The 72089-nt window shown below is 35.8% G+C and overlaps 2 protein-coding genes and 4 long non-coding RNA genes across 12 annotated transcripts; 3 read left to right on the top strand and 3 right to left on the bottom strand.

Moving 5' to 3' along the window:
• Positions 1-15847: 15847 nt before the first annotated feature.
• Positions 15848-19035, bottom strand: LOC103847659 (glycine-rich domain-containing protein 1). 3 transcript variants are annotated; one of them, XM_009124745.2, is made up of 8 exons: positions 18652-19028; positions 18343-18457; positions 17877-18260; positions 17520-17798; positions 16930-17450; positions 16743-16867; positions 16500-16651; positions 15848-16415 (listed from the first exon to the last, which is right to left on the bottom strand). In XM_009124745.2, exons 1-8 carry the CDS (start codon positions 18840-18842, stop codon positions 15930-15932), a joined length of 2253 nt encoding a protein of 750 aa, XP_009122993.1. In that variant the 5' UTR covers positions 18843-19028; the 3' UTR covers positions 15848-15929. The 3 variants fall into 3 exon arrangements, with proteins under 3 accessions (XP_009122993.1, XP_009122994.1, XP_018511318.1); XM_009124746.2 differs by lacking the exon at positions 17520-17798 and having other exon boundaries at positions 15850-16415; positions 18652-19030; XM_018655802.2 differs by lacking the exon at positions 15848-16415 and having other exon boundaries at positions 16500-16656; positions 18652-19035.
• Positions 19036-36110: 17075 nt separating this feature from the next.
• LOC103847655 lies at positions 36111-38614 on the top strand. Of its 3 annotated transcripts, none has more exons than XR_004457155.1 (4): positions 36111-36624; positions 36739-36890; positions 36968-37145; positions 37227-38614. It is a non-coding gene; the product is annotated as an uncharacterized LOC103847655 (long non-coding RNA). The 3 variants fall into 3 exon arrangements; XR_628820.3 differs by having other exon boundaries at positions 36126-36624; positions 36739-37145; positions 37227-37695; positions 37766-38614; XR_628819.3 differs by having other exon boundaries at positions 36118-36624; positions 36739-37145.
• A 4158-nt stretch (positions 38615-42772) lies between these two features.
• Positions 42773-45229, bottom strand: LOC103847654. Of its 3 annotated transcripts, none has more exons than XR_004457164.1 (4): positions 45135-45229; positions 44232-45049; positions 44036-44153; positions 42773-43939 (listed from the first exon to the last, which is right to left on the bottom strand). It is a non-coding gene; the product is annotated as an uncharacterized LOC103847654 (long non-coding RNA). The 3 variants fall into 3 exon arrangements; XR_004457165.1 differs by having other exon boundaries at positions 42773-44153; positions 44232-44325; positions 44826-45049; XR_004457163.1 differs by having other exon boundaries at positions 42773-44153.
• A 1103-nt stretch (positions 45230-46332) lies between these two features.
• LOC108870322 lies at positions 46333-47937 on the bottom strand. Its single transcript, XR_004457197.1, has 2 exons — positions 47734-47937; positions 46333-47491 (listed from the first exon to the last, which is right to left on the bottom strand). It is a non-coding gene; the product is annotated as an uncharacterized LOC108870322 (long non-coding RNA).
• A 3567-nt stretch (positions 47938-51504) lies between these two features.
• Positions 51505-56389, top strand: LOC117133313. Its single transcript, XM_033289289.1, has 2 exons — positions 51505-55821; positions 55940-56389. The coding sequence occupies exon 1, from the start codon at positions 51548-51550 to the stop codon at positions 53225-53227; it is 1680 nt and encodes a 559-aa protein (XP_033145180.1). The 5' UTR covers positions 51505-51547; the 3' UTR covers positions 53228-55821; positions 55940-56389.
• Positions 56390-59051: 2662 nt separating this feature from the next.
• LOC103847677 lies at positions 59052-61743 on the top strand. The gene is made up of 4 exons (XR_001956836.2): positions 59052-60620; positions 60992-61075; positions 61162-61185; positions 61303-61743. It is a non-coding gene; the product is annotated as an uncharacterized LOC103847677 (long non-coding RNA).
• Positions 61744-72089: the final 10346 nt, after the last annotated feature.

Raw genomic sequence — 72089 nt, 5'->3', positions numbered from 1 at the left:
ATGTTTTAAAAATATATTTTATTTTTGAGAATTTTAATATATTTACTTATAGTCAATTATCTAGTATAACATATAAATAAAATATTATTAATATATATTCATTAGTTTTTATAAAAAATATATAAATGGTTATTTTTGTGTAAAATTTTAAAAACATTCACAACTAGAACTATTTTAGAAAATCATTAGCATTTAATTATAAATTGTTTTATATCTAACTACAAATTTTATAATAAAATATTATTTTCAGATAACAACATAATATATCTAAGAATTATCTTATGTTTTAAAACGTGTTTTTATTTTTGAAAAATTTATTATATTTATTTATAGTCAATTATCTAATATAATATATAAATATAATATTATTAATAGAAATTCGTCTTTAATTATTTATATTTTAGATAATTCTTATTGTTATTAATTTAATCACTTATTTAATCAGATAATTTGTTTTTATTTTTAACTAATTTATATAATTTATTTATTAAGGGTATAAATGATTTATTATTAATTTTAACTAGGTGTTTCGTCCGCGATGCGGACTTAAATATTTTCATAATTTTTGAAAAGTTCTTTGTACACTATATTTATTATACTACAATAAATCTTAAAATAACTTAATATTATATTTTTAATTATATAATTAAAAAATTTTATTTGATTAATATTTAATTATGTAATTTAAGTTTTTAACATTTTAGTAAAATACTTTTTCAGATAATAATACAATATATATATATATATATATTATCTTTTTTAATTATATTTTTAGATTTTGGATAATTCAATATTTTATTTTTAATTATATAATTAATACTTTTATTTGATTAATATTTAGTTACATATATAATGTTTGTTCTAAACTTTTTACTAAAAGACTTTTTCAGATAACAATAGTATTTACAAGAAAAGTATTATCTGAAATTTATTGACTTTTAACGTGAGACCATTCTTACTATTAATAATTTTAATTATCTAATCAAATAAATTAAAAAAAAAAATTATTTTTTTAATTTAGTTATACATTTTATTTGATTAATATTTAGTTATATAATTCATGTTTTTAACTTTTTACTAAAAGACTTTTTTGGATAACAATACAATATATACATAAATTATCTCTTTTTAAATTATATTTTCAGATTTTGGATAATTCTTAATATTATTAATTTTAATCAATTATCTAATCAAATAAATTAAAATTTCGTTTTTATTTTTTAATTTAGTTATACATTTTATTTGATTAATATTTAGTTATATAATTCATGTTTTTAACTTTATACTAAAAGACTTTTTTCAGATAATAATACAATATATACAGAAATTATCTCTTTTTAAATTATATTTTCAAATTTTGGATAATTCTTACTATTATTAATTTTAATCAATTATCTAATCAAATAAATTAAAATTTTGTTTTTATTTTTTTTAATTTAGTTATACATTTTATTCATTAAGGGTATAAACGTTATTAACCACTCTAACTTTTAACGTGAGAGCTCGATTCCAAAAATTTAGTTCGCAATAATAGTATAGATCAGTTTTTAATCAGAGAGTTTTGAAATTCGTTTTTATTTTTTGATTAATTTAGATAGTTAATTCATAAAGGGTATAAACGATATTAACCACTCTAACTTTTAACGTGAGAGCCTTATCAAAATATATAAATGGTTATTGTTGTGTTAAATTTTAAAAACATTCACATATTAGAATTATTTTAGAAAATCATTAGCATATAATTAAAAATTGTTTTATATCTAACTATACATTTTATAATAAAATATTATTTTCAGAGGACAATATAATATCTAAGAATTATATTATGTTTTAAAAAGTGTTTTTATTTTTAAAAATTTTATTATATTTATTTATAGTCAATTATCTAATACAATATAAAAATATAATATTATTAATAGAAATTTGTTTCTAATTATTTATATTTTAGATAATTCTTATTGTTATTAATTTTAATCCCTTATTTAATCAGATAATTTGTTTATATTTTTGACTAATTTATATAATTTATTATTAAGGTTATAAACGATTTATTATTAATTTTAAACACTTTTTAATCAGATAGATTTGACATTCGTTTTTTTATTAGGTTAGATAGTTTATTCATTAAGTGCATAAATGATAATAACCGCTCTAACTTTTAACGTAAGGACTTTATCAAAATATATAAATGGTTATTGTTGTGTTAAATTTTAAAAACATTCACATATTAGAATTATTTAAGAAAATCATTAGCATTTGATTATAAATTGTTTTATATCTACCTATAAATTTTATAATAAAATATTATTTTCTGATAACAACATAATATATCTAAAAATTATATTATGTTTTAAAACGTGTTTTTATTTTTGAAAATTTTATTATATTTATTTATAGTCAATTATCTAATATAATATTATTAGTAGAAATTCGCCTATATATTTATATTTAGATAATTCTTATTGTTATTAATTTTAATCACTTATTTAATCTGATAATTTGTTTTTATTTTTGACTAATTTATTTATTAAGGGTATAAACGATTTAGTATTAATTTTAAGGGAAATTGCCACAAATAACACATTCATAGTACCACTTTTCATGTTTATACTAACCACTTTTACCCTCACTTTTAATGAATGGTAAAATACAATTATACCCTTAGGGTTAACTAATCTAGACTTAGGGTTTAGAGTTGAGGGGTGGGGTAGGGTTTTTGGAATGTGAAATTTATGATTCTAATAAATATATAAATACTTAAAAATATATATAAAAGTTTTTTAAAAATCGTTTCAAACATAATTTTTGTTTTTCAAAAAGAATTTAAAAAAAAAAAATAAAAAAAAAATTCAAATTCAAAAAAAATAAAAAAAAAAGCGTTTCTTATTAAAAAGTTCGAATTTGAAAAAGTATAATTCGAAAACATAAAAAACAATTTACATTTTTTTTTTATTTTTCTAATTCTATTATTTTTTTAATTTTTAATTTATTTTTAATTTTTAAATTTTCTTATTTTTTTATTTATTTTTATTTATTCATTTTTTTGAATAATGATTTATTATATATATAAATAACAAGGGCATAAGAGTCTTTTGCCACTTAATGAGGAAGGTATTTTTGAAAATGTCTCATTAGTGGTGGTAAAAATGAAAAGTGGTACCATGAAAGTGGTAAACATGTAATTTCCCCTAATTTTAATCACTTTTTAATCATATAGGTTTGAAATTCATTTTTATTTTTTGATTTATTTAGGTAGTTTATTCATTAAAGTATAAACAATATTAACCGCTCTAACTTTCAACATAATATATCTAAGAATTATCTTATGTTTTAAAACGTGTTTTTATTTTAGACAATTTTATTATATTTATTTATAATCAATTATTGATATTTTAGATAATTCTTATTGTTACTAATTTTAATAACTTATTTAATCAGATAATTTGTTTTTATTTTTGACTCATTTAGATAATTTATTTATTACGGTTATAAACGATTTATTATTAATTTTAATCACTTTTTTATCAGATAGATTTGAAATTCATTTTTATTTTTTGATTAATTTAAATAGTTTATTCATTAAGAGTATAATATTATTAATAGAAATTCGTTTATAATTATTGATATTTTAGATAATTCTTATTGTTACTAATTTTAATCACTTATTTAATCAGATCATTTGTTTTTATTTTTGACTCATTTATATAATTTATTTATTACGGTTATAAACGATTTATTATTAATTTTAATCACTTTTTTATTAGATAGATTTGAAATTCGTTTTCATTTTTTGATTAATTTAGATAGTCTATTCATTAAGGGTATAAACGATATTAACCGCTCTAACTTTTAACGTGAGAGCGTTATGAAAATATATAAATGGTTATTGTTCTGTTAAATTTTAAAAACATTCACATATAATAATTATTTTAGAAAATCATTAGCATTTAATTATAAATTGTTTTATATCTAACTATAAATTTTATAATAAATATTATTTTCAGATAACAACATAATATATCTAAGAATTATATTATGTTTTAAAACGTGTTTTTATTTTTGAAAATTTTATTATATTTATTTATAGTCAATTATCTAATATAACGTATAAATATAATATTATTAATAGAAATTCGTTTATAATTATTTATATTTTAGATAATTCTTATTGTTATTAATTTTAATCACTTATTTAATCAGATAATTTGTTTTTATTTTTGACTAATTTATATAATTTATTTATTAAGGGTATAAACGATTTATTATTAATTTTAATCACTTTTAATCAGATAGATTTGAAATTCGTTTTTATTTTTTGATTAATTTAGATAGTTTATTCATTAAGGGTATTAACAATATTAACTGCTCTAACTTTCAACGTGAGAGTTTCGCAATTAAGGGTATAAACGATTTATTATTAATTTTAATCACTTTTTAATCAGATAGATTTGAAATTCATTTTTATTTTGTGATTAATTTAGATAGTTTATTATTAATTTTAATCACTTTTTAATCAGATAGATTTGAAATTCGTTTTTATTTTGTGATTAATTTAGATAGTTTATTCATTAAGGGTATAAACAATATTAACCGCTCTAACTTTCAACGTGAGAGCTCCGTTCCGAAAATTTACTTCGCAAATAATAGTATAGATTGTTTAATGTATAAACTAAGTTAATTTTATGATTTTGAGTTTTGGGTATTCATTTACGGTTTGTTCATACATCAATGGTTTTTGGGCATAATGGTTTAGGGTCTAGGATTTAGTGTTTAGTATTTGGCTTAAGGTTTAATTTTAGTATATGGTTTAGGGTCTAAGATTTAGAGATTATGGTTTTGAGTTTAGAGTTCAAGGGTTTAGTGTTTGGTTTATGGTTTTTTTGTATATGGTTTAGGCTTAGGGTTTATCTTTTTTTGCCAAGAAGGGTTCCTGATTTTTAAACTTCTAATAATTGATGCAACTTGATCATTCTAGTAATGAAATTCATATACTTAGCAAAAAAAAATTTAAAGAAACTTCTTTGATAGAGATTAGATTTTTTAAAAAAATTTAGAAGTAGCTTTGTTAAACTTAGAATTGTAGGTTTCTTAAACCCTAAACACTATTCTTTGGTAAAGAGTAGCTTTTGTAAACTTAGCTTTGGTAGAAGGTTCTTGCATGCATTGTTTCAAGTTTGTGTGCGCTTAATCTGAAAAAGATTAGAAGTGGCTTATGATTAGATTCTAAAGAAGATTGTGAACTGCGTTCTAAGCAATTAGAGTCTTAGACATTGATCGAAATTTTTATAGTTAGAAAATGTGAAAAGGCATATTTTCACGTCACTAAGAAAAGTATCTTCTTCTACACAAAAATTGCTGGAATTTAATCAGCATTTTTTTGCAACTGAGTTTTTTTAACAAACTTATATGAGAATAGTTAAATCAAAACAGTGAACAAAGAATTTTTGTATACGTCTTAACTTAACACCACTGTCTTCTCGACTAACTGATTGATAGAGTAACCGATAGAATAGGAACGATTGTTTAGTCTGAGAATCTCCAAAAGTACCTATGAACTTGAATCCGTTGAGTTCAACCAATGAACTAGCCGTAATCAAGAGTTTAAAGCCAAAGCTCTGTTTTTATAAATCAATAATAATGTGTCCCTCTTACAAAGCCAAGAGATGACTATATATAGCTAATGTAAAGTCCTAAGTCTTTAGGGTTTAAGACCTAACATAAAAAGGAAAACTAACATTTATCTTAAGGTTAAAACGGAAAAGGAAAAGAAAGCCAAAACCGAAAAGGAAAGTAAGATCCACGCTGCATCAGGTCACCCGGGGTGAGGAAAGATCCGACCTCGGATCTTCAGGGTCGTCTTGAGCAACAAATGGGATGAGATGTTTAACGTTAAAAACGTCAGAGAACCTTGCGTCCGGGGGCAATAGAAGACGATAAGCATTAGCATTAATCTTCTCGACTACTTCCAAAGGACCTATCTTCCGTGATTTCAACTTGTTATACTCTCCAACCGCAAAACGCTCACGCGTGAGGACTGCCCACACACGATCTCCAACCTTGAACTGCACATCTCGTTTATGGCGATCAGCACTGGCTTTATATTTTGCCGAAGAGAGCTGTAGATTTTCGTGGACTTGAGCATGTATAGACGATACAGTAGCCACAAAATCCAAAGCTTGACCATGATCCCGGGACATATCCGGAGCCACGCCTAGAGCCAGGGGACCACGCGGAATGACACCATATACGACGCGGAAAGGACTGAAACGTGTACTCTTGTTGATAGCATGGTTGTGAGCGAATTCGACCTGGCATAAGACTGAATCCCAAGTCCTTATGTTGTCGACGACCAGACAACGAAGCATATCTCCCAACGTTCGGTTAGTGACCTCTGTCTGACCATCAGATTGTGGGTGATAGGCAGAGCTCATATCAAGGCTTGTACGAAGAAGTCGCCAAAGGGAACGCCAAAAATGACTTAGAAACCGAGAGTCCCTGTCCGACACAATTGACAATGGCAAACCATGAAGTCGATAGATCTCTCGGAAGAAGAGCCCAGCCACTTGCACTGCATCAATAGTCTTTTTACAAGGAATAAAATGAGCCATCTTTGAAAAACGATCAACCACCACAAAGATAGAATCATGACCACGTTGAGTGCGAGGAAGACCCAAAACGAAATCCATACTAACATCAGTCCACGGCTGAGTTGGGATAGGAAGTGGTAAGTATAGACCAGAGTTAGATGCATGACCTTTAGATCGCTGACAAATAACACAACGCGCCACAAAGCGATAGACGTCCCTGCGTAGCGACGGCCAAAAATATGCATCAACAACCAACTGTAGTGTTCGATCCCGACCGACGTGCCCTTCCTCATGCAACTCCTTGATGATCTTAAGTCGTAAACTGCTCTCCGGAATGCACAAACAATTTCCCCTAAACAGAAAGCCATCTTGTAAAACATACTCGGAGTGAATACCATCTTGTAAAGTCAACCAAATAGGACCAAAATATGGGTCCGATGCAAACAGATCCGGCAAGATAGCAAAGCCCGGCACCGAAACCTGTAACGTTGCCACCAAGGAATGCCTGCGGCTTAACGCGTCCGCGACCTTATTGGACTTGCCCGCCATGTGTTTTATCACAAACGTGAATTGCTGAAGGAACGCTATCCATGAGGCATGACGTGAAGAAATTTTATCTTGACTCCCCAAGTGCTTGAGGGCATCATGATCAGTATAAAGAATGAATTCTTGATGGAAAAGATAATGTCTCCAATGCTTAATGGCCTGGACAATAGCATAAAATTCCACGTCGTATGTACTATAACGAGCACGGGAGCCTGCTATCTTCTCGCTAAAGAAAGCAATGGGGCGTCCTAACTGGCTAAGGACTGCACCAATCCCGAACTTACACGCATCACAGTGTAGTTCGAACACTTGAGTGAAGTCTGGCAAGGCCAATATCTGAGCAGAGACAAGTCGTTGCTTAAGATCCTCAAAGGCTTTATTAGCCTCTGTCGTCCAAACAAACGAAGAGCCTTTCATACAATCCGTAAGAGGCGCTGCAATATTGCTAAAGTGGTGTACGAATCGTCTATAGAATGAAACGAGACCGTGAAAACTTCTTATCTCCGTGATAGAACGAGGCGTAGGCCAAGATTGAATAGCTTCCACCTTGCTAGGGTCGACTTGTAAACCTTTGTCGGAAACGATATAGCCCAAGAAGAGTACGTGATCCACCCCAAAAACACATTTGTGAACCGCAGCATAGAGCTTCTCACGTCGTAGAACTTCGAGGATGCTTCGTAAGTGCGATAAGTGGCTTGACAAATCTTTGCTAAAGATCAAGATGTCGTCAAAGTAAACGACCACATACTTGCCAATGAAAGGGCGAAGCGCCTGATTCATGACTCTCATAAACGTGCTTGGTGCATTAGAGAGTCCAAAAGGCATGACTGTCCACTCAAAAAGACCCTCCCGCGTTTTGAAAGCGGTCTTCCATTCATCACCTGGACGTATACGAATCTGATGATAGCCACTCTTTAAGTCTAGTTTAGTGAACATTGTGGCCTGCCCGATCTGATCAAGTAGATCATCTAACCGAGGAATCGGAAATCTATAACGAACTGTGATTTTGTTGATTGCACGACTATCAACACACATTCTCCACGATCCATCTTTCTTGGGAATGAGCAAGGCAGGTACAGCAGCAGGGCTGAGACTTTCACGAACATGGCCCTTCTGAAGGAGTTCTTCAACTTGACGGCGGAGCTCGTCATGTTCTTGTGGGCTCATTCGATAATGAGGTCTGTTGGGAAGAACTGCATTAGGGACCAAATCAATATGATGCTGGATATCCCTTAATGGTGGTAAGTCGCTTGGAAGCTCAGCTGGAAAGACGTCGCTGAATTCCTGGAGCAACGGGACGAACGATTCAGATGTCTTGCTAGCTACCGGTGGTGTTGTTGGTGTAGCGACTAGAGCCCAAAGAATATCCACGTCATGCAACTGCTTCTCGAAGTCGTTTTTGGGAAGAGTCAAAAGTGATTTTGCTGAAGGTGAAACAACTTTGTTTGCAGCATCCGTAGTACAAGGGTTTGCTTCGGGCTGTTCCTTAGACGGAACAAGAGTAACCGTGCGGTTATCAAAAACGAAACTGTAAGTATTAGCCTTACCACGATGAATCGCGTCACGATCATATTGCCAAGGTCGTCCTAATAACAAGTGACAAGCATCCATGGGAATAACATCGCAAGTCACCGAGTCTTTGTAATTGCCGATGGAAAAAGAGACTTGAACTTGCTTTGAGACGTTAATCTCGGTACCGTTGTTAAGCCAGGCAAGCGGGTAAGGAGAAGGGTGGGGTGTAACGGTGAGACCAAGTTTCTGAGATGCCGCATAAGACATAACATTAGTGCAGCTTCCCGAATCTATGATGAGTTTGCAGATTCGACCGTTGATGGTGCAGGTCGAACGAAACAAGTTCGTGCGAAGCCATGATTCTTGTGACGCTTTAGGTAGTAGGCAGTTCCTGCGGAGGACGAGGTTGAGACCTGTGTCGCCTTGAATAATCTCAGGGTCATCATCGTCCGTAGCATCATAATCATCATAACGGGGTTCGGCTTCCTCTGTTTCTTGGATAATCAAACCGCGTTTTGCCTTTTGAGGACAAGCAGTCTGAATGTGGCCGCGTTCTCCACATGTGTAACAACGTAGAGCGTTGGTACGAGGCGGTCTGGATGAAGCAATAGTGTCAGTGTTGAGGCCTGTTTTGCTCGTATCGGACCGCTGTGTTGCTCCTTCCGTAGCAGGTGTTGTATTCTCGGTTGCAGGGGTAGTTTGGGGGCGGGAACGTGACGAGGACGACCAAGACGATCGCTGCTGTAACTCCATAGAGAGTGAGCGTTGATAAGCCTCGGAAACTGTCACTGGATTGAACTGTGCCAAAGCAAGCTGGAGTTGAGAACGTAATCCTCCGATGAAACGTGAGATTAGTTGTTTCTCAGTTTCGCCTGCAGTCATCCGTGCTGTCATATAGAAGAACTCAGTTGCATATTCTTCAACAGTACGCGAACCCTGACGCAGAGTTTGCAATTTGTTATAGAGCGTACGCTCGTAATTGTAGGGTAGGAAGGCGCGACGCATGTGTTTGGTTAATCCATTCCATGAATTAATGCGTGGTTTATTGTCTTGAGGACGAGACTCTTTGAGCTGTTGCCACCAAGCCATAGCCCTTCCTTTGAAGCGGGTAACTACAAGAGGAACTCGCATATCATCGGGCACTTGTCGAAACTCAAGTATCTCTTCTGCCGTGTTTAACCAATCGATGAAATCCTCAGGATTTAACGTTCCCAGAAACTCAGGAATCTCTGAACGGAAACTAGTTTCCCATCGAGGTTGATTAACTCGCTGGTCCTGGTCTTCACGCCGGTATTGAGGTGGTCGCTGAGCATCGCGTCGTTGATATTGGTCGTCTCGGTGGTCAGCAAAAACATTGTCGACGAGCTCTTCATCGTCTGATGCGTCAAGGTGAGCACCGCGATGGCGAGGCCGCAGACCCTGCTGATTATCTGGAGCATCGCGTTGAGCGCGTTGATCCTGAAGAACGGTGGTGAGGGCGTTTTGGACAGCTGTTTGTAATGCTCCCGTAAGGTTTGTGGTTAATGCTTCGAACATAAGGCGTACTTCCTCCTGTTGTTCTTCCGTCATAGTCTTGCGTGGTGCCATGATCGATTTGTTTGATTAAGAAATCAAACGCCTGGATTCTGATACCAACTGATAGAGTAACCGATAGAATAGGAACGATTGTTTAGTCTGAGAATCCCCAAAAGTACCTATGAACTTGAATCCGTTGAGTTCAACCAATGAACTAGCCGTAATCAAGAGTTTAAAGCCAAAGCTCTGTTTTTATAAATCAATAATAATGTGTCCCTCTTACAAAGCCAAGAGATGACTATATATAGCTAATGTAAAGTCCTAAGTCTTTAGGGTTTAAGACCTAACATAAAAAGGAAAACTAACGTTTATCTTAAGGTTAAAACGGAAAAGGAAAAGAAAGCCAAAACCGAAAAGGAAAGTAAGATCCACGCTGCATCACTGATGGATTTCCATCATTTCATAGGATCGAGGAAAAAAAAAACTAACATCTTTCGTAAAAATTTTTAAATCGTAAAACGGGTAAAGGCCTAAAACACGATGAAAATCCACTTATGATTTGAAACGAGAACATACCAAAAATGCAATGACGGTTAATTCGAAGAGCCTAGTGCAGCAGCGAACAAAGCAATAGCGAAGGAGAGCCTAGCGCAGCAGCCAACATCACCAAAACCACTATAGAAAGCCAAGGAAAGATGAGACAGGTGGAGAAATATAAAGAATAAGAAAATGGCTGGAAACCAGACAAAGAGGGGCCTCCTGTCTTACACTCATCGATCTAACCAAAGCCACCTACAGACTCAGGACAAGACACCTCTTCGCAAGAGAAAACAAGAAAGCCAAGACCACTTCGACGCCTTGAAATCTCCCAAAGCCACAAAGAAAAAAGAAACAAGAAAGTAGATGCCGTAACATAAATCTTCGATCCGAGAGCCAAGGTTCCAAACCAACAAGCTTAACCATGAAAAGAGTACTCATATAAATTTTAAGGTCAATAACTTGTCAAAATCTTGTGTACGCTTTGTAAATTATAGAGTCAAAAGGTTAAAAATGTGACATATTGTTTCTCTCTCCTAGTAGGTGATCCGTTTGCTAGTTAAAACTTGCTATGTCCCATTCTCCTAAGCAACTCCTAAAAGGATAATTGTTTATCTCTATTGGAGGCTCTATGTGCCTTGTCGATGTATATCGTTAACGTCATTAGGTTAACATAGTTTGTGTAACATATATCTTTGTATTTAAGGCATTGCCTTGACGATGAATCAAAATAAGAAACCCTTTTACAACTTCTAAGGTTCTTGACATGGTATCAGAGCATTAAACCTAAATCTAGGTTTTCTGGTTTCGATCTACTCTAAACTCTACTTCTCCTAAACAATGGTTGATACAGAGGAATCCTCTGCCACAACAGGCACAAAATCTCGCCATGAAGTAACTCGGAGAACCATATCGCCATATGATCTCAAGGCATCAGACAATCCCGGAACAATTATCTCTCACCCTGCTTTGCGTGGAAACAACTACGATGAATGGTCCGCAAGCATACGTTTGGTTTTGTGGATGGATATATACTCAAACCATCTGAAGATTATGAGGACTATGAAGATTGGTGTGCCAACAATGCTCTTGTGGTGTCATGGATAAAAGTTACCATCGACGAGTCTCTTTGTTCATCGCTGTCCCACAGTGATGACGCCTCCAACTTGTGGACGCAAATTCAAAAGCGTTTTGCAATGAAGAATGGACAACAGGTTCAAAGACTTAAAACAGAGCTGGCTACTTGTCGACAACAAGAGACGCCTATTGAAACCTATTTTGGCAAACTCACAAAGTTGTGGACAAGCTTGGCCGACTATCAACAAGCCAAGACCATGGAAGAGAATGCTAGAGAGCGCGAAGAAGAGAAACTGCATCAATTTCTTATGGGAATTGATGAATCACTTTACGGAGCCGTGAAATCATCACTACTGTCACGAACTCCATTGCCGTCTCTTGATGAAGCTTACAATGTGCTGGTTCATGATGAAGAATCAAAATCATTGGCTCATCTACATGAAGACCGAGCAAGTGGTGTTAGCTTTGCCATTCAAACGCCAAATCGGTCTCGTTCAGAACACGATACACGCAGTGGACCACTTAAATGCACACTCTGTGGTAAAACTGGTCACTTGTCTGAGATTTGCTTCAAGAAAATTGGTTATCCTGCTTGGTGGGGTGAAAGAACAAGAAACAAACCTAACACCTACCCAAGTTCATCATCTGGAAACACACCTTCTCGTGGTAAAACTACAGAATCTAGTCGAGCAACTCATGTGCCCATGGAACCTTCTCAGGCTTCAGCTAACTTGCTCATCATTTCATCTGATCGTATTGGGTTCAGTGGTCTCAGCGAATGGGCTATATTTTTTCAGAGGAATGGATGTTGCTTCGGCAGTTTCACGAATGGTTTCACCTATGCAGCAGTTGTGGTACAGTCGGTTGGGACACCCTTCTTCTAAAGCTTTAGATATGTTGCAGTTTTCTGATTTAAGCAATGGTGTTTTTGATTCTAAGACATGTGAAGTTTGTATTCGTGGAAAACAGACACGAGAATCATTTCCTTTGAGCAGTAATAAAACAACTTTGCCTTTTAAATTAATCCATTGCGATATCCTTACAGAACTACTTCTATCTGTGGATCAAAGTATTCGAGCTGTTTGGGTTCACTTGTTGCCATCGAAACAGAATGCACCAAAACATCTCAAAGATTTTGTTGCTTTGGTTAAAAGACAATTTGCAACTCAGGTTAAAACACTGCGCAGTGACAATGAGTCTGAGTTCATTTGCTTAAGAGGATTCTTCAGTGAAAAAGGTATCATTCACGAGACTTCATGCATGGGAACTCCGCAGCAGAATGGTAAACTTGAACGGAAACATCGACATCTCCTTAACGTCACCCTTGCTTTGATGTTGCAGGCCTCTCTTCCAGTTGAGTTTTGGAGCTATTGTCCCTTAGCAGCTGGCTACTTGATCAATCGTACACCAACTGAAGTCCTTAAAGGCAAATCGCTTTATGAGATTCTGTATAACAAGCCACCTCCGATGCAACACCTCAAAGTATTCGGGTGCCTCTACCATGTTCATAATCAAAGACTGCAGGAGATAAGTTTGCAAGTAGGACAAACAAGTCAGTGTTTCTTGGATATCTTTTTGGTAAAAAGGGCTGGCGTGTTTATAATATTGAAACTGGCATTATCTCTGTCTCACGTGATGTTATTTTCTGTGAAACTGAATTTCCCCTTGCTTCAACCTCGACTGATTCTTTTCCAGATTCAGTGGTTCCAGTTTAGCAGTTTAAGTTTGATTTTCTCGATGATCAGCATGCTTCAGTTCCAGTAACAGAAACGACTCCTACAGTCCCTTTATTTGCAAGCTCAGACTCTGTTGACACAACAGAAATACCTGATGATATGAGTAATCAAGACAACAATGATCTCCACAATACCGATCATGAAAATGTGGAGCACGAGTCCACTACTCTTGCAGATTCAGCAACTTCTTCTGAGACATTTGAAACTTTAGACACACCGGCTGAACCAATGGCTCTAGGTCGTGGTCTTAGACACAAAAAGCCACCTACAAAATTGGCGGACTACATTACTACACTGCTGCACCAGCCATCTCCTTCATCAGCACCATATATCCGATTGATAACTACATCTCTAGTGCTCAATTCTCTGATAAGTATCATTACTATCTTATGGTCATCACTTCCACTGCTGAGCCTATCCACTATAAGGATGCAATTGAAGATGAGCATTGGCGAGATGCTGTTACAGATGAAATCGTGGCTCTAGAAGAAAGAGACACATGGACAGTTGAGACCTTACCACCAGGAAAGAAAGCTCTTAGCTGTCGCTGGGTGTTTAGATTGAAGTATAACATAGATGGCACACTAGAGAGACACAAAGCGCGACTTGTAGTATGTGGAAATCATCAAACAGAAGGTATTGACTATACTGAAACGTTTGCACCGGTTGCCAAAATGGTCACGGTTAGAACTTTTCTTCAACAAGCTGTCTCACTTGATTGGGAGGTTTTTCAAATGGATGTACACAACGCCTTTCTTCATGGTGATCTTGATGAAGTATTCTATATGCAATTCCCTCCTGGTTTTCGTACTTATGATAAGACAAAGGTATGTCGCCTTTGAAAATCTTTATATGGTTTAAAACAAGCAGCTCGGTGCTGGTTTGCGAAACTTGAAACTGCATTGGTCGACTACAGGCTTAAGAAGAATGTCAAGGATTATTCGCTATTTATATATGAACATGGTACTGATCGTATACATGTCCTAGTATATGTTGATGATCTAATCATTACTGGAAATTCAAAACCAGTGATCTACCAGTTTAAGGTGTACTTGTGTTCATGCTTTCTGATGAAAGACTTGGGTATCCTTCGCTATTTCTTGGGTATTTAAGTTGAACGTAGCCCAGCTGGTATGTATCTCTATAAGAGAAAATATTCTCTGGATATCATTGCTGAAACATGTCTTATGGGAGCCAAGCCGGTTTCGTTTCCTCTTGAGCAAAATCACAAACCTCTACGTGATGAGGGGGAACCAATGACTGATCAGTTCCGCTATCGTCGCTTAGTGGGTAGGTTAATTTATCTTGCCACAACAAGAGCAGAACTAAGCTACGTTATTCATGTGTTATCTCAGTTCATGAACAATCCGAAAGCTCCTCATTGGGATGCAGCTCTCAGAGTAGTTCGGTATCTCAAGAACAGTCCAGGACAAGGGATCCTTCTCAAAGCAAGTACAGAGCTCACAGTGTCTGCTTGGTGTGATTCAGATTGGGGAGGATGTCCTCTCTTACGCCGTTCATTGACAGGATGGTTTATTCAACTAGGTGATTCTCCAATCTCATGGAAAACGCAGAAGAAAGACGTCGTTTCGAGGTCATCTGCACAATGGCTGACAGTGGCGGAACCAGAAATGGCTATTGGCTGACACAGTGAGCGAGTTACTTTGGCTTCGCGAACTTCTTTTGAGCTTGGGCATTAAGATCAACGGACCAATCACTCTGCACTCTGACAGTCTTTCAGCCATAAATCTTGCAAAGAACCCGGTTGGCCACAAACGAACAAAGCATGTTGGTATGGATTGTCACTTTATCTGTGACGAGATACTTCGTGGGATTATTGCTACTAAACATGTTTCGACAAAGACACAATTGGCTGATATATTGACGAAAGCTCTTGGACACAGGGAGTTTGAAGTTTTTCAGTCCAAGTTAGGTGTGCTAATCTACACACTCCACCTTGAGAGTGGGTATTGGGGGTCCTATGGGCCTTGTCGATGAGTCAAAATAAAATACCCTTTTACAACTTCTAAGGTTTTTGACAATCTCCAGTTCGACTGGTGACCACTCTGGAAACAAAAGGAACAAATAGGAAATGAACATAGAGGAATAGAATTGCAGGAATAAAAAGGAATGGTTGTTTCATCCCATATTTAACAAAGAATTAATTTGTTCTTTATTTCTCTACAAAAAAAAATGATAAAAAATAAAAAGAAAAAATTATTGAATGGTAATTTTCTTAAGGAATGTTAGAGAATACATTTGTCCCTCGTCGTTCCTTGGTCACCATTCATATTAATTGTTTTTTTCTTTTGAAATATAAACAAGATGGACAAATGGGATAGAGTTAGGAAAAGCATCGTATAAGTTTTGGTTATACCAATCCGTCTGACTAAATAAAAACATGCAATTTTCTTTAAAGTCACCCGAATATTACATGTTTGTACAAACTATCACCACCATCAACATTAGAATAGCTCATTACTGGATATGGATATCTTGCCACTTGTGCTTTCTCCTCCATCGCCGTAACCTTACCAGAGTTTCGATACCACGGCTCTAAATATGGACTAGAAGAAGAAGATTCATTTGATGATGAAACATCGACGATAACCGATCCCCAATCCCGTTCACCAGTTGCTTCGGTTATCCTTTTCCGTACCAGCAATTTACCAACGTCTTCTCTTCTTTTCTGAGTCACGCTTCTTAGAATTGACACCGACAATAGCAAGACCAAAACCGCATCTTCCTCGGGCAAAAATTCAACTGCCTGATGCTTCCAATCGATTAAAGCTGTTGCTTTTTCTGTCAGGTCTTCTTCTGTTGATCTAACAATTGTTACAAAACCTTGGTCGTCTTCTTCACTGTCTCCTTTATACTGCATTCGCCGTCCAGTTAGTAGCCTAACCTGTAAAAAAAACCCACCACCATATATATATGTCATAACCAGTTTTAAAACAGCCAAAAAAAAAAAGAATCTTGAAATTCATACCAGCGAACCAGGTTTACTTGAACGTAAACCGAGTTCTGATATAGACCCTGACGAGTCCCACCGGATGGACAATCCGTCTCCAGATGAAAACTCCCAGGCCGCATCCCAATCCTCAACCGGTTCTTTAGGCGTCACGGTTCCTACCACCTTCACTGTACTAGACCAATAAACACACAATAACCAATAGGCTGCGATTGTTTCACACAGAGCTTCTCCTTTTTTATGACATGTTACCCAACGTACCTGGAGCTTTCCCGATTGAACCCTCGACATACGACCAGGAACCTACTCGTATCTCTGTTATCCTCTCCTCTGATCTCACCGGGGATGGAACTTCACCTCCGCGTTTAAACACTCCCTTCCCGACTCTAAACCAAAACATTATTATTAATTAGAAACAAAAAGAAGCAAAACAACCATAGTTTATTACCGGATACGGATGACAAAACATTCACGCCCAGCATGATCAAGAACGGTTCGAGTAAGCCATCTTCCTTCTTGAGGCCTGAAGTTGTTTGTTCTTTGAATTGAATCAGATATCATAGCACCTGAATCATCCGTAACTCTATCCGGTACAAATCTCAGCAAATACGGCGCTTGAACCGGAGGAGTAACCGAAGCGAACACACTCACTTGCTTCCCAAGAAACCTACCCGACGCTAGAGAATGCGCTCTTAGCAGATCATTCCACAGAAAGGCTACCATCTCTTCCGGTTTTCTCTTTCTGAAGCAAATCCCACGACGACTACGGTCACAATGAGATTCCAAAACTACTCCTTGTGTTCCAAACTCGCAGTATATATGCCACCCTTTTTGCCACGAACCATCGCGGGAAAGATCAGTTAGTTTCTTATCAAGTTGAAGCTTCCGATGACATCTAGCAACTCTCAGACGAAGATAACTCGACTCATTCTGCTCTGCCTTTGGATTCAGCCTTATAAATATACATAACTGCAAAAAAAAAGGAATAATTTTGTATTACAGAATCTCTTACTTAGGAGGCACGCCCCATTAACTTACTTCTAGGACAAATCTTGGTCGGATGGACTTATACGCGGTGTTAACATCTATATCAGAAACAGGCCAATAAAACATTGTGTTGTTTCTTAGAGGAGACTCGTTCGCTATTACACTCAACTCGCCGCCTGCTTTTTCATACGGTTGGTTAAAATATCTATTCCAAAGTTTCTTTGTTGTTTCCACTTCACTCTTCTCAACTGCCTCTCTATTTCGAACCACTTTCCTCATCATCTCTTCCAACATTTCACCAACATCTTCTGTATATATCGTCGGGTAGCTCTGTAAATTCACCATTCCATTACAACTTACCAAAAACAGAACGATTTGAAACCAAGAAACTGGGAATACAAAACGGACCTGGTGAGTGAGCCACATGAGTAGTATATCTGAAGCTGGAGCAAGACGAGAAATCTCGTCCTTGAACTTGTGTAGAATCAGCAAGAAACCTCTGTACCGTAACCTAGCAGCGATCAAGTAAACGGTTTCAGACATGTAAGGTGCTGAAAACTTCTCCCAGAGAAACCTCTGTTTCTCTACTTCAGTTTTGATATCTTCATTAGCTGATGAAGCAATCTCAGGAGAGTCAGCTTCAACTCTGTTTTCAAAACTCTCATCTGGGTATTTCCTAATCCAGACTCTTTCGCACTGTGAAATCGCATAATCCTCGTTCTCTTCATCGTAAATCGCGGGTTTTCCTATAAGTTTTGAGAATCTCTTTTGACAGTAGTCTCTGTAACTTACCTGAGAAAGATGGAACAAAAAAAAGTTTCTTAATATAGAAACTTCGGTTTTGGAAAGGTAAAAAAAAGGAAAGAGAGGTTACTGGATTCAAGGAATGACAAAACCAAACCCATTCAACATCAAGAGGAGGTAGAATTATCGGAGGCTTCGAACCAACCGTTAGATCTGAAATCAACGGCATCCACAGCTCATCGTACCTTCAAGAACACAACAACAACAACAACAGTTAATGCCGATACCAATTCTCAACACTACTTCTGGGGACCAGGGTATATTCTGGTCGGAAGCAAAACTTGTTTTCTTGAGAGATACTATAAATAGTAAGAATAAAGAAACGAATCTTGACCGTCAGATCAAAAATATCAGGAGAGAAGGAAAGGGTGTATTTTACCGTCTGATAGCTTCGGAAATGACTGGTGGGTGATGAAGCCATTGACAGTCTCCGATGGATCTTAAGAGCACGATGAGACGTCTCGCCGCCGATACAATATCAGTTCCGATTCTTACGGCGTCAAGCTCTGAAATCTCGCTTAGGCTCCGTGCCGCCACGCCGTCAGCGAACTCCGATCGTCCTAACGACATAAGCTCCGAGAGAGAGAGGGGGAGAGAGATATATCAGAGAGAGTAAGATCGACTCCAAAGACAAGACATTGGATTGGAGGTTTTTGTCGAATGAAGAGCAAGAGAATGGCGTATAGAGAGAAAGAGACGTGAAAGTAGAGTCCAAGAGGGACTGACCAACAATTATTATTGTTTTTTATTTAATTAAAGCAAATGAAATGAGAAACAATGTTGCACAGAAGAAAAAGAGAAACGATTATATCTTTCCTCTCTCTAAATTATTTCTCTCCAACCTCTCGTCTCTCTCGTTTTCCCTTCTCCGGCGCCGTCATGTCCCCTTGGGCGGTTGCCGGAGGCCCTCTGTTGTCTCTCTTTCTCCTCTTTTATTCTCTCTCGTGTTCATCTCTGTCCTTTCTTTCTCCTTCTCTGCGGCTGAGGTGGAGTTTCCCTGAGGCTCTCCGGTTCAGATCTGGGGATTTCCGGCCTCGATCTGGAGTTTCCATGGTGTCGTAAGCGGGCTTGAGGACGGCTTGCTGCTCGCTGTGTCGGCTCCCTGCTCTTGTGTCGGAACCTCTGTCCGGAGGGTTTTTGCTCCGATGGGTTTCTCCTCGGGTTGACGGCGCGTGGGTCGTCGAGTGTTCTCCTATTCTGGCAGTCTTCTGCTCGGTGTGGCGCATGGCTGTGTTTGGAGGTCTGTTCGTCTGGGATCTAGAGTTTCAGATCTTCGGATCTGTTGGCTCTCTCTCCTGCTTTGGTGTCCTCCGGTAATCTACGGTGGAAGCGTGTGGTGTCTTGTGAGGTTAGATTCGTCTTTCTCTTGCGGTGGCTCCGGTGGTGGCGCGTGAGAGTCGTTGGCTTCTCTGCTTGTGTCTGCGAGCTTGCTCTGGCGCGTGTAGATACTGACTGCTCTTCAAAGTGGTGAGGGCTCGATGTTGTGGCGCTCACTGTTGTCCTCTCCTTCTCTTGTGGGTTAAATGTGGCGAGTTGGATCAGGTGGAGAGGTAAAGTCTGGTGTGTGGTATCAGTTGGGCTTCCGACTCTTCTAGCTTTTTTGGTGGACGCTTCTCCGGAGGAGGTATGCCCGACTGGTCCCCTTGCTCTATATGAGCCTCGGGTTAAATGGGTGTACACGGTCCCGGGATGGTGGGTTGGGGGCAGCAATCTTCAACTTTCCTTTCCGAACGACGGCATCGTCAGTTGCGGATCCTCCTCGTGCTGCCGGTTAGCTGTGTGTCGAATGAGTTATACATGTAAGGTTTGATCACTACAAGAAAAAAGAGTTTTGATAGCAGTACAGAATAGCGTTTTTTGCTTTTCTGCTATGGTTGACATACCGCTTAATTTTAGATAGCGTTTGTATATTTGGAAACGCTATGATAAAGTAGTTTATTTAAAAACGCTATGATAGCATATCTTTAATAGCAAAATATAATAAAACGCTATATTTGGCTTTTTGAATCCCTAAACCCTAAACAAGTTTTTGAACTCTAAACTCTAAACACAAACTTAAAACTCTAATATTTTCATATTATAACTTCAAATCTTAAACCTAAACTCATTTTTTTCTTAATCTTAATATATAACTTTCAAACACATAAACCTTAAATCTCCTATCAAACTCTATACCCTAAAACTTCAGCATAAACCATACATCCACTAATATATAAACTTCAAATCTAAATTTAAACTTTAACCACAAATATTAAGTGTACTCTTAAATCCAATGTTTCTTAAACTCATAACATAAAATCTTACATATAAATCATAAACTCCATACTCCAAACTCTAAACTCATAAACATAAACACTAAGATGCAATTTTGAAATTTTAATTATATAAATTTAGTCATAACTACAAGCACGTAAGCATTATTTAAGACTTAGAAACTTGAAACATAATCATTTAAATATTCATATGTTTTAAATTTTTTAAATTAAAATACATGTATAAATAACCAAAAACAGTACGAGTTCCTTTCTAGTGTGCAAGAATGATGAAGAGTTCTTATTGGTCAGAATTTTAAGCACATGGATCACCTCTTCATCCGTTGGATGAGATTAAATCCGATGGTTCAGGTCTGTTCTCTTTCTTTTTCAGATTTGTAGATCTTTCATCTTCTCTTTCTAAAAAATTATCAATCTCTCTTCTATCTTCTCCTTCCTTACGACCATCTCTGTTTCTATTCAATCCTTTTTTTTTTTGGTTTTAAGATTGATAAAGTTCATGTGTTGGCTTCTCATTTTCTAATTGTGTTTGTGTTGGATTCTTTTGTAGGGAAAGGAAGCCAACGAAATCAACAACATCTTGCGACGGAGCCCGAGATCTGAAGAAGCCGTGGTGTGGAGATGGCAGAAGAAGCTACAGGTGGTGGTGGAGGTGGAACCCAGAAAGAAGAAGAAGATAGGCGGAGAAGGAGAGAAGACAGAGACGTGAGGAGGGCTTCGTTGACACACCGGGTCTGAAGTAGTTCCATGGAGATGGCAGAGAAAGCTAGTCGTGGTGGTGGAGGAGAAGGAGAGAAGACCGAGACGCGAGAGCTTGGTCGACACAGCAATGGAGGAGGATGGCGACGACAAATGGAGGAGGAGGACGACGGGATGTATACGGCGTTGTGGGGGACAGTTCATGGAGGCGTAGACTAGGTTTTTCTTTTAGGTTTAGCTTTTATTTTGTTAAAAAAAAAATTGGTTAAGTTTGGTTTATTTGGTGTACCGGTCTTTAATTTTGTAACCAATTTTGATTTATAAATATCTTTTAAATTTTTTTTATTTTTTTTTTATTTTTAGTAAGGTAAATAATAACAATAAAAAAACGTTATAAAAAAATATTTAATTGCTTGCAATAAAACGCTATTGTTTGTCGCAATATGATAGCAATGCTAAAAACTGCTATCTAATGTACTTGACCTATTATGACGGGCGATGATACAGCGCTTCTAAAACCGCTATCGTATCGTTAGATAGCGTTTTCCGTCCGTTAATAAAACCCATTTTTCTTGTAGTGGATTCTTTGTGCAGGTTGTGGCGTCTGGGTGTATTGGAAGCTGTAGTAGCCATGTGTTTCAAGGTTTGAGAACACCTTTCTCTCCGGTAGCTCGCGGCAACTGGTCGTTCTTTCCGTTCACTCCTCGTCCTCTGGTCTTTCATTGCCTCGTTGTTGCTATACCTTTCTCCGTGTCTTTCTTCTTCATTGTTGGTTAGCTTTGCTGCTTAGGCCCCTGTTGTTAGTTTAATATTCTGCATTTTCTGCTAGTGTATCCTTGTAATGTCTGTCACAAATTCAAAACCTTGGTATAAAATTTAACATTTTACCAAAAAAAAAAAACATTATACTAAAAACACTTTTATAGTTTATTGTTACATCATAGAGCATTTTTTTCTGCTATGGTAGTTTTTCTTAACTAAGCAAACTTCCTAATGGTAAACTAACTAATTAAGCTTGTTAGTAAGTGTCCATTAAGCAAACTAAATTCTCGGAGTTTATGAAGTTGAAGATTAGATCCTTTCATAAGGAATTGTATTATATTGGTTGTTCTGTTCCGGTCTGGTTCCCCAAACCACCTCAAAGTTGAGTAATAAAATAGTCGTTTGAAGAAAAAAACAGAAGCAAACTAAATTTATCATCTACTTTTTAATTAGTATACAAAATAAAGTCGTTCCAGGTATGTTTATTTTTCGTCTTCTTTGTCGTAAGTTCTCTATTATGTTTAGGATCAAATTAATTTAGAAATTACTATAATAACTCTTAAAATTTTAAAATTACCAAAAAAAATTTATGGTCAAAAATTTTGACTATAATTATGATCATAAAGTAATATTACAAAAGTACCATTTAAAATTATTAAAACAATTCCGATAACAGGTTTATTTAACGAAAAAAAAAATCTATTGGAATATAAATCTGTTAAATTAAACTGTGGTAAAATTTATATATGCCATGTGTTTGGTGGCAGACTATTATATTATGACAGATGTTTTTTAGATTTGTGTGGCCGATTTAAGATTGTCAATATATTTATCTATTTAAGTCTATCATATGTAGTAACATATTTGTTGAAGTCATCAGTTTTTTTCCGAAATAGTCAGAGTGTTGACACATATATGTTTATCGATAATAGACATAAATTTTCATGATAGATATGTTTACCCAATTTAAATTTGCAATCGACTTTTTTATTCATTTGGTGGCAGATTTTTAAAATTACTGTCTTTGGCTGAAGACTTCTTAAATAAATTTTAATTACTATAGTGGAACACAATTATAATTTCTGGCTAAATATAAATAAATTCCGATTTAGATTGATTGAATTCGTTTTTAATTAATTTTGAAATTTGGTTTATTGTTATTTTTGGTTTAAATTAATTTAAACCAATTTGGAACCACGTTTTCCCAATCTAGTTTCAGGCTTTGGTCATTAGATTTCATTTAGGTTGGTGCTACATTCAGTGGTATACTCTTTGGTGTTGCATTACTTTTGCACTTTGGTCTTTGGTGGTACATTACTTTCCATTTACTTTTACGCTTTGATCATTATTTTTTGATCGCCATAATACGTTTTGTGATCGATCATTATCAAGACAACGTTTTAGTTTGAAACAATATTATGTAAAGCTTTATCAACATTATCTAGCCTTTGTGTATCTTTTAAATAATCAAGCTGCTATATCTAACGAATTATAATCGATCAATGCAACCAGTAAATCACCGAGAGACAGAGTACAAAGTACTATGCTGTATTAAGTTGATATAGCCTTCAGGTTTAAAACCAAAATGAATATAGACTTTGGGTTATCAGATAAAAGTCCACACAACCTATGAGTTTGAGACATCAAAATAAGAATACACCTATGGGTTCTGAAAAATACATATCATCTCTGGGTCCCACGGATAAAGTCTACTAATCTTTCAGAATCAGGACATCGATTTCTTAGAATCTCCAGGCTCGACTATTTGAACTCGTAAGACACTCTGGGTCCCTATGCGATATACTTCGATGCCTTTGGGTAATAAGGCGAAAAATGACCTCCTGGCTTCAAAATGAGGTGAAAAACCTAGTCCTCAACCAACTACTACGATAAACTAATCTCAAAGAGCTTCGAGACTCGAAAAAAGAATTCCGAAGTAGAGGTATTTTCCTATGGTCTCATCTTTCAAAAAAAGGAGAAGTCGTTTACTCCCCACTTGAGTGCTTCTTGGTAAAGAATATTTCATGCTTTAAGAAGGATCTTTCCCAAAGAATCAAGTCGATGATAAGAAGCGCATTGGGGGAAGAAAGATAGAAGGAATATAAGAGCAAAGAAAGAAAAATACAGTGCAAAAGTCATTGATTAAGACCATGAAGAACCATCTGCAACATTTAAAAGGCCACAAAGGCCAATCAAGAATTAAAAAGATAGCCAAGGACCAACCACAAAAATATAAAGCGAGAAAACTACAATGACAAATCATAAAGAAATAATCAACCGGACAAGATACTGCGGGAATATATTAATTCGTTAGGGATCACTAGGGGAGATAAATCTTATGAATCATCATCAGTCTACACAACCAGCTTGTACTGGCGAAATTCTTCCTCACTCCTCCATCTATCAACCCGCTTGTCTAACAATTCCTGCATGCGTTCCCAGCAACCGGTATTCATGTTCCTTTGAGCCACCAATTCTTTCTTCTTAGTCAAAACCTTAACCTATGCCCGCATGAAAATAGTTTCACCATGCAACTAACCCCGCTTATCTATGGCTACGGCGCCTCCTAGATTGAATGTCAGGTTCTCATCACCTCCCACCGTTCATACTCCTCCAGATCAGCATCCGAAAAGACAGAAACGTCCTTAGCTGGCAAGATGTACAGGACAGAACGCTCCCATGGCGCCTTTTCTCTCTGATATTCATCATAAACGGCCAAAATATGTATCTCCAGCTTGCTCCCTGCTAAATTACGAGACGGATAATTCAGATCACATCACCAATCGACCAGCAGGTGATAACAAATTCTCAGAAAAGGACACATACATATATATGGCTACAGAGCAAAGCCTCTCGGCTCACCAAGAAGGATACCCATCTCCACTTCCTATGAAGGCTTAACGCTTCCCTCACCAATCTATCTTCTTAGAAGTATATGGGGCGTGAAACACCTATGATCACAAGAAACACATTAGTCAGGAGCAACAAAAGGGAATCGGCAAACAACCTAGCTCGATATACTCATCTACTCAATGCCAAATAGACGAAAGTCAGAGGTATCACAATCTTAATGAACATGTACCTCCTGTTACAGCGTCTACCCAAAGGCATATTACCCTTAACCCTCTTCAGCGGCTTCTTAACAATCGACTGGCTTTCGACATAGCGGATATACTAGAACCCCTTCTTGTTGGCCAAAAGGAAAAAATAAAACAAATACAATACCTCATGTACACCGAGAGGTATGTTATGAAACTCGGCTAACACTTGGATGGCGATCAAGTTTCTCCAAGTCAATGGATTGAACTTCAAGGGAGAAACACCAAAATACGAGGAAACCTTGGCTGTCAAAGCAGGTATTTCTCCCCGGAGCCCCACCGCAGAGACTATATACTGTGTGGCCTAGAGGAGCGAGCAAAGGGTTTTATGAAGTATCTTTCTTATCCAAAAACGAGATTACCCACTCGATATATGTTGCCGGTATAAAAGGAAAGATGAAAAAAATGTGTAAATCGAGAATTCAATTCTCAAAATTTGAATTTTCGTCAACACTGAAACCGGGATTCACTAACCACAATGGTCACCCTATAAAGAGGGTAAACCAAAAGGTAAGAGAATCTCCCTATGGCTTAATCAAAAAATCAAGATAAGAATATATATCAAATAGAGATTTCTCCATGACATTTTTATCATGCCCCTGGGTTAAGCATTTCTTCATATACGACATGAAGATAAACTTTAAAGATAAACTTCTTTGATGACTAGTGCAAATCTAGATGATTAACGATAACCAGACTAAAGTGTTTGATTACTACAACATGCTCATAAGTTTGTCTACTGGCTCAGGCCATGACTTCCAGCTTAGAAGCAGGAAGACATCACTCTCATGAAACATATAGACAAGTATACCATATGGTCAGGCCATGCGCCCCTTAGACCATATGACTCCTATCAACTACAAATCCATGAGCCCACAAGGCCACACACCACTTAGACTAAGCGCCATAAACGAAGTTTGTGAACCATTGTAATGTTAACCCATGACCATGAGTCCTATAACATCACCTGATCATACATGTCTCAGTTCCATGCGACTTATAGATTATGGTCTCTTCTAGCATCATATTATTTCTCAAGGAAACATCTCCTGCAGATTCCAAATGGTCCAATCTAGGGCCATCAAAGCAACCTCTAAGACATCCTTATCTTCACACCACCAGCAAATTTTTGTTGTGAATGTAGATTTTGGTCGACCTGAAAGACACAAGTTATCTCGATTTCAAACATGAATTTGGAAGATAAGGGGTTAACTGTTGGGGATAATTCATCCAGAAAGAAAGTCTTCTTGCTTAGAGTAGGACGCCAATCTTAGTCTCCTGTTGAGCCTTCTGGCCTCCGGGTCGTGTTTTCCTCTTGCTTCCAGGTACAATGGAAAACAATAGAAAAAGGAGAATGCCAATTATTCACTTTCAACTATAGAAATATGCAAATAGAATTAGAGTTTGTAAACCAATATGATGTATTCATGATCTATTGATCAATAAAATACTAATTTTTATCCATTATTTTTTATTTTCTGATTTATATTTTATTTATGTAGTATTACGAAGAACCATGCGTTATTTACCTTAACAATACCGTCTATTGAAATTATAGCCACATTTAACTTAAAAGTGTGGTTGAATGGTAGGACTTGGAAATGTGTTAAGCACCTCGGTTCGATCGAAATCTACCAAACTTAAATTAACATACTTGTGTGGCCAAGCATTATAAGTATTTAATTCCTACTGCGAACAATTAGATCTGTCTGGCGGGATTACTGCCACATTTCGTCTCTGTCGATTTAGACTAAAGAGTAGTGGTGGCAGTAGAGTATTTTAATTTAGTTATGTTCTCTTAGACTACATTATCTGCCTAAATATTATAGAATTCAAAGATCCAAATAAGTATAACTCTCTTATTATTAACTTGAGAAACTAACTCAAAACTCAAACTTTAATCCCCAAACTCTATCAAGGTATGTCACACACACGACATCTACTTATATAGAGCTTGTGTTTATCCTAATCCTATTAGATAACATAACTTTAGATAACTCCTAATAATATTATGTATCTATTTCCATAACTCGGTAGGATTAGGATGCTGCCTTGCCCCTCAAGCTTCTTTCCTTTTCAAGCTTACTCCAACAGTCTCCCCCTTAAGCTTGAAACCTTCTCTTGTCACTTCTTGCATCCCAATCAAATCCCTCATTTCTCTAAACTTGATTCTGCCTAGAGCTTTAGTTAGGATGTCCGCTTTCTGTTGATCGCCTGAGACATGTTCCACAATAATCTGTCCCCTTTCAACACACTCTCGTATAAAGTGATAACGTGAGTGTGTGTGTTTGCTCCTTCCGTGAAAGACAGGGTTCCTCGTGAATGATATAGCCGACTGATTGTCTATCCTGATCAGTACCTTCTGAACTGGCTCCTCGGTGATCTCACTTAGTAGCTCCTGCAGCCATATGGCTTGTTTAGCCGCCTTTGTACCGGCCATAAACTCCGCTTCACAGCTTGAGAGTGCAACGATTTCTTGTTTAGCTGAGAACCACGTGATCAAGCTCTCTCCAAGGTAGAATATATGTCCTGCAGTCCATCATCAGGGTCGACATTGTGGCTGCTATCACTATAGCCAATAAGTCTAGGAACCTTTGGTGTTGATCGAGTAAAGACTAGTCCAAGTGATGTGGTCCCTTGTAGATATTTGAGAACATGTTTCATAGCTGCTCCGTGTGATGTCTTAGGACTCTGCATATATCGACTCAAGACTCCCACAGTATATGACAGATCCAGCCTAGTATGCAGTCGATATCTTAGGCACCCAACGTTTCTCCGGTAACTCGTTGCATCTATGTCTTCTTCTTCAATCGATTTTTCAAGTTTCAAACCGTGTTCCATAGGTATGTGTGACATGTTGCAGTTATTCATGCCACTTTCTTCCAAGATTCTTAGCGCATACCTCTTTTGATTCAGAGTTATCTGACCTACTTCTTGACATACCTCAATCCCTAGGTAGTAGCTCAACTTTCCTAAATCACTCATATCAAACTTGGACGCCATCTCTGTTTTGAAGTTGTCAATGATTGTTGAGTTTGCTCCAGTGATGAACAAGTCATCGACATACACAGACACAACAAGTATGCTTGCATTAACCGTTTTCCTATAGACCGAGGGCTCCTTGGAACACTTTGCAAATCCTAGCTCGAGCAAGATCCCGTTGAGTTTGTTGTTCCACACCCTATGAGCCTGCTTCAATCCGTACAGCGCCTTGTGGAGTTTGTATGCCTTCTTCTCACTTCCTTTTACTTCAAAACCCTCTGGTTGAGTTACATAAACTGTCTCCCTCAAATCTCCATGTAGAAACGCTGTTTTGACATCTAGATGATGAACCTCCCATCCTCTAGTTGCTGCAATGCTTACCAGTAGCCTAATTGTTTCAAGACGAGCCACAGGAGCAAAAACTTCCTCATTGTCTATCCCATACTGCTGCACGTATCCCTTAGCCACTAGCCGTGACTTATACTTCTTGATGGTTCCATCTGAGTTGAATTTGATTTTAAATAGCCATCTCAGTCCAATCGGCTTCACTCCCTCTGGAAGCTCAACTAGACTCCATACTTTATTTTTCTCAATAGACTGTAGTTCATCCTTACAAGCCTCTATCCATTCTTTCAACTGTCTTGCCTCTTCAAAGTTTCTTGGCTCTTCGTTTAGGTACAGCAGTAGCATCTCTCCTTCTTCGTCTGCGAGCAAGACATAATCCTCAAGATACTTTGGTCTTGATGTTTGTCTTTCACTTCGTCTTGGAAGTGACCTCTCTTCGTGATCGCTTTCATCCTCTTCTTCAATGTTCACCGTGTTTGTATCCATAGTCTCAGCTACATCATGACGATCTTCATCCTCTTTGTTGTTGCTGACTTGCTCTAGTGCTTGTCAGTGGGATTGATCTGCTGTCTTTACTAACCCATGGTTCCCAAACTCTCCAAGTACTATGTTGAAGTCGTCATAGCTCTTTAATTCTCCATCAATCCTCTTCCAGTTCCATCCTTTGGTTTGATCAAATACTACATCACGACTCACTGTTATTCTCTTCTTCTCTGGATCAAATAATCTGTACGCCTTAGAACCAGGTTCTGTTCCAAGGTGAACAACCATCCGCGACCGGTCATCTAGCTTTCTCAGGTGCGGTTTCTCAACTTTGGCGTAACAAATGCATCCAAATATGCGTAGGTGGCTTATGTTTGGTCGCTTTCCTCGCAGTGCCTCATATGGAGTTTGATTCTGAAGAGATCTTGTCGCTATACGATTTATTAAATACGTCGCATGCCTAACAGACTCACCCCACAAGTAATTAGGCATGTGCATGTGCTTCAAGATGCTCCTAGCCATCTCCATTAGTGTTCGGTTCCTTCTTTCGACCACTCCGTTCTGCTCTGGAGTGTATGGAGCCGTGAGATGCCTCTTGATGCCCTTTTCTTCACAGTACGAGTTGAACTCGTGAGAGATGAACTCACCACCTCGATCAGTCCTAAACGTAGTTATGCTTTCTCCAGTTTCTTGTTCCATTACTCCTCTCATCTTCTTAAACTTCTCAAAAGCTTCGCTTTTCTCCTTGAGTACGCTTATCCACATGTATCTTGTGTGGTCATCAATGATCACAAAGATGTATTTGTTGCCTCCTATTGTGCTTGGCGTTATAGGACCACAAAGATCACCGCATATCAACTCAAGTGGTCTGGTCGCTCTGTATGTCGTTGCTTGTGGGAACATCTTTCTTGCTTGTTTCCCAAGCAAGCAGGATGAGCATACATCCTTTATGACGTTGACATTAGAGACTCCGCTGACTAGTTCCTTTTGTATCATGATCCTCATTGTTGCAATATTGACATGCCCAAGCCTAGCATGCCATCTGTTTGACTCACTTATCTCGCTCAGGTGAAGCTGTGATGAATCTTTTATTCCCATTCGTACTTTATACAGTCGATTCTTCGACCTGTTTGCTTTCACAAGGAGTCTCCCGTGTTGATCATGCATAGTTAGGTGTTCTCCTCGCAAACGTATATCACAGCCTGACTCCGTTGCTTGACCTAGGCTAATGATATTGCTTTTTAGCTCAGGTATGTAGTACACATCGTTCATCTTTCTCGCTTCTCCATTCATGTCTACAAACGAGATAGTGCCCTTTCCTTTGATGTCAATTCGTGAATCGTCACCAAATCTCACTTTTCCAGTGATTGTCTTGTCCATCAATGAAAAATATCTCCTATCGCCAGTCATATGGTTACTAGCTCTATTATCCAAGTACCATATGTCCTATCGCCAGTCATTGTTGGTTTCATACTTCTCCGGCAAGGAATTCTTCTCATTGAGATATACAACCTCATGCATCATCAGCTCGTCCGCATCCTGTGTGTCACTGTTGTCGTTCTCCAATGTTTCTTTCAGCTTAAGAAGGCGGTCCGGACAATCAGAGGCGTAATGTCCCATCTTATCACACCTGTAACACATCACCCATGATGTGTCTCTGCCTCCATTGTATCTTCCTCTGCCTCGTCCTCTGTAATAAGACCTTCCTCTGCCGCGGCCTCTGTACTCACGCTGGTCTCTGTTGTAGTCACGAGATGGATGTGTGACTTGTGTTTCACGCGAGTCATTGTTTGAATACATTAGCTTTGGTTGTTCATCAGATTGTTCTTCATCCTCATGTATCCTCTCTTCATAAGCTTTCATACGACCCATAATATCCTCAAAGCTAGTGTTATTCAAGTCCAACACTTGCTCTAACGATGCCACAATATGAATGTACTTCCTCCGTGGGAGACCGCTTAAGAGTTTCTTTACCAATTTCGGTTCTTCGATGTTAACACCTAGGGCTGCAAACTTTGATGCAATTTCAGCCAATTTTCCTCCAAAATCATCAACTGACTCTGTATCTTTCATCTTGAGGCGATCAAACTCACTCATCAATGTTTGCAACCGCGCTTTTTTTACTCTCTCAGCTCCGATGTGACTGGTTTTAATCGCCTGCCATACCTTCTTTGCGGTATTAAGCTCGCCAACTTGAAGTATCAACACTTCCGGTATAGATTGAAGTAATAGCGCCATCGCCATGTCATTCTTCTCTCCTTCGGTTGCTTCATCTTCAATAGCTTCCCAGACTTTGTGCATCTTGAGGGCTATCTTCATCCTTATTGCCCATACTGTGTAGTTCGTTGAATTAAACATTGGGCACTTTATAGAAGAAGATCCTCCCCCTTCCTTAGGATTCAAGTTCGTCGTCACGACGATATCACCACTCATCTCCTCTTAACCTTAGAGCTCTGATACCAAATATAGAATTCAAGGATCCAAATAAGTATAACTCTCTTATTATTAACTTGAGAAACTAACTCAAAACTCAAGCTTTAATCCCCAAACTCTATCAAGGTATGTCACACACACGACATCTACTTATATAGAGCTTGTGTTTATCCTAATCCTATTAGATAACATAACTTTAGATAACTCCTAATAATATTATGTATCTATCTCCATAACTCGGTAGGATTAGGATGCTGCCTTGCCCCTCAAGCTTCTTTCCTTTTCAAGCTTACTCCAACAAATATAACCACAATAGGAGTACCTAAAGCTCGAAATTAATGTAAAACTTTAATATATAGGTGTTGGTTCACTTTATCAAACCTATTGAGAAAATCAAAGATATATTTATAAAAAATTTAAAGAAAATTTATCACTTTTGAGACTCAACTCCAGAGTATATTAGCCTTACATGCATAATAATGAATAAATAAATCAATTTCTCAACAGACTCTCTACTTCCTTTTATTTTTTATTCGTCTCTCGTACATGATTAAGTTCCACTACTGAATCACGATCCTAATTCAGAGATTTAGGCCTCACTTCAATACCATCAATCACAATGCCACCTTTAAGTTGATATCCTTTCACCTCTGTGAGACTCATATTGACCTCATCATCCTCTCCTTCTCGTGTCTCAAACTCTCCTAGCTCTATCTCCATCCATCCATCGTCTCTACCTTTGGGCTCCCTGCTTTTCTCGTGATCCCCACCAACCATCCCCACAGTCATCGCCATACGCTCTTCACGGTTTCCATAAAGCAGCCGTTTCATTTGTTGTTTCTTCTCATCCAAGCAACATAGATAAGCTTTATTTTTAACAGTTCGACCATTACTGGACTTCATACAAATCTCTGCTGGAACTAGGTCTAGTCCGTAAGCGTGTTTAGACACTTTGACTATGAGATATGCTCCATATGTTGTGTTTGGTGATAAAACTCCGGTTTGAATTCTACCATTGACTTCTAAACGATCCGTTGTTATAAGTTCAGCAGATTCCAAAAATCTGTAATTATTTAAATAAATCATGTTTTAGATACAATAAATTTTAAAATTTACACAAAGCATAAATACTTATTTGAAGTTTGAAAAGTTGACCTAGAATTTGAAACCTTGCTCCAGGACCAGTAGGATGCTTGGTCGTTCGATTGTATAGAAATATCTCTTGCAGATAAAATATAAGAAATTTTTCCAGACAATTTATTGATTTTGAAGAGCTGAAGGTGCATCCAAAGAAATCATTAGTCCCCTAAAATCACGTACAACTTATTTTATTTTGTAAATAACAAGTAGTTCATTAAGATCGAACCTTTCGAGCATTATCGATGAGAAGAGAGTCACATAAACATCTATAAATCTCCTTTTTGGATGAAAAACTCCGTTGATGATCAGTAGATCGAGAGATGATACTTTTGTAGTCTGAGGGCAAAAACTTTTCCCATACGAAATCAGAGTCTCCGGCTAACCGGAAAACCAAAGATACTGCCGAGGATGAGAATATGTCTGCCGGAGATGTAAAGGAAATGATGTTGGCTATGCATGCTTCTGGTAACATCTTTTTCTTATTTGCAGAAAAATTATAAACCTGAAAAGAAGATGTTTGAAAGAGAACTATGTTTGTGATTATGGGATTTGCTTTGAGTTATGTAACTGTGTGGTAATGTGATATACTTGGAAGTGGAGGTGATGAAGTATATATAGTGATGCTTGTAAACATCCGCAGACGGTTTTGGACCAATGGTCAATTTCATAGGGTTTTTTGATATATTATTGAATTACATATTGTTTCTTTGCAAGGTTAAAACTTAAAGCGTGAGCCCCACCGGCAACAAAGGTAAGTCAAACTTAACACGTTTGGTTGTTGGCCAAAGATAAAGATTCATATTCCAAAAGAGAAAGTTTACGCGGAGGAGAAAACTACACTAGGGTACGTTATTAGCTTTGTAACACTATTTTCTTTATATTTTAAAATTAAAAGTTTCGAGATATATGGGTAATATAGCACCATTGTGTTCAAAAAAAAAAAAACGTTAGTAGCACCACTTCTTTTTCGAGCAAGAGAGTTTTGAGTTATACATATGAAACCAGTCTTGGTTCCTTTAATAATATTTAGTACCAACAAAAAATTAGTAGTACTTACTTATTTTTTGGTAAAATGTTAAAGTACTATTTATATTTATTGTACACGTAGAAACTTATAAGTTATGAGATCAAATTTCTGTGTCGTCCTGTATTTTTGTAGGTTAAAAGTACATGAAAAATATAGACCACCAAACAGAAATTGAAAACTCTTAACAAAAATGAAAAAAAACTAAACTCATTCGACTAGGGATATGGAGTCCAACATCATATATTTTAACCATTTCATTGACGTTAACCTTTCTATGATATTGCCCATTTTCGTAATATATGGCGACAAGTGCTTCGTTTGTATTAAAAAGCATCAGCCAGTCACTAATTATGCAATGCCCACTCCACTCTCAAGTCCATCATCCGACGGATTAATAAGCTACTTAAATTAAAAGCAAGTAACATACATAAAAATATACTTTCACTTAAATTAATATTTGAATTAATTTCTATAAGATTCTAAGTATATAAGATTGAAAGAACTGAACCACAAAAAAGAGAGAGGAAATGACATAGTAGCACAGTTACTTTTTGGGAAATTTGATCCAATAACCAAAAAAAAAAACTATATTTCACCAACTAACCATATCAATCCTTTTCTCCTATTTTCTCTTCCTATCTCTCTCTACCCTCTTACTACAAATCTAATATTTTCCCAAATATATATTCATTCATCAAATTAACCCTTAACTACTTTTTTCCTGTCATGTAGTTAACTAGAAATTGTTTTTTTTTCCTTCTAATTTTTCATTTTTTTTTCAACCATAAGGAAATTGTCGTTAGTTGACAAAAAAGAAAGCGGACCATTTCCGTGAAACTTACAAGTTGGAAACGTTTTTGTTGGTCAACTTGAACATATTCAAACTAATCATTGAGGTCAGAGAGTAAAATTTTATCACTGTTATCTGAATAATTTATTCTTTGCCACGTGCAAAATTTTAACATTCTAACCTTTTTGAAATTTAGGAAAACTTATAACCAAACCTATAATTTACATAGCAAAACCAAAAACACTCTAAATTTTCACTTAAACCATTCTTATTTTCAATTATTAAAATTATTGATTTGCTCAAATATACTCTAATGAATAACTCTGTAATTTCAGAAGTGCAATCTAGCATTTAGAGATCATATCTATGGAGAATTAGACCATGAATTAATCTAAACAATTAAATAGAATGCAAGTAAAAAACAATAAATAAAAAGTGTTTGTAAACAATTTAGAAGGGTGCTAAACTCATGCTAACTCATAGGTAAATCAGAATTGCAGATCAAATAATTGTTAAAGGTTAATGAAGAGCAGTTCTTCAAGTAAAATCACAATATCCAAATCAATCAACTTTGGTTGTAGAGATAATCTATGTTTGGATCATAAAATCTCAAATATCTTTGCAGATTCAATCAGTTCATACAAGCATTAAAAATAAGTTCGATAAGTTCAATAAATTCCTAAACCAAATCTCTTTGCAAATAGATTTTTAGCTCATCTAAGATTAGTTCATGCAATCAATAATGCTTTCACATCTACCATTATTCTAAGATCTATATTTCAGGTTGTCAATTCAAATCTAACATTAAGAACATTTCAAATGAAGAATATTTGATAACCCTAACAATCAAGCTAACAATTCATCAATTTTTTAAAGAATCCTAAATCTAACATGTGGATTATTCAAACATGATAAAATAAACACAAACCATACTTTGAATAAATTGCATTAAAAGATCAAAAGAGATAGTATGGAAGTTTGAAATTTTCTCTCCGAAAGAGTTTTGACTTTTCTCTCCAATGCTGTATAAGATACAAAAAAGTGTTGCCTAAACAATGGCTTTATAATAGTAAATATAGGGTAAAACACGTCTAGGACTGTGGGAGTTAAAACCAATCGCAATCAGAATTTGAATTAGAATAGAGTAAGATTTAGGGAAAGGTTTCCATGAATATATTTCTAAGATAGTTTTCTCGAACTAGACTTAATATTATTGAAAATGAATATGATGAATACAAATAATAATAAAAAAATGAAACAACTCGAAAGAGTTTATTCTAGATATGAGGCAAGTGAGTTAAGGAGTGGGTCTATTAATGATCTTGGCCTTGTCTTTTATACTCCTCATCTCGTTCCAACTACTCAACGTATCTAGGGTGCACGTGTCGTGCCTTCCTCTGGAGATCTCGATCTTTTGTTTAACCAATTGACCGCGAATTGGCCGGGTATTGGTTGTTATTGTTATATGCAAAATTGAAGCTTGCTACCTCGGACTGTGAGTTGGCCCTTCGGGTCGGAATAAATGGGATTCACTAAATGATTATGTCTTCACTACCAATTAAGTCCGTTCCGATTGGGACTTTATTGGGCCAGATTTATGTAATAAATCATGCTCCAACAGTTTTCCTCCCACCCAGCCATTAAGTGACAAGTGGTCATTTTTAATGGGCGGAGATGACTAAAGATGCTTCTACTACACGCTTCGATTGAGTTCGTTGGATGAGTATTGATTACGTCTAATCAAACGGTCTGAAATGAATAGCTTTTACCTTGAGTGTCTATCAAACTCGATGTCTCGCAGCACGTCATTTATGGTGTTAGTTAGGAATTGACAAGACCCAAAACTGTAAGGACCATTCGATCTATAGGCAGTTATCGACATCGAACAATTCGTCTTTGGTCGTCAAATATTTGCTTCTACTTTTCCAAGATTTTTCGGGTGGTGCGAGTTCCCAAGTTCTCCATAACTTCTGCAACATCTAGTTTTTGTCTTCCCCTATTTATACTTCGCACTTATTATTAACGATACTTTTTTACTTTTACTGAAATTTTGATAACTATAGACTTTTCATCTTCTTTCTCTTCATCTCTGTGTTCTAACGACGAGACATGCAACCATAGAGATTTAGGAGGGAGAGCCTTTGGCCATCACGTTCTGATCGAAGATGATCAAAGATGACGTACGATGCTCTAATTACCTTTTGTCGATCTTTCAACGTACTCGACGAAATACGACCGTTAGTTTCTGCTGTTGTTGAGTGTCCAGAACGGGTGAAACCTTTCTCTGCACGCACATACACGATTTTGTTTGAAAAATGAGGTTTTGTTTTTCTCTTGATTTTACTCAAAGTCGTATGTTGCTGAGGATTGATTTTTTCAGACAACTCTAAATTTAGTCGGCCATGTTATGGTTCTGCTGGTGCTTTCCCGATAGGTTGGAGTTCCTTCGATGTGATTAATCTTTTTTAGACGAAGTGGAATCCTGGGTTCAAGGATACTTTTTACTTCTCCACACGCGCTAACTGTGAAATCCTCACCGAGCTTCCGAGAAAAGATGAATAGAGAGATGAGTAATTCTTTTTTGAAGTAAATGAAGCTTCGATAGACAATTTTGATCACACTCAGATGTTTTCTATCTGAATACTGGTTAATGATACTTACAGATCTGAGCCTTTATCCGATCACGTCCGTTCTTTGGTTTATCGGTTGTGTGGCGGGACTGTCGATTGGCCTTCTTTTAGTAGACCGAGGGTGCTCGATGCGCTTGGCATCTTCCTTAACGTTTACCGATAGCTCCTTCCTCGCTTAGGACCGTTTCCTATCAGTTGGCTCAGCCTCAAGGTTTTTTTTATTTCTTCCATTCCTCCCCTTTTTTAGGAGGACCTTATTGACTGATGCTTTTGATTGTCGGTGCGCAAGCAGGTTGGGATGTGCAGGTCATTAATTTTTGATGTGTCAAGCTTATCAACCCAATCTCAACCGCCAATCATTATTGATGATACTCTGGTACCTTCTGCTCGGGCGTGTATTCAGGTCAGAATAGGCAAGGGAAGCCCTGCTTCTGTAAGGGAGGGGGTGTTGAGACGTCTGGCCGGCGTGCTGGCGTCGTTATGGATCTGTCCGTCGGAGGTTGGTTGGTAGCAGATCGGACCATGGACAGCAGAAGAAAGAGGGCCCGCAGAGAAGGTTTTTCACACTCATTGGTTAGAGGCGGCGAATCTTATATTCCCTGTTGGCCTTTAGAGCATAAAAAGATGTTACTAATTCAGAGGACCCGTATGGCGCGGCATCTATGATTTACTTGTTGGGAGAGAAGGAGTGCCAATTGCCAGTTCCTACTACTCCTAGAGAGCGGGGATCCTACAACAACGCTACTGTTGCTCTCGTGAAAGTATTATTTCTTTCATGATATTTCTTTAATTATTTTATGATGATTTTTACTCGTTTGACGCATTTGTCAGTCTATAGAGGCTTTGGATCATGTGGTTTTCCATTATGAGGCAAGGGTCAGTGAAGGAGGTCCAGCGAATGCGGATCATTCTAGTTTGGAAAGGCTTCCCGCTGATCTTCGGCAGCTAAGGACCGTGAGGATTGCCTCATTATAGAGCTTGCTGACCACAAAGCTCGCATTGTGCACATAGAAGCTGATCTAGCGCACAAACATCAGGTCTCCGCTGATCTTTACGCTGCTCTTGAGGCTAAGTGGGATGCAGTCTTGGCTAGGGTGAAACGTCTTGAAGAATATATTTCGAGCTTGGTGACAGCTCATGAAGTTTGGATGAGGCGCTCAATTCAGGCTGATAAACTAAGAATCTCAGCTCAGTGTACTGTTTACGTTTTGAAACATGTGTGTGGCCAAGGGTAAGGAGGCGACTGCTGAAATCGAACTCCAGGATGTGGCGGCGAACATCAGACTCTTAGATCTGCTCCAGCGGGGGGAGGTCGAGATCGAGACAGATATGGTTGTGTTAAGGGAGAAAGAGAAAGAATGTGATAGTGTTTGGAGGGCATCCAAGTTTTGAATTTGTCTCTAGGCAAGCTTACTCCACCGTCGGTTTTGGAGGATTCCGTGATGATGGAAGAGGCCCCGGTGGGTGATCAGATTGTTAACTCCGATGGTGGAGTTAGGGAGGTTTGAGAGTTCATTCGTCTTCTTTTTTTTTGTTATTGTTTATGTTGCCTAATAATGGCTCTTTATAAAAAATGCCTTCAAAATTTATGAAGAATGTATAAGATCTGTTTTTAAAAAAAATTATGGAGTACAATTTTTAATAGTTTTTGTGAATTGAATCAGCCGTAGGTTTTAGGAATTCTCTTGTGGTGCTCCTAATTTTACTGAAAATCATATTTTCATGTATTATTTTGTACAAAAATGCCATCTAATATTAATTAATAATATCTTTATATATTTGTCAACTATTTTTATATTCTTTATACATACACATACATGTGCACTTTGATGTGAGCACCTTGTAACTAAGTATTCACAACAACTGAAGTATCTAATTTTTTTAAAAGTTGAATTTTTTTTTTCGTAATGCTACTTTCACTACCGACCAAATTGTAGTGTAATGATTTGTCTTAATAATTTAATTTTCTTTTTTTTAAACTCTTATCTGTTTAGAAACTGTAATATAAAACTATAGGTTCGACATGACGACTATCTAAAATTCATAAGATGAAAATAAACAAATAATATTAATTTTTGATTTTACCCGAAAAAACCAAAAAATCAAACATTTTAAATTTTTAACCGAATAAACAAAAATGAATATTAATTTAAAATAATAGTTATATTTTAGAAGATTAAAAACAAAAAAAAAACCTTTAAACCGAACCAATATCCAGATTAAACAGATTTAATGTTTTTTTATTAAAAATAAAGAAATTAATAATCACATTCCGCACAAGACGCGGGTTATTACCTAGTTTTTATTAATATATGTGCAAATCATAAAGCATCAAGTTTTCAGATTCCAAAGGAGTAAATTCTCTCTAAATCTACATTATAATGAGCCAGTTTCAAGACTCCTCAGCGCGTCACGTCAACATTTTGTGGGCTCTAATTTTTTTAAAAAAGTGAAAAACTGTCAAGTCCATGGCTCCAGGGAGGGTTATTGACATATAAACACAAACATTTATACCACTAAACTAAAAGATACTTTGTACATTGATGGCCGAAACTAATATATATTTATGAAGGTCGGAAGCCCTTGCTTCTTTGGCTTCCTCTAAGGGTCGGGCCTACAAGTGTATTATGGGTTTTATTTTTAAATGGGATCATCACGTTATATGAAAAAAATCTCAACTTTGCAACAATTATAGTTTTTCCATATTGTAAATTGTCGTCATTTAACATGAGTCAGGATTCTTTTCATCATTGTCTTTGATAAGTCCGAGTTACAGAGTTACGCCATGTGTGTGTTTGTAATCTATTTTTTTCACCGGTGAACTCTTCATCTCCCCATCTTAAATCGCTTGATCATAAATGTTCCTGATTTGTAGCCCCTCTGTAAACCCTATATATATGATTCTCATTTTTTATGAACACAATCTACATCTCCACAAAACTCAATGATTCCTCTTACCTTTAACCATCTTCTAGAAAATGTCTCTCTCTGCCTCTCTTGTTCCTCAAACCAGCGTCCCCGGCATCTGTCACTCAACCTTCGAGTCTCTCCGTCTTGATAGTAGTAGTCAGAACATAGTCTCTGGCCTCCTCCACTTTTGGAATTCCCTAAACTTCAAGAAAGACAGAGAGTTTATGGGAATCACAGTTCTCTTCCTTGATTAAAAGGTAAGTTAATCTTCGATCTATCACACTTATTTAACATAATTGTTTTTAATTGATTTTCTCATTCTTTGTTGAATAATATTATTTGTAGATTCCGTGATTTATGGGTTTATTCCCGCTAGACGTGCTAATCATTACATGTCATCTTTGAAAGCCTGTTCTATTGGGAAAGTCGATCGTTTTGAGGTTTCTAGGTGCTCAAGCATGTACAAGATAACTGATCATACATTCCTCATTCGTTTCATCTCACCAACCATTATTTATGAAGTCATCACGGGTGCTCCTCAGACAATCTCCAGTCATAATTAATTTGTTTGACAATCTCCAAGTGATTGCAAACACAAACCTAGAACTCTCAGGTATATTATCATATTGCATCTGAGTTTATATTATGTTTTGATATCATAACTGATATTTAAACTCGCAGATATGGTTGGACAAATCCGTTCTGTCCAGTGCTCTGACCTCATGAAAGAAATAACTCGAGTCGTTATCTGGCTCCTCATTGATCCGTAAGAAACAATCAACACACAATTCCCTTTATATTACTGTCTATATTGTGCTAACATCAAGAATCAAAAATATTTTCTACCCAAGATATATGGTCATCTATTTATCTCCCTTACTTATCAAACTAATTTTACACAAACTTTTATTTTACAGCTTACAAAAAACCACAACAACTCAAACAATCAAAACACCAAAAACTAGAATCCCAAAAAGATGAATCATTAATGATCACCTCTTTTTTTTTGTCTAAACTTACAAATAAACTTCAAAACAAATATACCAAATCAATCACCTTAACTAAAACTCAACGACACAATACATTGAGTCAGCTAAACAAATACAAACTACATGGCCAGCTATTTAACAATTTACAAACTTATTTTCGTAGATGCTTACGAAGAAGATGAAGATGACAACCAAAATCGGTGAAATACCTAAACAAAAAAAGCAGAGTAAGTTACAAACTCTGATAAATACAACTAACAATGATTAATTTTTGTTTACATACTACCGATCAAACAAAAGAGAAACAAACACAGCCACACCAAGAGATACAAGAGACAATCCCGACAGATACAAAGGCGGCAACAACATCTCCACCTGCTCACTCCTCTGGTCTTATGAAAATAGCTTACATGCCTAGTTTCAACATGCCAATGCTATTGTCTTCTTATGAGAAATACATATATTCGTTTAAAACTCATTAAAGCCCAAATACTCAGAATTATCACTAATCTTATAGTTATTTTCACAAGTCTTCATGTATTTGTTTTAAAGGTCGTGTAAAAGCAATAAGTTTAAAAATAAATAAAAAAACATATAACAAACATAATAAGGATAATAAAAATTATTACTTAATACACACAACCTACACAACTAAATTAGAGAAAAAGTATCCAGAAACAAAAAGTACTCTCAACAACCTTAATATAATTTATGTACTCTCAACAGCACAAAAAACAAATTAAAAAGACAAACAAACAATAAGTCTAAGTGACACAACAAGCAACACCACGAACTATATCAATAACACAGTTTAATCTTTCATAAGTGGGGAACAATGCATACACAGTTCATCATCACAACTCTAGTCCAATAACAATAAAAAAACTTGAAAAACAATAATAAACCCACAACGTAAAATTTACAACTACAATAATCCTAGCAAATACAAGAAATCTGTTCACAATCTGCGCTTGCGCGGAGGTAATGTCTCTAGTATAGTTAAAGACGTAATGGCTAAGAGACACTAGGGCGTCATTAGTTTGGTTGGGTCAACATTTGGTTGTTGTCGTGTTGAACACAAAATTGAGTCCTTTCACATTCAACTATCCTGTTTGAGCTTTTATTTATTGACTGGAATCATTATCATCGTCTACAAGAAACATACGCCCATGTATTTGACCTTATTTTCATATTACTAGTTGACCCCCTATTTACGGAAACTCGTCAACCATACATAGTGGACACACTGGATATCTAATACTTAGTTCTGGATCTGGTGGTAAGAAATCTAACCAAGTAAAAAATCTTATGTGACGTATTTTTCATAGTTTCTACCAGTTCTCTATTTTCTCTCTTTTTTGTTGTTCTTAACTTAGTACTTTTTGTGTGTGTTTGAGTTTCTGTTGAAGGCGAATTAAAAGACTAGTACAATCACTTTTATATTAAAGACTAGTAGTATTCCGACGCTACGCGCCGGGTTCGTATGTTTTGTTCGAATGTGAAATATTTTTATGCGGCTTAGGGAAATATCATTATTGTAAGAACCTATTAAATCTGAATTCTGCATATATTTTGTCAATTTTGATTTGCCAACTTTTTACTGTAAATTAATTTGAATCTAAAAGAAATATGATTAAAATAAAATCATAGAAAAATGTAAGCTATTCCGCTTGATTTTCATGGGATCGTAGTTCTATTAGTCAGAGCATACCTTGTCAAGGCCAAAGCTGCAGCTTGAACCCCATCAGTTTGGTGGATTTAATAAAAAAAATTTGTTTTGATTGTATATATTATTTTGGTTTCCACCATTCTCTTTTTAATTCTCTTTAACTTATGTTTAGTAGTAAAAAGATCAGTGTAGTTCATTGTAATATTTTTTATTTGTGAAATATGAAAGCAATATAAAATTTAAATTTCCTACTTTTTTGTTCTTATGCATTTTTTCTTTATTCTGAAAATTTATATACTTTGAGTTATATTTTATTTTTATTTTATTTTTATTTTTATTTTTATTGTTTATTTTTTATATTATATATTTTTATTATGTATTAATCTTTAACTATGGTTATTAACCTTTTTCTTGTTAATTCCTTTAACCTTGATTTTGCTTACCAAATGAACATTTTTTTCATGCGATTCATTTTTTTTTATTGATTTGGATTTTATAAAACATGTTAAGCAATATTAAAAATGAATTTATCTTCTTTTAGTTTTCATTGATTTCATATTTATTTTATTAAGTATTTTGTCTAAATTTATTATTTTTTAACTAAGCTTTTCACCAAGCTCAAATTATGATTGTCACAAAATAATCATTTTTGTTTGTTCTATTTTGTTATTTTTATTTTCGAAACAAAACTAAAATGTTTTGATTGTGTATTAATATTTAATTATTATTTTCTTTCTCTTTTTATAATTATCTTCTCCACATCACCAACCTGAGTCAGTAAAAGTAAGTTAATGCAAACTCACGTCTGGTTTTGTATACAACTAAAATAGTAAGGTGTCCTATATTTGTTGTTTAATCAAAAGAGAAGCTACATCTACTATTCCAAAAATTTATGATGATGAATCAAGTATTGGAAATTAAAAAAATTAAACAATTTTAGGAATATGTAATAGCTAGAGCCGTAAAAGATTCCTACAGTAATGGGATCAACGTATTCATATATGATATAAGTATATAACCAAGCAAACTAAAAACACGACAATCTATATAATGTAGAAAAATTATTGACTCAAACTTAGCACGTTCAGTGTGGAATTGGTTCTTCACCTATATTAATATTGTCATGGCTATGGTTGGAGATCTCAGGCTCTGTGGTATCCTTTCCGGTGCTAAAAATGCATCAGGTTGAGCAGGTAGTACTGCTGACTCAGCCATGCTTCCTTCAAAAATTGGAGCAGTGTTACTTCATGTGGTATTATGTGAACCACTGCTCCCCATCACATGAGAGGGTTAATAGTGAGAGTCACAGCATCCAGAATATCATTTCCAGGGTAGTCACCACCTCCTTGTAAGCAAAGCTTTGATGATGAAGCATTGGTCCATCAGTTTTCTCAATGTCATCGACTTGGCCAGTGCAGTGGAATTCTACCGTACCGCCTTTGCGTCCACAGATGAAAAAAAAATAGAATGCATCATATAAGATTAGAAAACAGAGACGAATAAATGCAGTCTATTTAAGTTAAGAGTACATACCTGAGGTGGTGAATTCATGACACAGACAATAAACTCCACAATTGTTGCTAACTCAATTTTCTGTACACCGCCATACTTGGAAGGAGTGGAGGAGCTACCAATGTCAAATCCACAAAACCTTGCAGAATTGTGTTGTACAGGGTATAAGTACGCAAGTAGGAAGCAAGTTTTGTCAAAAGTTTTAGTTTGAATATACTTAGTCTTGCAGAAAGCTCTGGCTGGTTACACTTTCTTGGTAAAAGTAGAAATGTGTTCCGGAGGTTGCATTGAGGAAAAGGCGGCATGCAATGCTGCGTAAAGTTAGCATGAAAGCTGTTATGATAATGTAACTGGTAATAGACGAATATTAATTTTGGTTTTATGTTCGTTGCAACAAAGACCTTAGGCTCCACAACACTACGCACTTATGTCTCATGGAACAGACTAACTATCAAACACACTTACGCACACAGTGGTTGTTCTGCAGAGTTGGTTGAGGTTCATTATAGTACCAGTTAAAACCAAGTAACATAAAACACCATAACCTAAATCAAAGAAATGTTTTTAGCAGAGATTTTCAACCTGGAAATTTAAGTGGTAAACCATTATAAGTTTAAACAGTCTGGTTCTCATTATTAAAGGTGGTTTTGATGCCTTTTATTTTCCCACAAATTGTCTAAACGAAACAGTGGAAACAATGGTAGAGAGAGAATGTGTGAGAGAAACAGTGAAATTAATATAGGTAATACTTGAAAAGGATGGAAATAAAATCAGACCTGGAAAAAAAATCTGAGTTGGTGTTGGCCAATACCATAAGGTGTTCGTAATTGCAAAACCCAAAACTCTCCACTGGAATCGGTTTCAGCGACCTCAACAAACACGGTTTGCTCCATAAATCTAATAGAAACATGGATTTCTCCAAACCGGAAGTAAGGGTTTCTCCTTCATATGAAATACAAAACATTAAGCTAGATACTTTATTTTTTTTAAGGTGTTGAATAGTTGCACATTAATTGATTCCTGGATTTGTCTATCCTGAGAAGAAAAAAAGAATATAACATTGATTTATTGCAAATAAAAATAGGAACCATCATAAGCATATCAATACCCATCAGCTCACCTCTTTTCATTACTTTATTGGCTTCCGAGAAACACATAGGAATCTTGCCTGAACTGACTGTTTGTAGCCGCCTGACTCAAATCAGAGAAATAAAATGATACAGGGAATGCTATAAGTAAGACACGTCACTGGACACGTCAGCTAAATGAAAGAGAGCAACAAGAAGTATAAAAACAGAAGAAGCATTCACTTGGAGAATTATCGAAAAAGATCAAAAAGTTTGTTAGAGTCTTCTTCTTCCTTTTCTCTGTGGTTACTATGATTTTCCTGTGAATTTTCTAGGAAAATCCCTCAATTGTTGTTCTAGAACTGTTTCTTCTTCTAAGTTCTTCACACATTGAGAGTTGGTTTGGCGTTTTATGAACGTGATTCCAAAGTTACTATTCATCATCTTCTCCAATACAGATTCTCTGTATCATAAAACTGAGAAATTGCCAACTATCGTCCATTAAGAGAGAACATGAGCGATATATTTTTAGGTTTTATGAAAGTAAGGGAATTGCAGGGGGCTCTCAGAAGGTGTAGATATACACAAAATTAAGCCTTAAAATGTGTAATTAAAGAAGCAATGAAGAGGGGTGGTTGTGAGTTTAGTGGGATAACGTGATTGAAGGTCATAACTACATCGTTACATCGCCGGAGAAGGTGAAAGGGAATCGGTAGGCCTACAGTTTCTAAGAGATGAAAAGGATTATGGTTAAACCGGGCTACAACTTAAAAGCCTAGTTAAAATTAGTATAACAGTAATATAAAGACAAATTAAACGAAGCCCAAACGAAAAATAAATCACAAAACAATAGGTCCAGCCCGCTAGAAATAACAAAAGCATTCGAAATCAGAAAATACTTAACGTGCCACGTGGCAGAAAATGCCCCTCCTTCTTTGCTGATGTGGACACTTTAAAGAAAGACAAAAGTCTCCTTTATTGTATATAAGATAAATAAAAGATAAATCACCTACGGGCGGGATTTAATGGATCGATTTTATAAAAGATATAATTTTGGTGTAAATTTTCTTTTACGTTAAATTGATTTATTTGGAGTAACAAATCAATTTACAAATAAACACAAACGTATAGAAACTTATCCAGACCTAAATTTGATCGGCAACTGAATCCTTCGACGGTTGTGTATATTGTATTTTTGAGATGTTCTCCTCATGTTTAGAGTCACAACATGATGATAGGACAAAAGAATCAAGCAACAACAATTCAAAATTAACTAAAGAAATGGACTGTTATTCGGTAACTTATACATTGATGATAGGACAAAAGAAACTTCAAGAGAAAAAAGCAGAGTAAAAGAGTAAGTTCCAAGTATCAGGTAGACTAGGAAGACACCAGTGGCTACAATCATTACCAGGATAGTTCCCACTGTAAGCAGAAGGATAAGCATCTTTACGGAGCTGAGATAGACCGGTTATGTCGAGCCAATAGACCAGTTTTTTCAATCTCCTCATCACTTTGTTTAAAATCACCCAAGCCACAGGTGAGGGTGACCCTCCTGAATATTTCCTCCCGTATGATGGCTGTGTGACTCTTACATGACTTCATTGGCTCTCCCCAATCCCTTCCACTGCCAACAAAAGATCGTCTAAATAATGTTAGAGAATGGCATAATCATAATCACCTAGACCATAATGTACAGTATCAAAATAATAGTCATGGCCGGTTTTGAGCACAACCGGATTAAACATTTATCTCAATCCCTAAATTTTAAAGAGCTATTATACATAGATCACATGGTCTTTAAATTATCTATTTCTTGTATTAAGATTAATATTAAAATGTTTATGATTCCCTAATAACTATGCTATGCCTAGAAAATGCTTAACCAATAACATCAACTACCCATTGAAACGGGTTTCTTTGTTTGTTTAGTTACTCGTAAAGAACAGGAGAAACGCCATTGAAAAAACATTGGTCTTAGATGGATTGACAAATGCATTAACCTATCGAGCCCAAGTGGTCATCCCTTTGTAATAAGCGACCAGTCTGTTCATGTCTTTGTACAACCTGTTCCCATCTTCCATGTAGTCCCCACCTGGGCCACACAAACATACGTAGACGTTATCAAATGAGTCAGAACTCAAAAATAAAGCAAACAAAAGCCAAAGAAAACGTACGGCTGGATGGTCTACCAATGCCAACCGTTGAAAATCAAGACGTCCATGCCTCTCCAGACTCTGGTATGGCTTCCCTTCCATGGCGGAGATGACATAACCCACCAGATCAAATAATCCAGGCTCTGCAACAGGGATGAGTTTGATCAAATGCTCTGTTATGGCTACGCTTTCCATTTTCTTTTTTTCTGTATATCACTCTTTCTTGCCGTGAACCACAAAACATATCACTCAACCTGAACAACATTAAATAGCTGAACTTTAAAACACATCGAAAGATCACTGCTTCTCAACACAACTAAAGGCAGAAACATTAGATAAAACAGTAAAATTTACAATTTAAAACGAAGTTTGTCTCATAAAGAAAGCTATTAAGTAAACAGAATAAGATTCAACTTTCATGGCAAATTATTTCCATCAACTTCATCTACCAAAAACAGAGACAAAATCAGAATTAAACTTCATGGCAAATCCTTACCATCGTCTTTTTCCATATATATTATTTCCAGCATATATAAACCATCATCCTCAAATCACAAAACCTGCAAAAATAGAAATAATATTCATCGGTGGTTTCAATTAAGAGCAAATCCAGATCTACTAAAACTCAAACAAAACCCAAATTTTTCTACTCGGCGGTGGTAATCCTCCGTACAGACTCTTCTCTCTTCCTCCGCACTCCTCTCTGCTCCTCCACACCGCATCGCTCCTCTGGTTCGCCTTCCCCCTTGATTATTCAATCTGCACCAAAATCAAAGCCACACAAAAGAGAGATGATGAGAGAGTAAATATATATATTTAAAGGCGATGAATGTGGCATCAAAACGTCTGAGAGCATATTAATGAATACGAAACCACTGAAACGAAGTCTGTAGACGACGATTCCTCCATTTGGACTTTCACAAACTCTATTGTTTTTTTGAGCTCTGGAGAAGCGAAAGAAGAACGCGGGTTTAGCCTTAAATGAAAACACGTCGTTTCATCTTGGTGGAGATGATAAACAGGCTGTACTCTCAGAAGTTATCATAACAGCTTTCATGCTAACTTTACGCAGCATTGCATGCCGCCTTTTCCTCAATGCAACCTCCGGAACACATTTCTACTTTTACCAAGAAAGTGTAACCAGCCAGAGCTTTCTGCAAGACTAAGTATATTCAAACTAAAACTTTTGACAAAACTTGCTTCCTACTTGCGTACTTATACCCTGTACAACACAATTCTGCAAGGTTTTGTGGATTTGACATTGGTAATTCTTACTATTATTAATATTAATCAATTATCTAATCAAATCAATTAAAATTTCGTTTTTATTTTTTAATTTATTTATACATTTTATTCATTAAGGGTATAAACAATATTAACCACTCTTAACTTTTAACGTGAGAGCTCGATTCCAAAAATTTATTTTACAAATAATAGTATAGATGTAATTATTATTAATGTATCGTTAACATTATAAATGTAAAAAAAACATTTTTTTGTTATATATGTATATGTATCTCCATCTCGTTTAATATTCCTCATATTTGCTTTGTTAGGCAAGAGCAAAGCCTCCGTACCATGGCGTTCAAACAAACCGTTTCAAAGACAGTAAACACAAAGAAAGTGTAACGCCCCGACCCGCCCACGGCTAATGGGCCACCCACGCCCACTCTCTCGGCCCGTGGGCCCCATCCCGTCTGACGGTCGGTCCGTTAATTTTCCAAAGGCTCGAAATCATTGTTTACTGACCCTGCAATCACCACCCGACCTTTTCCCATGCTTTGGCCTCACTTGCACGCTATCGCGAATCACTTCCCGATAGGTCACCCATCCTTCCACTACTCCAGCTCAAGCACGCTTAACTCTGGAGTTCTTTCAGGATGTGTTCCGGAAAAGATAAGTCAACTTTGGTGACATAGGTAGCCAAATCAATTCTCTTAAGCCTTTTTCACATATCACAACTCGGGATGTTACAATTCACCCCCTCTCAAAGAACGCAACGTCCTCGTTGCGCCCCTCGACAGGTCTCAAGACGCCTCTCAGGTCGGAACTGAGATGGCTAACCAGCTCTGATACCACTTGTAACGCCCCGACCCGCCCACGGCTAATGGGCCACCCACGCCCACTCTCTCGGCCCGTGGGCCCCATCCCGTCTGACGGTCGGTCCGTTAATTTTCCAAAGGCTCGAAATCATTGTTTACTGACCCTGCAATCACCACCCGACCTTTTCCCATGCTTTGGCCTCACTTGCACGCTATCGCGAATCACTTCCCGATAAGTCACCCATCCTTCCACTACTCCAGCTCAAGCACGCTTAACTCTGGAGTTCTTTCAGGATGTGTTCCGGAAAAGATAAGTCAACTTTGGTGACATAGGTAGCCAAATCAATTCTCTTAAGCCTTTTTCACATATCACAACTCGGGATGTTACAGAAAGGTCATAGAAAAATGCTAGATTTTAATGAGTTTGCCGTCAATGAAGCTGTGAAATTTTTAAAACCTTCGAAGTACCGAACAAAGTACTATCTTGAGACGTATTATAAAACCACCAGTAGCTTTGTCACACTAACGTTTGATGCGCAGAGAGAGACACCTCTGAAGATAACCGAGCTGTCCGGAGGAGATACAAGCTTTTTGATGAGCAAAGCAACAGAGACAGCTTCGTAGAAGCACTTTTACGAGGCCGAGATGGTGTTTAGAGGTGAGCACCCACGCTCAACACTCCGAAATCAAGATCTTTAAAACTACAGCAGAGGAATGTTGCTAACCACAGGCAGTGGAGTGAAGACAAACAAGCGTGGAAAGCGCTCAAGCGGGAAGAAGAGACCTTGGATTTAACCATATAGAAAGTCAAGATCTCTTGTACAAACAAACGTCATAAATCTACAGTGGAACCTGGGTGTCCGAGATGCAGATCAAGAAATTGAATGGAGGAGGAAACACCGGCTAATACCAGCGTAGCAGAGGAGGACTTAACTCAAGAGAGTGTTGATGTTTAATATGTTAAGATAAACACAATAAGAAAACCTAGAAATATGAAAAGAAAGTTTCTAATTAGGTTAGGTTTGTGTTTTCTATATCCCACATGTTAAAGGGAATTGTCTTTCATATAAATATAGGTCTAATGGAGAGGTGTTCCATATGATCTAAGTGAAACATATTGAGAGCTTTAGTTTTGAGTAGTTTCTAAAGCTAATAAGAAAAGTTGTTCTTATAACTCCTTGTGTTTCTAAGAGATTTGAATTGGTATCAGAGCATCAGGTTGGAGGCTCGATCTAAGCTTAAGTTGTAGCTTAAGATCCTGGTGCTTGTGAACAAGAGATCGCAACGGCAAGATGGCTGACGTGACTAGGGCTCCACGCACGAAGGACTTTGGATCTACATCCATCCAATGTCTGATGTTGTCACCGACAAACTACACAGTTTGGTCGATGAGGATGAAGGTTCTACTACGTGTTCATGAAGTATGGGACACAATCGAACCCGGTTCAGATGATCAAAAGAAGAACGATGTTGCGATAGCTCTTTTGTTTCAACCTGTTCCAGAGACTTTGATTCTCCAGGTGGGAGAACAAACCGCATCAAAAGAGATCTGGAATGCCATCAAGTCGCGACACCTAGGAGTTGATCGTGTAAGGGAGGCGAGACTTCAGACATTGATGACAGAGTTTGATAGGTTGAAGATGGATGATTCAGATACGGTCGATGACTTCGCGGGGAAGATATCGGGCCTATCATCCAAAGCAACCTCGTTGGGAGAAAACATAGAAGAATCCAACATGGTCAAGAAGTTCTTGAAGGGTCTTCCAAGACACAAGTATATCCAGATCGTAGCATCACTTGAGCAAGTCCTAGATCTCAACTCGACGGGGTTTGAAGACATAGTTGGAAGGCTTAAAGCGTACGAGGAGCGTGTAGGAGAAGAAACTCAGAAAGAAGACCAAGGGAAGCTGATGTTTTCGAACAATGAAGAGCATAGTCAGAGGGGCTATGACAATTCCCGTGGTAGAGGCAGAGGTCGAGGTAGGTCACACAACCAAAACCGTGCGTCACACACCGAAGATAACAACTCGAAGAAGAATCGTTAAAGATGATATGTTGGAGATGTGACAAGCCTGGTCACTACGCAACTGTCTGTCCCGAAAAGACAGAGAAGAATCAAGAAACCAACCTAAACGAGACAGAAGAGGCTGATGCACTCTATGTACACGAGGTGGTGTTTTTGAACGAAGATAAGGTGATTCCGAAGAATCTTGATATCGACAAAGGCGGTCAAGTGTCTGGTATTTGGATAATGGAGCGAGCAATCACATGACAGGGAACAAGGAGTTCTTTTCGAGTTTGAATCTCAACACCAAAGGGAAGGTCAAGTTTGGTGATGGATCGTGTGTTGACATTGTAGGAAAGGGTGTGGTTACCTTTGTGTGCAAGACTGGAGAGAAGAAGGCACTCAAGGACATATACTACATACCCGATCTGAAGCACAATATATTGAGTCTTGGGCAAGCAACAGAGAACGGATGTGAGGTTAACATGAAAGATGTCTACTTAACGCTCACAGATTCGCATGGAAGGTTGCTAGTTCGTGTGACGAGATCTCCAAACCATCTCTACAAGACCCCTATGAAGATAAGCTACCCGGAGTGTTTACATGTCAGGGGCGTAGATGCTACATGGAGGTGGCATGCTCGACTAGGACATATAAGCTATGGAGTGATGAACAACATGGTAAGGAAGGAGATAGTCGTAGGAATGCCATGTGTAACACATGAAGAAGGCGTGTGTGACGCATGTCCCGCAGAGAAGCAAACAAGACACTCATTCCCGAGTGTAACACACGAAGAAAGCGTGTGTGACACATGTCTCGCAGGGAAGCAATCCAGAGACACATTCCTTACTAAGGCCATGGTTTGTACATCAAAGCCAGTGAGATTATTGCTTGGAGATTTGTGTGGACGTATCGCACCACCAACGCCAGCGGATAATCGTGAAGCATTCTATCGGTTCAAAAGATCTCACACCGATAGAGGAGGAGAATTTGCCTCAGCTAAGTTCAATCTAGGTTGCACCGATAAAGGAGGAGAGGTTGCCTCAGATGTGTTCAATCTAGGATGCACCGATAGAGGAGGAGAGATTGCCTCAGATGAGTTCAACCTATCTTGTGAAGAAGATTGGGTTGAAGCTATGGAAGACGAGTTGGAGTCTATCACAAGAAACAAGATATGGGAGCTTGTAGATAGACCAACTGGTTCTGAGAAGAAAGGAGAAGAGGATCGAGTTTGTGTGTTACACAAGACGTTGCATGTGTTACGCCAAGCACCCAGAGCATGGAGTGTGAAACTTGATCAGGTTCTCAAGGAGATGAGATTTGAGAAGTGCACGAAGGAACCATCAGTGTACTGCAAGACTGAAGGAGGAGACGTCTTGATCATTGCCATCTACGTTGATGATCTATTTGTGACAGGAACTTCACTTAAGGTGATTAGGCAATTCAAGGAGGAGATGTCTAAGAAGTTCGAGATGTCAGATCTAGGTAAGCTAACGTACTACCTTGGCATAGAGGTGATTCAAGGAGCAGACGGAATCAGAATAAAACAAGAGAGGTATGCTCAAGGAATCCTACGTGACACAAAGATGGAAGCGTGTAACGCAACTCAAATTCCAATGGAGGCGAATTTGAAGATCTCAAAAGCTGAAGATGAGCAAGAGATAGCTGCTACCGAGTTCAGAAGAATCATAGGATGTTTAAGGTATCTGCTTCACACAAGACCCGACCTGTGTTACGCAGTAGGTGTTCTTAGCAGATACATGCACAATCCGAGAGACTCTCACGGACAAGCCATCAAACACATATTGCGATATGTGAAAGGAACAACAAACTACAGTCTGTTCTTCAAGAGAGATGGGTCAAGGAGTGTCGTTGGTTTTAGTGACAGCAGTCACAACATTGATCTCGATGACGGGAGGAGCACGTCAGGACATGCATTCTAACGGTTCATCACTGATTACTTGGACGTCGCAGAAGCAGCAGACGGTTGCATTGTCATCATGCGAAGCAGAATACATGGCAGCAACAGAAGCAGCAAAGCAAGCTATATGGATCAAGGAATTGTTGAGTGAGATACTAAGCAAAGAAGGCGAGAGAGTCAAGCTTAGGATCGACAACAAATCAGCCATTGCTTTAACCAAGAATCCAGTTTTCCATGGAAGGAGTAAGCATGTACTCAAGAAGTATCCCTTCATTCGTGAGTGTGTGGAGAACGGGCATATCGAAGTGGAGCATGTGCCGGGTGTTGAGCAGAAGGCTGACATCCTTACCAAGCCATTAGCAAGGATTATGTTCAAGCAAATGAGGAGCTTAATCGGAGTTCAAGAAATTGATCTCCCTAATTCAAGTTGGAATTAAGGGGGTGAATGTTGGATAATTTCAAACTTGTGGAAACTTAACATATTATTAGATGTTTAATATGTTAAGATAAACACAATAAGGAAACTTAGAAATAGGAAAATGAAGTTTCTATTTAGGTTAGGTTTGTGTTTTCCATATCCCACATGTTAAAGGGAATTGTCTTTCATATAAATATAAGTCTAATGGAGAGGTGTTCCATATGATCTAAGTGAAACATATTGAGAGCTTTAGTTTTGAGTAGTTTCTAAAGCTAATAAGAAAAGTTGTTTTTATAACTCCTTGTGTTTTTAAGAGATTTGAGAGAGCAGAGCTCCGGGGCCGAAGGGAGCGGAGGGGAGCGGGACCAAAAAAGGCTTACATCTTGCTTCCAAGTTCTCGTTGTAGTGGTAGCTCCTAGAGTTTAAAAGCGACGGTGTGAGTGGTAGCTCCGCCGGTCGAAACCCTTATCTTTTCTGATTGCACGTTATCGTGCATGTGAGGGGAGTTTCATTACAAGACTAATATACAGTTCTTTATAAATATCATCATGATTTTAATTATTTTTCATGGATCATGTGATATATTTGTAAAATATTGGAATGATAAAAATTTCAAAAACAAAGATGAAAATCCAAATGACATTTTTGCTCTTGCAGAAATACAAAGAAAGATATGGATACATGGGCGGATCAAGAAATTTAGTTAGACTGTGGCACATAAATATTTAATTATAATTGATAAAATAATTATTATAATATATTTATTGTATATGAAATATAATATTAAAATAATAATAAACTGAAATACTTTATGACATTAAAACAATAAAACTCTATAAAAATTTAAAAATTTCTAAGTTGATTTTGATCCGAACAACTTTAAGTAAATTCTCTAAATTAGTTTTTTGATGCTGATACGTTATATTTCCATTGTTACTTTAAAAAGATTATATTTGTAAGCCATAAACAATGAAAAAATATATTAAAGACAGTGTGAACTTACTTATGATGAAGAAATAATTTTTAAAAAGATTCTTTTGTTTTGATTATCGTGAAAAAAGTAAAATAAATAAATCTTTTTTACAGAATTTTTTTAAGAAAAGTGTCACCTATAATTCATTGAGGAAGATTAGATTTTCTAAATATTAGACATAATTATTTGATCTGTATAATTAAATTTTTTATCAAAAAGTGGTTTTCATTTTTGTTGGGCCGTGACACACCGCTTTTATTTTTAATTGGACTGTAATACATTTATATTTGATTGTAACTAGGGTGGGACACATCTTTTTTTTCACAGGTTTAAACTAAAGAAAAACAAATTTTTATTTAGATAATAAAGAAAATTATAAAATGAGTATGTGGCACGTGCCATAGGGGACTTTAACTCAATATGCCCCAAGGGTTCTTATAAATTTCCCATATATCCATGTTATTAAAAATAACTAGATTCTAACCCGCACTGAAGCGCGGAAATTGATTCATCTAATTTTAATTTTTTATATATAATATGTGTATATAATTTTTATAAATTTTCTTGTGTAATATTTATATATATATATATATATATATATATATATATATATATTTGACATCTATATCTAATTTTTAGTGGTGTTATAAGTTGTGTTGTACATGTTGTTAGTTTGTATTGAATCTTGTTTCATTTTCAGTATATTAGTTTGATTTGGATCACTTTAAACTTACATTCGTTAAATTTAAAATATTCGATTTTTTTTTTTAAAAACATTATATAATTTTAACAACTTTATTAGTTATGCTTATAACTAATCATAATTAGTTTGTTAAAAATATTAAACACATTTGGCCCATAAAATTTTAATGGATGTTTTTAAGATCAAAAGTTTGGGCTATTTAATAGTTTATGGATCAGGCCTTGTGACAAATTTAATTTAACAAAGGATATTATCTAAACCCAAATGAGTAACAAACTTTTGTCCAAAAAAAATAAAATAATAATAATCTGTAAAGTCAACAACTTTTGATGATCAATTAATATTTTGTTTCTGTCGGTGTGAATAATAGATGCACCATTCAAGTTCATCGTTTCTCTCTCTCTTCTTTGTTGGAACCGAAACGACCAGTTTACCGAAACAATAAAAAAAAATTGATTGATCTTCTACAAAGATTTTGTTTCTCAAGACATGCATGATCTTTGCTATTTGATCGGAGGAAAAGTAAGTTATAATTTTTAACCTAACTCTTATAGCTAATCTGATCTCTTATAGTTTATAAATCGTGTAAAGAATTGGTTTGGTTAATATGTTTGTTGATCTAGATATGCAAACCTTGTAGATCAGACAGTAATTTGAGAGATCAAGGAAACAGATACTATCCAGGTTGAAAGTAGCGGACGCAAAATCAGTGGCCAATTTGAAACGAAATACGTGGTTCGTCAAGTCAATCGAGAAACAGAAAAGATAAGTTTCATAATTTTCTTTGAGTGTTTGTTTATTCATAATATCTATTCTAATCGAGCTTGTTACAAACATTGGCAGGTTGAAATATATTGGATACAAAAAGCTAAGCTCAGCTGCTTTGAGATAACACACACACTGCACGTATCTGAAGGCTTTGTTCTAGACTCTATTGGCAAATCTTAATGTGGATAGAATATTCTGGATATCGATTGTATGTAGATAATCATTAGATATTAAACGAATTGAAATTACAAAATATCTAATCTATATACTTTTATATAAAGGAACATATATTTTATACGGGTATGAATTGTATCTTCGGCTATAATAAAAAAATAAACAAATAAACAAAACATATGTAACGTAAACAAAAGTCATGATCTAATCTATATATGATTGAAGCTTATATGCAGATAATTTTATGTTCATAATCAGATTTTTTATTTGTTAGAATGGTTAGTATGATGAAAGATGGACAAAATAGAAAATAATTTGAGTTTTTTTATGTGTCAGGTAGTGATCTGAAAAGAAGGAAAGACGAACATCTATACAAAACATGATAACCTGTTGGTTTAGTTTTATTGGATTGCTTTATTAAGAGCAATAACCTGTCGTGGTTTTTGTTTAATTTTGGATGGTTTTAATATATTAGATATTGGTTTAGATTAAGTAATCCGGTTGTATGTATATTGGTTAAGTTTAAGTAGGTATGTTCAATTTATAAAGTAGTGTGATATATTCTAGTAACATTTATGAAAGATACCAAAACTTAAATGACAACTTCAAATAGTAGATAAAAACCAATCCCTAAATTAATAGATTAGATATATAATAATTTTATTTTCAATTAAATTTAAAGGGACAATTTGCTCTATATTCATAACAGAGTGGAAATTAAGAATACTAGAGATTTTTTCCGCGCTTCGCGCGGATTATATCTTATAAATTTATTTTATTTATAATATTATTTATCGGTTTTTTTCTTTTACATTAACTTCTTGTTTTTCCAATGTTAGTTTTTCTTAATTTAAATTTATATGTTTATAATTTTTCATTTTTCTTGTTGTAAATAGAGAATTATATTTTTTATTGATAGTTTTTTGTATGTGACATAAACTTTTTGAAATTTTAAAATAATGTTATATATAGTACGATTAACCCATTAAAGAAGAAAAACATATTGAGGCACATTTTACACAGGTTTTGTATGCATAATTTTAAACATTATATACGTACATATTATAAGTTTGAAACATGTAAATGCTTTCTAAAGCTAAATACTTGTTCTGAGTTTACATAACTTATCGAAAGTTTTATCTTTTTTTAAATTCAAATCACAGAAAAAATATCAAAAAGTCAGTATATATGGGTTTTTTTGGCTTTAAAATCAACACTGAAAAATTATATGAATCAGATAACAACAGTTTTATAAACAACTGGATAAAATTTGACCGAGCCAAAGATTTTCACACAATATGTTTTTTTTTCTTCAAATTGCGAAGAGCCTATAGGCACAAGAAAAAAAATCATAATTTTTGTTTTCACTTATATAACATTTTTTCTCCTTTACACACGAAGTTTATTACACTGTTATAAACAATGGAGAACTCTATTCATATAAGATTCACATCTATGCATTTTGACAAAGAAGAATTTTAGCCATCTTTAGTTTCGGAATGGTCCAACTTCAGTCATATACACTATATTTTCTCTATGATTCAAATCTTACAATTTTAATATATGTGCAGATTTCCATGTGAAAATGCATGCACGCCATCTATCATTCAACCTATTATTTTTTCCAAAGTAAACACTATAATCCTCGTTTGATTAGCTCCACAAACTAATCTCTTTGGATCAGTTTACTAAAAAATATAGATACTAATGTCAGAAAAGAATATAAACACTATCAACAACAAATATTGGCACAAGACTATTTGGTTCAATGAACATATTCCACGTAATGCGTTTATATCATGGCTGGCTTTGCGGAGAAGACTGCCAACCAAGGATCGCTTGAGGCGTTGGGGGTTAAATGTCTCAGGAACGTGCGTCCTTTGTAATCTAAAAATAGAGACTCACCATCATCTCTTCTTTGAGTACTCTTTCTCTCGCTTGATATGGGAGCCTTTTGCTGCTGAAGTTTAGATTTCTCCTCCGGCTGATCTACACTCTGTTGCAGCCTGGATCAATCAACCTCGCGTCAACGCAGATGCACATGCTACTCCAGTCATCAAGCTCTACTTTCAGTCATCCATCTACCTGCTGTGGAAAGAGCGTAATGCTCGTGTGTTCACAGCTGTCTCCTCACCTTCATCAGTCATCCTTGTCTTTTTCGACCGTATGATGCGTGACCGTCTCCTCTCTTACCCGGTAAGTTCTTCTTTCTCCTCTTCTCTACTTCTTTTTATTTTTATTGTATAAGACTTTCTTAAGGCTTTTTTTTATCTTGAGTTGTTGGTTGTTTTTGTTTCCTTGTTGTATTAAGTTGTTTAAAAACAACAGTGTAACTTTTCAGAAAATGATAATCTTAACATCTTACAAAAAAAAACAACAAATATTGACTTATTTATGTGAATATATATTTTATTTTAAATCATTATAGTTGACGAAGAAAACACCATAATTTGTACAACAAATTTTCTTAGATTCACCTCATCATACTCACCATTTTACCATTTTAATTACATAATTTTACATGAGCTTCTTCACCCTCCCCGGTTATTTTCTCTTTATTTATAACTACAATATAAAGTTATAAACTATATATATTATAAATTAATAATTTATTTATCCTTGTAGTCTAACAATTAAAAATATAACATAATTCAATATAAATATATGATTCTATTAATAAATTAGCAGTTACAAATTTGAAATTTCTAGAAATATCAAAAGTCGTATGTTAGTTAATTATTTTCTAAATGACATTTATTTTTAATTTTTTTTTGATGAGAATATTTTGGCTGAGGTGGATAGTCTCAAAAGCCTTGAATTTAGTCCCTTTTATATAGTAGGATAGCCATGCTATAGTTTTTCTCGGGAGATGAGATAATTTGCACACAAATATGACTAAAATCTCCTTTTAAGCGCGTGCGCGTGATGTTGATACTCCAAAACCAAATTTGTCATACTATACTACATACAATATAGTATCGTCATACAGAAAAGTTAAATAGTTGCGAGGTTGAGTTTGATCCATTTCGTAGTTGTACTATACATGATTATGAAATAGTATAGTACTATAAGCAAAGTAATGTATAGAAAAAAACAAAAATGGTGGACATGCGAGATAAATAAACAACCTATACTAAACAATAGTGTAATTTCCTATCATCTGCTGCACTAGTCAAGTCAAGCAAAACAAAAACACGCAATCTATGGAACACAATAAGGCCAACACACGCACATGATAGTTTCATATAGTATGTGACAATACTATACATAATTACGACATAGTATAATAGTATAATCAAGTAGCGTGTAAAAAGGAGGGAGGGAGGGAGAGGGAGGAATGGAGGGAGAGAGAAGGAGGGAGGGAGGGAGGAACTGGGAAAGTAGTTGTAAAACTACCTTTATATTCTATATTTATTATATAGAATAGAACATAACAAAATATTGCATTCTAATTTGAACTGATAATTTTTCAAATCTGATGGATGTAAGAATACATATGAATTGAATCACCAGATCATTAATCACTTGAATGTTTCTCTAATATAAAAAACCTAACAAAAACACTTTGAAAAAAAAAATTATGTTGTATTCTATGATTCCTACTAAAATAGAATAGTATATTGTAATGGTAACTGTTTATCTTCTTCAACAATTTTCATTTCTCTGGCAATTAAAGTAGACGAACAGTTTGATAATCAACCTTCTATATCGATCATTGTTGCATTCGAGTTATACGAACAAAACCACCGCCGAGCTCAAGCTCCGTTTACCACCATTCTTGGAGCCGTCGTCGTTTCTACTTCTTCTTAGCGATGTTTCCTCATTATTTAATTCTTAAGATGAGTATATATGATGTGCATACGGTTCAGTTTCATTTGTAATTCTTAGAAAAACAAACATAATATTAAAAAAAATCATTTATCTAATAAAACACACGCGCAGGATAGTTTTATCATTAATACATAATATATAGAGAATACTATAGCCATCAAATTGTTATGGGTATAGACTCAATATTTTTTCTGCTATGTACATGGCCCCTAATTTCCCAAATTTAAATGCATAAAGCGTGTAAAGTCGAAAAGATCCTTAATGAAATGAGTTTATTATTAGATCCAACCTAATCTATCCGGTCCACCCAAACCTAAACGGGTTAAAACCCGGATCCTAACCCTAGTTTCCTCTTGCTCGCGAAATCCTCCCATTTGGTCCATCTCACCATCTCAACTTTCTTCTATTGGGACAGAGATACGAGCCACAATCATCAATTGCAAGGTTGGAAAATTTTCCCCGTCTTATACTAAACCCTAAAAACATTCTTCACCGTTCTTCTTCTTCTTCCCATGATCTCCCTGTCTCTTCGAAACTCAGTCGCCCAGGTAAGGAAGGACCTTCTTTGATTCCTAGCTTGAATCACTTATGTTCATATGTGTTATTATCAATTTTTTAAAACACCCGATTGTTGATAATCACTACTAATATTATCAGTAACCTAAACGCTAACAATGTCAACCCGATTCCTACTTGACATTGGTAAAGTTTATCTTTTTAATCTACTGATGATGATGAATGTTGAATACACATGTATTTGTTGAAAGTTTGTATCTTTATTTGATTATCTGTTTTCTAGATGTTGAATGGATATAGCCCTATCCCAAGATTTTTTCTTTTAGACCGATCATCAATTGTTTAACTCTTTGGCTTTGTTGCAAACGCAGAGAGTGACTAATAATCTATAATTGTGGTTCAGGTTGTGGATCTGGCCTGAGCGGGGAAACAATCTCAGAGAATGAGCACCAATGGATAGGTCTCGACATCTCAGCCTCTATGCTTAGTAAGTTAAACTATTAGTTTCTCTATGAAGGATTCTTCTGCCCTTCATTCTTTTAGATCTCTAAGCCACTTTTAATAACATTGCAGACGTTACTTGGTGACATGGGGCAGGTTTGTATGTCTGTCTCTCTCTATGATATTATGGTGGTTGCTTTTTGCTAATAGTTATATATCCTTTAGGCTTTAGGAACGAAGAATCTTGACTTATTATTATGTTGCTTCACGCAGTGATTATAATACTGATCATAATGACCTTTGCGATGATAAAACGATGCTCAAGATGCAAAGATAGCAGCGAAAGCGTGCTGATAAGGAGAACAGAGAAAGGAGAGGCCGTGTGTTCTGGACGACAGAGAAGCCAATCAAGATAACTTGCACCATTTTCCAGAGAACAAAAAAGTCTTCGAGAAGAGCGGAAGGTCCTAAGCAGTTCTTTGAGCGTTGTGAGAGTATTGGTATTGGATCTTCTGTCTGTAATATCAGGGAGGCGAGTTGTCGAACCATAACTACTAAATGAACACATACAGTTTTGTAATCACATCAGATTAAATATAGAAAAAGATTTAAATTCATCTTTTATTTATTTTTGTTTGTTTTTTTATTTAAATAAATGTTTATATTTAATTATACACTCAATTTTGATTAGTGTAGTTTTCATTATCTTCTTTAGATGTGACACGTTCTCCTTTTATCTTTGATTATTCCCCATTGTTTGAGCATGTTTCATATGAAAAATGCTCATATTAATTTGTTTTTATAAAATGTAGGATTGAAGTTTAAAAGTCTTTTTTTCTACAAACACATTTTGTTTGTCAGTAAATATTAAGTAAATATATCACATTACACCTTCCATCATTTATAAATAATTAAAAAGTGTTAAAAACATTTATTTTCTTATTTTTGATTTTTTTTAATGTTTTATGTTTCATAAAATGACAATTCTCTCAGACAGTCTTTTTTTTTAAAAATAGATTTCAAAAAATAAAATGACAAAAATAACATTTTTTTATTTTGAAAATTTTAATATTTATTTTTTATTTTTTGAAATTTGAAACCCATCCCTAAACCCCATCCCTTAACTTTAAACCCTAAGTCAATATTAGTTAACTCAAGAGGTATAAATGCATATTTTACCATTTAATAAAACCTATTTTGATCATTTTTCTCCTTGAGAAGCTATTTTTGTGAAAATAAACTAAAAAGGATATCCAAAAAACTTTCTCTTCATAAAATTCGCTTTGTTTTGCTCATGTTAAATTAATAACATAAAAAATACTCATATAAAATGTATATGCATAGCATATATTAAAATAATAATTTAAAAAATATTCATGTAAAAAGTGTATGCATAATACATATTAAAATAATAATTTAAAAAGTACTCATGTAAAACGTGTAGTTGTTATAGACATAAATTTAATATTTTAATTATACTTAGTAACTAGGATAAGACCCGCGCCTTGCGCGGAATTAAGTTATCATTTTTATTATATTTTGGAGAATGAAACAATAGTTTGGCTTCATTTGGATTACGGGTGTTCAATCCGGATATCGGGTTGGTTTCGGTTCGGTTCGGTTTTTTTCGGTATTTGGTTAGTAAAATATAACTACTATTCTAAATCCATATTTACTTTGACTTTAGTCTTTCCTATACTTTTGAAAGATTTCAACTGGACGACTAAATTGATCAGCCAATCTTGTTGCTTTAAATCATTAGTGTTTATATATATATATATTATTTAGTTTGAATATTTATTAAATAAAAATTCATATGCGTTATATTTTATGATCATTTGTAACTTATTATAACAACAAAATAATCTATTGATCACAAAATTTTTAGAGTGGGAATATTCAAATTTCTAATAATATATAGACGTTTTGAAAAATTCAAATATAACATATAAGAAAAAATATAAATGTGTTTATTATATATTTAATGTGATTTTTTAATATCTTTCAATAATATAAAATTAAAAAAAAGAACTAAGATACCAAAATTGTTATCAAATATTTATTATTCATAATAATTAATTTTCATATATACGTTAATCATATTAGGTAATTTCGTAGCTTCTAATTAAGGAAAGTGCAAAAAAAAAATTTGGTAGATTATTTATCAATTCGATAGTTAGTTTAATAAAAAATATAATGTAAGTCAAGATGGATCAACCTATTTTTCTAAGAATAGTATATTTTATATAGTCATTTATTAAATGAGAATTTATAATCATACAGTTCTATGATCATTCATATCATTTTATAACTGAATATTTAAATCATCGATAACAAAATTTTCAATGTGAAATCTTTAATAAGTTTATAATTTATAAATGTTTTTGAAAATTCATTGAAAGTTTTAATATTAAAATATTTATGTAATCTTATGGTATATAGTATAATCTATATATATATATATAAATATATATGTTTTATTAGTAAATGATATTTTTTACTCATATGGTTTTAAAATAATGTGTATCTTCTTATAATATTAAATAAAAGTTCATATTAATACAATTTTATGATCATTTGTAATTTATTATGACAAAAAAAAATAATCTATTGATCACAAAATTTTCAGAGTGGGGATCTTCAAATTTCTAATAATTTATAGACGTTTTAAAAAATTCAAAATATAACATATAAGAAAAATTATAAATTTTTTTATTATATATTTAATGTGATTTTTAAATATATTTTAATAATATAAAATTAAAAAAAAGAACTAAGATACAAAAATTGTTATCAAATATTTATTATTCATTATAATTAATTTTCACATATACGTTAATCATATTAGGTAATTTCGTAGCTTTTATTTAAGGAAAGTGCAAAACATTTTTTGGTACGTTATTTATCAATTCGATAGTTAATTTAATAAAAAGTGTAATATAAGTTAAGATGGACTAACCTATTTTTCTAGGAATAGTATATTTTGTATAGTTATTTATTAAATAAGAATTTATAATCATACGGTTCTATGATCGTTCATATCGTTTTATAACAAAATATTTAAATCATCGATAACAAAATTTTCAATCTGGAATCTTTAATAAGTTTATAATTTATAAATGTTCTTGAAAATTTATTGAAAGTTTTAATATTAAAATATTTATGTAATCTTATGGTATATAGTGTTTACTATATATATATATATATATATTTATTTTATTATTAAATGATATTTTTTACTCATATGGTTTTAAAATCATGTGTATCTTCTTATAATAAAAATGTTAAACCATTGATTATTAATTTTTAACATAATAATTTTAATAGTTTTAGTCATTTATTGTCGTTTTTAAAAATTCAAAATATAGCATATACGAAAAAAACTAAATTTTATTTTTATAGCTAATTTGATTGTTTAATTTATTTTAATAATATAAAATTAAACAAAAAATGATGGAGGAGATATACATTGTTATCAAATCTTTATTATTAAACTCATTAATTGTCATATATATATTAGTCATTTATGGTAATTCTGTAGGTTTTATTTAAGGAAAGAAAATATCTTATCATATCATTATATCATATAGTTTGACCAACTTATGTATCTAACAACATATAAAAATCGAATGTGGACCTACTTATTTTTCAATTGAATGTAATTGACTACCTAATTGAGTGCCACCTATGCATTGGGGTCTCTTTTAATTAATACAAAATTGAGGTTACATCTTTTCAAATGTTCCTCAATTAATATATAAGGGATTCTTGGTAATCTTCAAGGTAATAGTAAAACTACCTTATACATAGTAATACTTTGGCAAATTTTAAGTTTTATTAGTAAAACCATGTCCATATGAAATATTTGGTAGTAAAACCAATGATTTTATACAGTGAATGTCATTAATAAAGAGTATTACATAAACAATTTGCGAGAAATAAGTATTTTTATAGATTCTTCTTATTAAAACCTTATGATTCATACAACAACCATGAAAGTGAAGGAGTCATTTTGGGAAACTGATAAATATTCCTAAACTATAGAAAATAATTATCTAAATATTTTTAATAGTCTTATTTACTAGATACATAGTCTACTAATAGATAATATATGGGTTATATATGTTATATACACACTACTTACAATATACAAGAGTTTCAAATTACACATAATAAAACCAAGTAATCTTAGTAATCTGAATTACACATAATATACCCAGTAATCCGAGTAGTCTGGAGAACACACAATAATACCAGTTATTCTAGTAATCCGATTACACACAATAAACCAATCTAGTAGTCCGATATTTTATCCCGTGATAAGCTATGATATCTATTTTTTTATATCTAATATTTTAAATCATAAATAGTTTTAACTTAAACTATACTACACTACTATAACGCATAGTAATATAAAAATAAAATAAAATAAAATAAAATGTTTTTTATACTTTTCGAATTATGTATTTTAAATTTGAACTTTTATAAAAAAAATTTGAAATATATGTTTTTCAATTTCTTTTTTAAAAATTTTCTTTTTGAAACTTTTTTATAAATTAATTTTTAAGTATTTGTTTATATATTTATTAGAATTTTAAACTCCACATACGAAAATCCTACTACACCCCTCAACTCTAAACACTAACTCTTAAATTTTTTTTTTTTTTTTTTTTTGCTGAAATTTTAAATTGATTATCAACAAAGAAAAAAAGTTACAGGCAACATAGGTTTATGCTTTCAAACTTGAACACAATCAGTAGAGATAATTTTAAAACTGGAGCTTAATTGGCTATGTGGTGCGTCCCATCATATCACTGTAGAAAGATGGCCGCCGGTGACGCAGGGAGGAGATCCTATTCTTGATGAGCTTGTCAATGATACGAACCATGTGAGCAGCGCTCTGTGGGTGGCCTTGGTGCCGACGACTATTCCTCTCCCTCCACAAGCTGTATATCGTGGTCTGGAAAGCAAGTTTTAGGAGACAGGTCTCGATCTCCTTGCGACGAGAAGAAAGAAGAGATGCGATGGTGATAGACCAGTCAGGGTTCACATGAGACCCTAGGAGGTACCCCACCAGATCAATCCAGACCGTGAAAGAGTAGTGACACGCAAAGAACAAGTGATCTCGAGTTTCATCTGGATCTCCGCATAGAAGGCATGCCTGGATGCATCCCCAGGCCCTACTTCTGGCTCCCGTGGACAATCTATCCTTGAGTGCCAGCCAAGTAATGAAAGAGAACCGAGGGATGGCCTGTGGGAACCATACAATCTTGCTCCAAGCTACGGTAGGATGCTGCATTCGAATCTGCTCCCATGTTTTGACACTTGAGAAACACGGCTTGTACTCGTCTTCCCCATGACGCCACACATACCGATCATCGCCTGCAGTGTCCACCGGAGCCGGAATTAAAGTGATGGTGGCTATCATCGCCCGTAGGTGACAACCATGACATCGACGAAAATTCCATTGACCAGCAGACGCCGCTCTTGAGACCGTTGCATAGCGAGGTATACCGAGGACCTGAGTACCAGAGTCACCTGTAATATTTAGTAAGCGCCCTGCAGTAGACCAATTATCAAACCAGAACAGAGTAGAGTTGCCATTGCCAATCTCGGAGCGGAGGAAAGTAGCTGCCTGGTCCCGTAACTTCAGTAGCTTGCGCCAGATCCACGAACCTGCGTATTTGTCGCTAACATCCCAGAAGCTATGCGACCGCAACAGGTAATCTTTTGTCCATGCTACCCACAGCGATCCTGAGTTCGTAAGGAGTCTCCATATCAAGCTTAGAGAAAATACACGAGACGTATCACGTAATCGTCGGATACCCAAGCCTCCCTCTTCCTTGGGCTTGCATACATCTTCCCAAGCAACCTTTGTCTTCGTGTGCGTGTTCGGGGTTCCAGACCAAAGAAACGCACCACACAACCCTTCAATTGTTTCCATACAACTCGCTGGGAGCCGAAATACGGAGCACCAGAAATTCGTGATACTACCTATGACGGTCTTAATAAGTTGGAGACGACCCGCATATGAGAGAGAACGGCTGGACCAAGATAGGAGACGAGTACGGATCTGATCAACCAGCGGCTCGTAATCTGTTTTAGTCATTGTTTTGGTGGTGAGAGGAAGTCCCAAGTATCTCACTGGAAGCGATTCAGTAGGGATGCCAAGCCGGTTAACCTCCTCCTTGAAGTCTTGGCTAATACGTCCTGCCATGAAGATGGATGATTTTGCTGGGTTTATCAGTAGACCAGAGAGACTCCCAAACGCAGAGAGAACATCAAAGACGCCCCTAAGCGATGAAACTGCACCATCAGTGAAAATCATTAGGTCATCTGCAAAGCTTAAGTGAGTTAAATTTACTTCACTACAAGAAGGGTGGAACCCGATACTCCCTGATTGAGCTGCATTATTGAGCATACGAGACAGCACGTTGATTGCTATAACAAAGAGGTAGGGAGAGAGAGCACATCCCTGTCTCAGCCCCCGTTCACTTCCAAAGAAACCCTCAAGCTCACCATTCACTGCGACAGAGAATGTAGCAGTCGAGAGGCAGGTATGGATCCATTGAACGAACATGTCAGGGATACCCATGGCACTAAGAGCATCAGTGATAAAAGACCATTGCACCGAATCAAAAGCTTTTGAGATGTCAAGTTTGAGGACACTCCTTGCCATGATCGAGGTCTTGTGATAATCCTTCACAAGTTCCGTCGCAAGTAAGACATTCTCAAGCAGTAGCCGACCCTTAACGAAAGCACATTGGTTAGGTTCTATTAGTTCCGGAAGCAGAACTTTTAGCCTGTTTGCTAAGACTTTCGAGATCACTTTGTACAAGATATTACAGCAGCTGATGGGTCGATAGTCTGTGATCTGTTTTGCATCGTCATGTTTTGGTATAAGTGTGAGAATGGTTGCATTGACACCCCTAGGTAGGAGGCCATACATGAAGAAAGACTGAACCGCCATAACAAAATCATCTTTGATGATAGGCCATGAAGCTCGGTAGAACTCCGCCGGAAAACCATCAGGACCAGGCGCTTTGTTGGACGGCATCGAGAATAGCACATTTCTGATTTCAGCCTCAGATATGGGATGTGTGAGCAGCTGAGCAGTGTGATCCGGGCATCGATAGTCTAAGAGCTCTGACAGTACAAGACCAGGGACGGTGTTGACAGGAGTTATGGCTTGTTTCAGGAAATTCTCAAAGTGAGTAGCAGCCGTCATTTTTATCATGTGAATATCAGTGATCGTTTCCCCCGAGGGTAAGAGGATCTGTCTGATCATGTTAAAAGATGTTCTGCTCTGAACAATCCTGAAAAAGAAGAGGGTGTTTTGATCGCCATGCTTGAGCCAGGTAATGCGAGATTTCTGACGAAGAAAGCTCTCCTCAATCTCTGCCCAGTGATTCCAAGTGGTTGTGGCTACAGCGAGTTCCTCAAACGTAGTAGTACATGGTTGTTGAAGAGCAGCCTTCTGCTTGTCACACAATACATCAAGAGCTTCCTTTGTGCGCTGGGGGATGTTCCCAAATTTATTCTTATTGAGTCTTCGCAGAATTGGTTTCAACAACTTCAGCTTGCGGTGAAAACGGTACAGAGCAGAAGTGGAATGGAAGAGGGCCTCAGTAGACTCCCAGACCGTAGAAACTGAATCCATAAAGTCCGGGTGGTCAGCAAGGAAGTTAAACAACTTAAACGGACGTTTGTTCCCAGGCGGAGGTGTTTCCAGTCGAATCCAGCAGCGAACATGATCAGAGACGCCTGAGGGCTCAAAAATAGTATAAGAATGTGGATATTTATCAAGCCAGTTTTCATTCACCAGGACACGGTCCAGCTTCTTTGCGATTGGGTTCACAGGCCTCTTGTTAGTCCAAGTAAATGTAGGACCAGTTGCAGCAAGATCAGTGAGATTGCACGTTGTTACCGCCGAGTGGAAGTCATGCATTCCCCTCTGAGACGCGCTTGATATAGTACCTAGAGAGTGCTCCGATGAAGCCAGGGTTTCATTAAAGTCGCCCATTACAATCCAAGGAGCTCCAGTAGAGGTGTAATACGTTCTAATGTTGGCTAACTCCTCCCAAAGACGCTGGCGTTGCGATGCAAAGTTCGAAGCGTACACACAAGAGCAGATAAATGGTTCCCCTGTATCCGAAGTGACCCCAACTGTGATACATTGGTCACTCTTATACAAGAGCATAACTGATACAGTAGTATCCCAGCAGACCCAAATCTTGCCAAGACGATGGTGGTCATAATTGGTAATGAAATTCCAGTTAGGTAGAGCAGAGTTAAGAATCGAAATACTGTTGCTCTCCTGAACACGAGTTTCAACGAGGCAACCAAAAGACGGATGAGCAGATTGAATCCAAGAACGAAGAGCCGTATGTTTGCGCATTTTGTTGAAGCCCCGGGTATTCCACGCAAAAATAGATATCATCGCATCAGTGCCTCCGTGAGGAGGCGTGATTAGTTTGTTTGTTCTTGGCCCCTTTAGATTGATCCTTTTGTTTCCCAACGCTTGTGTTTGGGTGACTCTTCTGAGACTTCTTGGTCTTTCCTGACTTCTGCTTCTCTAACTGTTTTCTTCTTTCAATCGCAGCCTGTGATTCCACCGAAGTTTCCTCCTCGGAACTCTCTCCCTCAACCTCCCCCTCTTCCAGATCATTGCTGAGCACCTGGTACCTAGATGGGGAACAGGTAGGTAGTTCTGTTCGAGATGTATTAATTTCTATCTTCTGGCGAGCAGACGGTGAGTTGCTTTGAGGGATCGTCAACCACTCCTCAGTTTTCCCATCAACTCCAGTCTCACGGACGAGATTAGTATCATCGGCCCTCGCATCAACATTTACGTTTGAGTTCTGTTCTCCTTCAACATGTTTAGTAGGTGGTTGGTCAGTGCGTTTTGTAGAGGATTTCTGGGCAGTACCAACATCAGGATTCAACTTTGAGACTTCCATCACAGGTTCCTCAATATCAATGGGGTTTGCAGCTACATTCACCAGTGTATCCACATCAACTATTTGCTCCTTCAAGTCCGCAGGTTTAGCAATTTTCTCTTCTTCTTCAGTGACACTCTTTGAGTCTACAATTTCTTCTTTATTTTTCTTGTTCTTTGGACAGCTTTTATCAGTATGGCCCCATGTCTGGCACCCAAGACAGCGTGGAGGCAGCCACGGGTAGCTAACAGAAAGAGTCTCTCCCGTTCCTCTAACTGAGATGCTAAGCGGCAGTGGTTCTTCCAAATTCATAACCACTAGAAGCCGAGCCACATCCAGACGTACGCACCGCTCTGTATTTGGATGAAGCTTTACTGTCCGTCCAATAGTATCTCCAAAAAACGTTAGACCATTCTGGGAAAAGAGATGATCCGGTACACCTCTTAAGTCAACCCAAAGAGGGACAGCAGTGAGATCAGGGTTAGCGGATGCTGTTTTTGGGCTCCACTCTCGAACAACTATGGGGACGTCCGCAATATGCCAGAAGTTCCGCTTGAGAACTCTTGCTTTAAGCTGGGGATTATCAATACGAAATAATACCGTTTTTGGACTGATGAACTGGGCATCGATCTTGACTGGTTTTTCAGGGAAGGACCAAATTCTATTGACTATTGCATGGACTTTTCCAATATGGGGTGCATCTCCCATGAAGTGGCCAACAATATACGCAGACCATAGTGGTTCTGAATCGGAAAGCAACTCCTTCGGCAAATCAACGGAGGCAACACCCCCTTGAAGATCAGCGATTGGAGCAAAACGGACAGCTTTTGAAACGCGATCGTCGATCGTATTTGAACTTGGTGAGGCGGCTTGTGAGTAGGTCTTAGCAGGGCTTTGGTGGAGACCTGGGCCACCGGGCGGAGGAGACCCCATAACACCGGCTTACCGGAGTCTTGGGGCGGAAGCAATGAGGCGGCTAGGGTTCTCTCGGCTAGCAAATTTATTTGCTTTTCAAAATATAATGAGAAAAATTAGAATATGAAAAAATGTTTATAAGTGTTTTTTTTAAATTGATTAACACTAGGATTATAAGTGTTTTTTTATTAACACTAGTGTTATAAATGTTTTTTTTCTCTTGAAAAATGAGAGTAAAAGTTATTAACGTAAACATGAAAAGTGGTATGAGAAATATAGTATTTTTGATAATTTCTCTAAATTTATATGGAACTATATATATATATATTATTTTATAAATTTATAAAATTATTAATTAAGTAATAAACATGAATAGAAAATAATTTTAAGATATTATTTTAAATTTGAATATTTTAAATTAATCAGTGGAAGTAATAAAAAAATTAAAAAATTATGTAAACGTTTTATTAGGTTTATTTGTTTAAACTAGTTGATGACTGAAATACAACAAAATTATTTATTCTACTAATTTATTGTTTATAAATATTATTAAATATAAGTAGAAAATTTAAGATGAAATATATTATTTTTTTTTGTAGCGAAATAGAAATAAAGTTGAAGGGAAACAATATCATAAAGAAATAAATTTACAAAATTATTAATTCAGTAATAAATATAAATAGAAAATAAATCTATGATTTTTTCGAAATTTGAATATTTTTAAATTAATTAGTGGTAGTAATAAAAAAACAAAAAAAACTATGTAAATGATTTATTAGATTTATTTGTTTAAACTAATTGATACTGAAATACAACAAAATAATTTATTCTACTATCTTATTGTTTATAAATATTATTAAATATCAGTAGAAAATTTAATATAAAATATATTTAAAATTTATTTGTATTTTTTGTTGCAAAATAGAAATAAAATTGTAGGAAAAATAATATGATAAAAAAAGATAAATTCTTGGTTACATGAAAGAGAAAAGCAAGAAAAATATATTATTAAGGGGACCCAAAGAAGTGTTGACCGTATGAAAGAAAAAAAAAAGAAAGTGGTGGCCACAAGAAAAGGTAAATAAATAAAAAAGAAAAAGAAGAAAAGGAAAGGGCAACGATGGAATAACAATAGGAGAGGGGTAGTGAGAATTGGACAGGGGTAACGAGCATAACTTTTGGCCAGCAAGGGCATATTGAGTTAAA

Source organism: Brassica rapa, chromosome A01, assembly GCF_000309985.2.
Source record: "Brassica rapa cultivar Chiifu-401-42 chromosome A01, CAAS_Brap_v3.01, whole genome shotgun sequence".
Taxonomy (NCBI): Eukaryota; Viridiplantae; Streptophyta; class Magnoliopsida; order Brassicales; family Brassicaceae; genus Brassica; species Brassica rapa.
Note: the sequence above shows the minus strand (reverse complement) of the source record. Positions and strands in the feature narration are given on the sequence as shown.

What these genes read in the sequence shown, in the direction of transcription:
- LOC103847659 (XM_009124745.2), bottom strand. Translation starts at nt 18,842, where the DNA reads ATGTCGTTAGGACGATCGGAGTTCGCTGACGGCGTGGCGGCACGGAGC. An exon ending in TCATGTGGCTCACTCACCAG is followed by an intron (nt 17,799 to 17,876) that starts GTCCGTTTTGTA and finishes GTGAATTTACAG; the next exon opens with AGCTACCCGACGATATATAC. An exon ending in GACCAAGATTTGTCCTAGAA is followed by an intron (nt 17,451 to 17,519) that starts GTAAGTTAATGG and finishes TTTTTTTTGCAG; the next exon opens with TTATGTATATTTATAAGGCT.
- LOC117133313 (XM_033289289.1), top strand. Translation starts at nt 51,548, where the DNA reads ATGACAGGGAACAAGGAGTTCTTTTCGAGTTTGAATCTCAACACCAAA.